At 55.4% G+C, this 69,061-nt stretch overlaps 2 protein-coding genes across 6 annotated transcripts; one reads left to right on the plus strand and one right to left on the minus strand.

Moving 5' to 3' along the window:
* Positions 1–2,785: 2,785 nt before the first annotated feature.
* On the plus strand, positions 2,786–11,549 carry AGPAT2 (1-acylglycerol-3-phosphate O-acyltransferase 2). The gene is made up of 6 exons (XM_050319723.1): positions 2,786–3,023; positions 7,002–7,135; positions 7,450–7,625; positions 7,795–7,890; positions 9,358–9,430; positions 9,891–11,549. The coding sequence occupies exons 1-6, from the start codon at positions 2,836–2,838 to the stop codon at positions 10,040–10,042; spliced, it is 819 nt and encodes a 272-aa protein (XP_050175680.1). The 5' UTR covers positions 2,786–2,835; the 3' UTR covers positions 10,043–11,549.
* A 368-nt stretch (positions 11,550–11,917) lies between these two features.
* Positions 11,918–28,296, minus strand: EGFL7 (EGF like domain multiple 7). 5 transcript variants are annotated; one of them, XM_050319721.1, is made up of 11 exons: positions 28,156–28,296; positions 24,072–24,140; positions 19,001–19,186; positions 17,326–17,448; positions 17,018–17,130; positions 16,369–16,464; positions 15,314–15,478; positions 14,388–14,452; positions 14,145–14,256; positions 13,908–14,070; positions 12,087–12,229 (listed from the first exon to the last, which is right to left on the minus strand). In XM_050319721.1, the coding sequence occupies exons 3-10, from the start codon at positions 19,078–19,080 to the stop codon at positions 13,955–13,957; spliced, it is 870 nt and encodes a 289-aa protein (XP_050175678.1). In that variant the 5' UTR covers positions 19,081–19,186; positions 24,072–24,140; positions 28,156–28,296; the 3' UTR covers positions 12,087–12,229; positions 13,908–13,954. The 5 variants fall into 5 exon arrangements, 4 of the variants coding, with proteins under 4 accessions (XP_050175679.1, XP_050175676.1, XP_050175677.1 ...); XR_007629415.1 differs by having other exon boundaries at positions 12,089–12,229; positions 13,852–14,070; XM_050319722.1 differs by lacking the exon at positions 14,145–14,256 and having other exon boundaries at positions 11,918–12,229.
* Positions 28,297–69,061: the final 40,765 nt, after the last annotated feature.

The raw sequence follows: 69,061 nt of genomic DNA on the forward strand, positions 1-69,061 counted from the left end.
TAAAAAAACACAGCCAGATTTTTATAAGACATCAGAAAACTATGGCCAAGGGTAACACTCTTGGCTTCATGGCTCTTCATGGACCCAGGCAGAGAAATCCTACCAGCAGTGATGCTACGTGGACCCTTCTGTTTGGCACTTAGTGGATTCTTGCTCCTGACAGTGCATTCTGGACCCTACACTACCTGCAGGGTACACTTCCATCACATCTAAATAATCCAGTCAGTAGTTTAAATATGCAAAACACGTGGCACAATCTAGTAAACTGGGTTTTTAAAAGAACTTGGAACTGCTTCATCCTGGCTGCTGAAGCCTGAGAGGACAGGGAGAGGGTCACCTTTGCCTCTGTCCCAAAACAGCCAGCATTTCAGGGGCTCTGAGGTGATTGCTGCTGGATTTCGCAGCGCGCTGAGGCTCATGGGCCTCCTCCATCAGGCAGTTTGTTATGATAATGTTAACGCACAGGCTGTCGTCATCTGGCAGCACAACCGCCTGCCTTATGAAATAACTCAGCGTGACAGCTCTGCTTGCTAGCAGGCAGGCCCGTGTCTGGCTTCTAATCTGGCATCAGAAAGCACTCCCCTTCCTTGAGCTACAGACTAATATCAAACGTTTCATTTGCATTACTCCAGCTAATCTGCTGGAGAGCGTGGGGAGAAGGGAATGGCAGCCAAGCTCCTCCAGGAGCCCACACGTGAAGCATCGCGCCGCTGCCATCCCCGCCACGCCGGATCTGTTGATGCCCCCGCGCCGCCGGCACCGCGGCCGCGCCGGGATTTACATTTCAGATTCCCAACGTCAGGCAGCGTTTGCGAGCTCCGCGGATCGACTCACGCGATGCCCCGGTGACAGATCACCAGTGACTTCCTTCCCATGTCAACAAAAGCACAAACGTCACGAGGACAACGCAGAATCGCTCGGGGCCCCGAGTCTGCTCAGCTGCAAAGGTCTCGGTGACTTCCCAGGCATATGCTGGGTGCTGGAGCTCTCTGGACAGTCTGAACAACACAGGCCAGAGGGATTAATCTAATGCTCTGTCGAGATGCTAATACAATAAGGGTTCTTTGTGGCATTTGCTGGAATCATGAGACCAGCTCTGAGATGTCATCGCCTGGCAGTCGTAGAGAGCGCTGGCCTGGAGCTCTCCAGAGAGGAGGTTGTCTCCTGCTTCAAGCCCTGAAGCTGCTGCAGGGCTGTGAAAGTGCAGTGAGCCCTCCCCATTCTGGTGACAGCTTTTTCGGGAACAGCGCGCAACCTCTGTTGGTGAATCCAAGGAGAGCCGAGGGAACAAGCATTATTTTAAAAGGGACAACACTTTTCCTTGATTTTTCCAGGAGCAGCAAAGCTGTGGATGCCAAGAGGGTTATCGGAGCCGCAGGGTCACATCTCACCCCAGTGGAGTCTCCGCCACCCACGGGACTGGGGTTTTGCTATAAAAAGTGTTGCAAAACCTGCCAAGGCCAGTGAATGGTTTGTGTCAGTTCCAGCAGACGCTTTCATCTCCTGTGCCAGCTTCACGCCCACAGAGCTGTTGGGCCTGATCCTGCCCTACCTCCAGTGCCAGCAGGGAAAGCTCCATCCCACTCAGCACATTTGTGCCACTGGAAAAGCACCATCAAGAACCAGCAGAGATGGTGGGCAAGATGAGGGGCAGGGAGATGTGTCCAGGGGGGATTTGTCACCAAAATTCACAGCTGACTCATGCTGACCTGTGAATTTTTGTGACAGACCCAAAGACCTCACACCATGCCAGGAGGGGATCCAAAGGCCTCACATGGCACCCCGAGGGACCCCCAAAGAACCCATACGGCACTATGAGGGAATTGAAGCTCCTACACGGCACCATGAGGGGACCCAAGGTCCACTTCACAATGCCATGAAGGACCAGCTATTATAACCCCCTTATTCAGCCTGTGGAGAATAGAAGACTGAGGAGACCTTACAGCACTTTCCAGTACCTAAAGGAGCTACAAGAAAACTGGAGAGGGAATTTGGATATGGGCATGCAGTGACAGAGCAAGGGGCCTTTAGACAGGAAAAGGGTAGATTTACACTCGATACTATGAAGAAATTCTTTACTGTGAGGGTGTTGAAGCCCTGGAACAGGTTTCCCAGAGAACCTGTGGCTGTCTCATCCCTGGAAGTGTTCAAGACCAGGCTGGACAAATTGGAGCAACATGGTCTGGTGGAAGATGTCCCTCACCTGCTCATGGGCAGCGGCTTAGAATGAGATGATCTCCATGATAGTCCTAACATTGCATACAGTGCCATGAGGGACATAAATCCCCCAACAGCACGAGGGGAATGCAAAGACTTTCCATGGCACCATGAAAGGAGTAAAAACCCCCACACGGCACCTTGAGGGTCCCAAACCCCCACAGGGCTCCATGGGGGGACCAAACTCCCTCCTCACCCTGCCATGGGCCACTCAGACCCACACAGCACCACGAGGGAACCCTTTTCCATGGGGGACATTCCCTGAGCACCCACCCCACTCCATGGGGCACCTGAGACCTGCACAGCACCATGAGGGGACCCCCACACACACTCCATCAGGGACCTTCCCTTTCCACGAGGGACAACCCCTGAGCGCCCACCGTGCCCAGACCGGCACAGCACCATGACTGCACCTCCCCCTCCGTGAGGAACCTTCCCTCCCCACGCTGTCACCCCGCTCCAGCAGGGACATTCCCCGGCCGCCCGTCCCGCCCCGCTGAGGGAGCGGCAGGGCGGGACGTGCCGCCCACATAAGGCGGGCTCAGCCCGGGCTGCTCGGGGAGGAGGAGGCGGTAGTGGCGGCGGCACCAGCAGCGGCTCGTCCGGGTGGAGCCCGTCATGGAGCTGGGGTGGCTGGTGTGCGGCACGGCGGTGCTGCTGCTGCTCCACGTCCTCATGGAGCTCAGCCCCGCCGTCAACTTCGCGCTGCGCATCGGCTTCTACTGCCTGCTGTGCCTCGTGTCCTCGGCGCTGGCGGCCGCCGCCTGCCTGCTGGTCAACGGCGGCCGCACCGTCAAGAACATGAGGTGAGTGAGGGGGCCCGGGGGCGCCGGGTGAGGCACACGCTGGGGACACCGGGGTCAGCCCCCGCCGCTGCCCGGAGCGCCCGGCGGGGTGGCGGCGGCCTCTGTTGCATCACCCGGGGGTCCCCTCCTGGCTCATGGCTTGGCCGTGGCTGAGCCCTCGCCCCCAGCGAGCCGCCTTTGGGGATGAGGTGCCCGGAAGGTCCAAGAGGCCACGCGGGTTTGTTTTTTGTTTTGTTTTGTTTTTTTTGGGGGGGGGTGGGGAGGAAGCTACAGGACGTCACTGTTCGAGCGTGGCAGAGCGCTGAGCAGGCTGCGCAGGGAGGTCGTGAATTTTCCCTCTCTGGAGGCATTCCAGACCCACCTGGGACGCGTTCGTTCCTGTGTCCCCTGCCCTGCGCGACCCTGCCTCGGAGCGGGGGGCGGGACTGGGTGATTGATCTCCCCCCTTCCAACCCCAGCGATTCTGTGGTTGTGTTTGGGGTGTTCCCTCCCGAGGCAGAGGCCGTGCCCGGCAGGGTGCCATGTGCTGCCGGGAGCGGGGCAGTCCTGCAGCTGCTGTCAGTCCCTGCGTCCTGACAGGGCGCCCGGGGCAGGGGATGAGGAGCTGCCCTCGTCCAGCAGCTCCTCTACGCGCCAAAGGCACATTTTTAGGGCAGAGCTGGCACTCCTGCTGGCAGCACACAGGACAACTCCGTTTCCTGGATTTGCGGTCCCACAGGCAACTTTTCACCTCCGTATCAGGGTCAGGTTATATGGAGGCAGGGGAAAGGGAAGCCCTGTTGTCTTATTACGTCCTTTTGGGTCAAAGGTTGGGCAGCGTCTCAGCAGGTGGAGCTGGACTTTGCAGTGTGGCTCTCACAGGTAGGACTCAGGGCAGAGTGAGCAAGCACAGGGCACTGATGAGCACATCTCACTGATGAGCTGCCTTGAGGGCTCTGCCCTGCCCACCCCAGCCCGTGCTGTGGTCCCAGGCACTGGAAATAGCAATTTGCTCTGGGATCTCCAGCCTATCCCTGTCTCCAGCTTTGGTTGCCTTGGCTCATTCAGGGGCAGCTTTCTAATGCACAGCCAGCTTTGCAGCTGGGAGAATTTATGATGTCAGTGATGGAGACACTCTCTTTTTAATTCCTCCCCAGAAATAAACTCTCTACATTTTCTGTAAACTTAAAGGAATTATTTGGGAACAAGAACTTCTTGCATTGGATAACGCCTCATGTTGAAACTCTGAGCTGACTTTTGGCCAGAACCACGTACTGGCACTGGCTGATGATCCTTGTGATGGATCCCAGCCCCTGGGAGGTCTGTGGCTGAGGTGATCCAGCAAGTTCTTTATTTCTCCAACATCCCAGTCTGCTTATTCCAGCTTGGGAAAGGGGGTTGGAGCAGAGCATGTGCTGGTGGACAGACGGTGATAGCAGTGTCACTGCCTGGCGCAGAACACCCCGTTCTTGCTGTGCTCCTGGCTCCAGTGCCAAGCTGGTGTGGCTTGGAGGAGGTTGCCCTGGGTGTCTGATAGAGATAGAGCTGTTTATGTAGTGGTGAAACCTCTTGTAAGGGCTTCAAGTCTGGTAAGCAGATTTCATTAGACCTTGAAAATCAGAGCATCCCAAACAGGCCTCTGTGATAGCCTGTGGGATCACAGCACGTGAATCTGGGGGCTGATGGCTTTCAAACTCAGACTGTTATGGATGCACTGAAAAGCCACATTCCCTCTTTTTTTTGTGCTCTTTACACCTGGCATTATGTACACGGGGTTTACAGCTCTCTGCAGCTGTGGCTGCACCAAGTCTGGCTCGTTTATACCAAGAGAGAAGCTGTTTCTGGGCTTTAAGGAGAGTCGGGTCCATCCTCTTAACCCTGTGGATGACGTGGGCAGCTCAGCAGGGCTGCTGGTCACTGCTCTGAGCTCTGCCCCTTTGCCTCTTTCAGTGGCTCACGCCACATCTTGTGCAAGGAAACGCTGGCTCTGGGCTGGCAGGAGGAAGCTGGATGGTTGCTCTTGAGTAATGTGTAACCAGCCTCTCCCGGTAGCCACTGAGCAGTGTGACTTCCAGAGCAGTGACCTCTTTTTTGGTTGGCAGTCAGAAGGGAGGAGAAGTGTGATTTAGGTCAGCCTGGTGGCATGGCATCCCCCATGACCTCACTGGTTCTGTGTCACCCTGCCTCTTCTCAGGGGCAGCCTCGTCCCTTCACCTGGGCTGCACCCCCAGGCCCATGGAGCTCTGGAGCTCTGCATTCCATACACCTCCCTGTGTCCTTTCCCTGGGTGTGGCCGTAACCTTTGAGCAAGTTGAAATGAGAACTGATAGCAGTGTCACCAGGGGGGCAGTGTCACCTGGGGGTGTTGGCCTGGCCTGAACTCGGGTGTCAAAGCCAGCGCCTGGGTGTTCTGCATGGCAGGACACCCCACAGAGAGGGGAACCCCACTGTGGGTAGGAGCAAGCTGGGGAAAGTCATGTGGTTCAAGAGCAGATGGCAGGGATGTGGATACTTTTGGAGAGCAGATGCTGGGAGCTGCTGCCAAGCCAGGATGAGACGCTGTCCAGGTGCTCACCTCCTGCTCTGGGTGACAAGGATGCTTCCCAGGAGGACGGTGCTGCACAGCTCTTCAGCTGGACCCTGTGGTGGGGTGGCAAAGCTGACACTGTCCCTCTGTCTCCTGCTGTAGGGAGGAAAGCTCCATCCCCTGCCTGACAGGGAGAAGGTGTCCCTGAGGCAGGACATCCAGGTGCTTGCTGGAGGGCAGCTCAGCTCCTGAATCAGCTCTGGGGGAGAGCAGAGCTGGTGGCCGTTCTTGGCAGCTTTGCTCACGTGCAAGTTCCTCTGCCACCTGTCCTGGTAAATGGCTGCTCCCCTGCCCAAAATAGCCCCTGTGTTCTGCCAGCTTCTGGCTGTGTCCTTTGGCCCAGTTGGAGGGTCCCCAGGTCCCACCTGCCTGGGGGTGGCACAGATTGGCCGGGCTGGCGGGGGCTCGGCCGGTGGGCCTGGGCTGGGTGTGCTTGGCAAGGGCATTTGCAGCCTGCTCCATGTGTTGGCACGGCTGAGTGGAGCTGCCAGTGTCTCCCAGCCGGGCCCCCAGCCCTGGGAAGAACTGGGAGCTTTGTCAGACCTGTAGATCCACTGGGGAAGGGAACTGACAGGCAAAAGCTTGCGGACGTGTTTGCCGGGGGGCACCGGGCCTGTGCCAAGCCGTGTGGGGAGCATCCTGATCGCTGCTCACATCCTTGGGTTGCGCAGGGAAGTGTCTCTCACCTTCATTCCCCTCCTCTCTTGGACTCCCATGAGGTGATGGCACCCCAGGTTTGTTTGGATCATCGAGCAGTGTCTTCCAGCACTGCGAGGAGCAGGATGGGCAGAGCCTTGCACGGGTGTTGGGTGGGAGGGCTGACCCCTGTGCTGGGGAGGGGCAGCTCCTGGGAGAACTGTTTGAACAACTTGGGGGGGGGCCTTCTGATTGCAGGAGGAAGACACTGGTAGCACTGGAGCAGTCCAGAGCACTGAGGAAAAGAACAGCACTCCATGGGTGGCACTGGCTGCAGGAAGAGCGGTCCTTTATCCAGTGCTGAAAACAATGTACCCCTCTCCTGGACTTTGGAGTGTTTCCAGTGTGCCCTCTTTGCAGGGCTCTCACAGCTGCACTAGGCTGGGCTTGCCTCTTCCAAAGAGCCTGTTGTGAGCTGACGCTGTCAGCTTGAAGGAAGCATGGGCTACTGAGCCTGGCTGAACCAGCCTCAAAATTACAATCAGCTTCCCCCAGGCTTCCGGTAAAATTCCCACACTGGGAGTGGAGAGGACTTGGAATGCAATTGAAGTACCTTGAGCATGTGGGACCATGAAGGGCAGACACCTGAGGGGACCAGAGGGCAAATAAGACTGGAGGTTCTCTGTCCCAGAGTTCTTGTCTCTTCCCACCCACCCTGGGTGTAGCAGCCCCTGTCACCCTCCTGCCCCATCACTGACTGCTCTTCTCTTCCACAGAATCATCAAGGCTGTGGTCAAGACCTTCAAGTATTTCTTCGGCCTGAGGTTTGAGGTGAAGGGACTGGAGAACTTCGAGGTGGAGGGCCCTGCTGTCATTGTGTCCAACCATCAGAGCATCCTCGACATGATGGGTGAGGAGCTGGTGGGAGGGAAGGAGCAGTTCTCCTGCTCACCACTGGAGAAGTCCTGCTCATGCATCCTGGCCAGTCTGTGCTGCTGAGCCAGCTGGTCCAGCTTCCCTGTGGGGGTTCTTCCTGTCACCTGCAGCCACCCTGCCCCACTAACTGTGTGCCAAGCTCTCCTGCTCTGCTGGTGGCAGCAGAAGCCAGGATTGAAACAAGGCCTCAGCCCATCCCTGTCCCCTCCCCACCTCATGTCCCTGTCCCACCTGAGGGTGCAGGCAGGCAGGGTGACTGCTGGGTCTTGCCCTCTGCCATCCCATTAGGGCTGATGGAGATCCTGCCTGACAACTGTGTCCAGGTGGGCAAGAAGGAGCTGATGTACACGGGCACCGTGGGGCTCATCATCTACCTCGGCGGCGTCATCTTCATCAACAGGAAGAGCACCAGCAGCGCCAAGATAGTGATGGCTGAGGTTGCCAAGACCATGGCAACTGAGAACGTGAGTGTGGCCGTGGGGCTCGGTGGGGTGGCCTCTGTCTGGGCACCCCAGGGTGGCACGGGGGGATGTGGAACTCCAGGTGCTGGCTCATCTGGCAAAGCTGGGCTGGCAGCTCGGGGCACTGCGGGTGGATTGCTGGAGTAAAGCCTTGTTCTCTTCCCATGTGCAGCTGAAGGTGTGGGTGTACCCAGAGGGCACGAGGAACTGCACGGGGGACTTGCTGCCGTTCAAGAAAGGAGCATTTCACCTTGCTGTGCAGGCACAGGTAACACTGCTCTGGCCCTGCACGGGCACCCTGAGTGCTTTTGCAGTGGCATTCTGGGCTGGTCGTGCATTGTGTGGTTTATTTGCTCTCAGGTTCCCAGGTAACACCTCCCCAGGTGTAAACCACCGTTAGGTGTCAGAAGTGCTGCCCAGGAGGAGCCAGGAGCCTTTTCCAGCCCCTGTGGGAGTGACCTGCCCCTGGGGACAGGTGGCTGCAGGCAGTGGAGAGCTGCCTTTTCCTCTTTCCTGCCTGCCCCAGTCCCATTGTGTGCCATCTGCAGGGCAGGCACACTTGACCTCTCACTCCAGGCTTTCCTGGCAGTGCCTTTCCCCAGGGGTCCTGGGGGCATGGCTGCAGCCCAGAGCTCCTTCCTGGAAAGGAGCCCAGTGGGTGCTTTCGTGGGGAATCCCAAAGCTGTTGGTGCATTTTTTCAATCCCCCAGGCTGCAACAGTGCAGAGCTGATTCAGGATTGTTGATGCTTGTGCTTTAGAGCAACATCTGGGTTTGCTCTGTTTGGAAATAGCTGCTCCCTCCCTGATGGCCATATGGCACTTCTTGGTGTGTCTTTATTCCCCAAAATGACAACATCCATGAGCAGGCAAACAGCTCCTTGGCTTCAGCCAGCCAGAGCTGTCCTTGCTCTCAGAGGGGGCTGCTTGCCTGGGCAGGGCACTGGGGCAGTGTGCCAGGGACTCGGATGACTCCAGGCCTCAGGGGAAACTGCTTTCCCTAGGAGAGATGTTACAGCAGGGATTCTGGGGAAGGGAGTGGGTGCCAGATCTCTTGCTGAGATCGACTAGCCAAACCCAGGGTGCAGCCTGTGCTGTACCATCCCCATTCCTGCCTGGGTGATGCAGCCAAGGCAGGGCCTGGCAGCTGCTGGAAGGGAAGGATGACAGTGGAACTGGTACCCACCTCGGCTACACCCCCCTGAGTCACCTACTGTAGATCCTGTCTGTGTTATCAGCATGGAATAATGACTCTGTGCCTGCCCTCCTGGCCCTGTCTCTGCCTGAAGTTTCTCTGGGAGCAATTGATGGCGACTGGTGACTCTTTTTCTCAGAAGCTGAAGGCACAGCAGCTGCCCTGCCCCAGACACGTGCTGGTACAGCAGGCAGGGCCTGGCAGAACAGGCATCCTGCAGTGTTTGTTTGCAGGACACACAATACCCAAGCTTTGAAGCCTGGCTTGGGATGAGGAGCCCTAAAAGCCAGTGCTGACCTGAGGCTGAAGTGGAACTTGGCCCTAGTTCTTTGAGTATCCCTGTGCCTTGAGTTGCTGTGAGTGGTTTTGATCCTGTTTGACTCCTGATTGTCCCGGCCTTTGTAAGTGAGTCTTGCTGTGTGTGCCCTGTTGTCTGAGAGCCAGGCCAGGTCAGCTCTGCTGTGTGAGATTTGCTGCCTGTCTCTGGCCTGCCCTGAGTTGCTGCAGTGCAAGTAACTCCTCTTTTTCTTTCCTCCCCCAAGGTGCCCGTGATCCCTGTGGTGTATTCGTCCTTCACCACCTTCTATAACCCAAAGACGAAACTGTTTACATCAGGTACCAAATCACTTGGAAACAGTGTTGATGTTGTCTCCTGTGGAGATTTGGTTCACAAGGGTGTGGGAGGGAAGCAGAGCTGGGGTGAACAGGAAGAGTCCCGCTGGGAGATGTTTGGAGTCAGTTCAAAGCGCTTGGCACCGGAACCTGGGCTGGGTTAGCTCAGGAAAGGCTGTAATTAAATACACTGAGGGATGTTTTCATTAAAGATTGGATACCACCTCTCCTTCTCTGGGCAGGCTCTGGCTGGGGTGGCAGTTTGGGGCACAAGGGGGATATTCTGCTTGGCACAGCTGTTGGTCTAACCACAGATCAGCCTCTGCCTGCACTCCAGGGATGGATGCCTGAAGCCCCAGGAGGGGATGAGGGCTGTGCTGGGGCTGCTCAGGGCAGGGAGCAGGGCAGAGAACAGAGCTCCTGTGGCATGTGGGTTTCTCACAGGCTCCTCTCTTGTTCCCAGGCAAAATCAAGGTGGAGGTTCTGCCCCCAATAGAGACCAAAGGCCTGACATCAGACGATGTCACCGACCTCACTGACAGATGCTTCGGCACCATGAGGGAGACCCTCTTCAGGCTGTCAGGCCGTCCAAGCGAGGCCAAGGACTCGTCCTAGAGGCTTCTCCAGTGATGTCACCGTGTGGTGGTGGCTGAAGGGACCTGTCTGTTGTTGCCAAATACTGAAGGAACTTCTCTTCCTCTGCAGTGACTTCTAACTCTGGGAACACCATGGACTGGCACACACAGGGTGTCGAGCCAGCACCGAGGTTCCCCTTCGAGCGGATTTCTCTTATGGGTTCATTTTCTCACTATGAAACGTCTCCTTTTTCTGAATTTCTCAGGCATCAAACTTGTGCTACCAAAGGGCTCAGTGACCAGAGGGGTGAGTTCCCCCAGCTCAGGCAGCTGGCACAGGGTGACAGCAAAAACCTGGCTGGAGCCTGGGCTCTGCCTCACGTGAGTGTCCCTGCACCTGTGCTCCTGCAGGCTCAGCCCTGGGATGTCCCAGATGGAAACCACCGGGCAGCAGTTTGTATCTGCACAACCTTGATGCTCAGAGAGGGCTGAGAACTGGGTGAAAATCCAGCTTTTGGCTTTTCAGCAGCGCTGGGAATGCAGTGTCCTCCCCGGACAGCCCAGAGCACTGCCACCCGGCACAGTGGGACTCAGTCTCCTAGAGATGCCAGCAGCATCTTGTTCTGGGAAACCGCTGGCAGCTCCCTGCCGTGGTGGTGGTGGCTCAGCCTGGCCACAATCCCGGTGCCTGCAGTGCCCCCTGACAGATGCAAAGGGCTCTGTCGTGCTCGTTTTGTCACTTGTCATGGTCAGCACCGGCCGAAAGGTGGTGCCTGTCCCGCGTGTCTCTGCCGGTCTCAGCGGAGCTGCCGCTCTCCGAGGCTCGTGAAACCCCCTCGGAGCCACGGGGTGGGTGAGCTGCAGCTGGAACAGGGCCTGGGAGGCTTCAGCTCTCCCTTTTGGGGACATGAATTCCCTTCCCGGTCAGATAAAGGGTGTTCCCCTGTGTTTTGGGGTGATGGATGGACCAACAGATCTCCTGGATCTCTCGGGGAGCTGTGAAGTGTTGATGCCCTTGGAGGCTGGGTCAGGTCCATGGTTCCTTCAGCTTTAGCTCTGCTGTTCATGGCACAAGGGACCTTGGGATGAGCCACCTGGGGCTACTCAGGTAACCAACACGACCAGCTTTTGCAGCCTGTGTTGGTGGAATTGCAGTTATATGCTATTTTGGGGTTAAAGCCTCAACTGGGAAAGGCAGGGAATTCTGTGGAGGGAGCCCTTGGGCCGAGCTGGTGCTGGCAGGGGCTTTATTGGAGGGGCCTTATGGTACAGACTCAGGGGTCAGACCCGCTGTGGGATGGGTCAGGGTGGGAGGATGGGAACCAAACCAGCACTTTGTTAGAGTGGCAGATAAAGGGCTGTCATGGAGGGTAAACCCAGGAGGGCCCTGGGAGGGTTCCTGGGGGATGGTAACCATGTCTGACTCCTCCTGGGAGGAGGGAGCAGTGCCTCTGTGTGCAGTTGTCTGCTGTTCACTTTTAATTGGGTTGAGGATGTTATGTGCTTTACACAAAAAAACAAATTACACCTGTGGTTATTTAAATAAAGGAGCCTCCTGGTCTTGTGTGGGAGCTGAGGGAGGAGGATGTGGGGTGCTGATCCCTCAGCTCTTGTAGGGAGGGGGTTTGGTGATCGAGGGGCACTGGGGGGTCCCTCCCAGTGCCCCCCAGGCAGAAGGGCTGTGCTTCTACTCCCCAAACCACAGGGATGGGCACCCACCCATAGGTACCCAGTGCAGGGGGCTGCAAGGACTTGTCCCCACCTTCTCCATGTGACAGCAGCGAGGGACAGCGTGGGGAGGCACTGCCCTGCTCGGGCCAGGCCTGTGCCTGCTGCTCCGTGGGAGAGCATGGCCCAGGATGGTGCTAAGGAAAAGCCAGGCAAAGCTAAACAAACTCAGCCTCACACACAGGCAGTCTGGCACAGCCAGGCACTCGTGGCACGAGGTAAGGCATTTATTTGCTGCCTCTCCAGCAGGAAAGGGGGAGATGCAGAGAGCTCAGAGTCCAGTTTGGAAGTAACTGTGTGACCTTTGATAAGGTGAGCTGGAAGAGAAAATTACGGAGATGCTGATGGGAAACCAGCCTTCTCCTGGTACCCTGTGCCTTCCTGTAGATGATGTGGCTTCGTCCCCAGCCTGGGGCTGGAGAGTGAGATAAGAGCTGCGGATGCACTCGGCTTGTTCCAAGGCCTCGGGTGTTCCACTAAAGTTCGTTCTTGCAGGAACCTGGGAAGATGGAAAAAAAAAAAGAAACAATGCAATAACATCCTCAGCCTGGGTTTGGTTTGTGAGATTGACCTTAACCTCTGTGAATATCACCCAAACTTGCAGCTTTCCCTTTGGCAAACAACCCTAGGCTGGCTCTGTCCCACCACACTCAGGAGTGTCACTCTCACCTCCCTGGTGCGTCACAGTCCTTGCCTGGGCCCTGTGCAAAGTGTCCCCAGTCTGTGCTGGGTCAGGGCTAACTCAGAGGGGCCAAAGCAGTTATGGCTTCAAGAGCTCTGATCTGGTGCCTTTGCTGGTGGTTTCAACAGAAAATAGTTTTCCTTGGTCCTTACACACATCCCCACTGAGCAGCTAACTGGGGAGTGCAGTTTTATTGTAGCATTCAGCTGTGAGATGCCTCACCAAGCACAGAGCATGGATGGCTGAGTGACTCCACGGGATGCTCTGCAAGCCCCAGGGCTTGCTGGAGTATGACAGGACAGCTTTGTGTCCTCCAGGGACTTGCAAGACCACGAAGAGGGACAAAAACAAGTTTTGCTTGCTGGAGCAGGCTTGGCAAAAATTTAATTTCAGCACTTTAGAGTCATCCCTTGGAATAAATCCATGTTACCTTGTGATACTGCTCACATTCCTCAGCGCTGTCACTAATAATATGTGCAGAGCACTGCTAGGAAACTCGGTCTGCTGGAACACTCCATGGTTCTGATAATTACCCCTTTCTGAGATGTTTTTTAAGTGTCTATTTGCAGCCACTTTTGTCTTCAAACAAGTTCTTTGAATTCTTTTCCATCTAAGCCATTACTGGAAGCAGTGAACTGGGACTGGATATGCCCTGAACCGGTTTCCCTTGAGTCTCCTGCCACGAGCTCCAGGCTGTTGCTGCACACCAGCTCCTGAGCTGGCCCAGCCATGCCTAGTTTCTGGAATTATTTAATGGGAAAATGAGCTGCAAAGAGCTCCCTATCAAAATAAGATGTTCACATGGTTGTGCTCTGCTTGGAGTCAAACTGCCATGCTCCAGAGCACCACAGGGCCACGAGGGGATGCTGCCCCTCTCTGAGGTGCCATGGGGGGACATGCCAGCCAGGATTCACCACCTCCAGCCACTTCACACGTGACAGCTCTCACTGGAGTCTCTTGCTCAGTTTGCTACTTGGCAGACCCTCTCAGGTCCACTGCTTGGTCTGTAGGCTTCAAAAAGAAATGCCCAAAACTTCCCAGGCTCGTAAATCTGCCAACTTTTGCACGCTCCTTAAATTTTCCTGATTGACTTCTTGGACTGTTAATTTCCTAAGAGCTGGGGGTTCTTTTCTAAGGACCAAATTACAAGGATACAGGAAGGGACTGCAGCCATGAGGTGCTGATTGCCAGTCGTGACCCACTGCTCACAGTGGCTTCCCCCCTGCTCTGCCCCACAGCCACGTTTCTTTGTGCCAATCTCACAGTTTTTGGCTGCTACACGGGCAGTCAGATGGTGCAGCCACAGAAACAGTCTTTGAAATGAAGCTAATGGGCTGCTTGTGTTCATCTTCTATTAATTGCAGGCTGCTGAGCTCGAGGGAGATCTAGATTAACAGTGGCATATGTGTTACTGATCTCGCTGGCCCGCATCTGCTCACCGTGGCCGGTGTGGGTGGAGGGAAATCCTTCAGCCCTGCTTTCTCCAGGCACTTACACGTCTCCAGCCGCTCCTCCAGGAAAGAGATCTGCTCGCTCAGGGAGTCAATTCTGTCCAGTTGCTGGAGGGAGTGGGACAGTCGGCTGATGGGGTCTGTGCCGACGTCCTCCGGCGCCGACGGCATGAGGTTGTGGAAGGGGGCCAGCACCAGCTGGAGTTTCTGCAGGGAGAAGGGGAGGCATGAGTGTGTCCCCCCACACCAGGAGGACCTCCTGGGGGGAATGCAGCACCCACCAGGGCAGGCTTGTGGGGCTTTGGTGGTGTTCAAAGAGCTGCTGGGCTGGAAAAGCCGCGGCGTGGGTGCTGCCGGCAGCGTGGAGCACAGCTGGGATCGCTGCTGGGATCGCTGCCGAGGCCAAGTTAAAAATAGAGCTGGGGAAGAGGGAAACCCTGGCTGCAAACAGCCCGGGGTGGGAGCTGGCTCAGCACAGCCTCAAGCAGCACCAGGGCAGGGCAGAGGGGTGTGCTGGAACTCACCTGCTCCAGCGCTTCCACTCGGCTCCTCAGGTCGTTCATTTCTTCCTTCATTTCACTGGAGGGACCTGAAAAAGTGACCAGGGGAAGGTCAGTCAGTAAAAACCCTGTGCCCAAGGTGAAATGGAAGGTGCTGGGGAGAAAGACATTGCTGCAGGGCTCAGGCCAAGCTCTGCTGTTTTGCCCTGCCCTCCCAGTGAGCCCCCAGGGTGTGCCCTGCTGGAATCAGGCCCCGGAGCATCAGCTGGATCCAACACCTGCTGCAACCACTGGCATCTAGTCCAGCTGCTAATGGCACAGGCCTCTCATGCTGCTGGAGCACCTGCAACAAAGTGGGGGATTCTTCAGGTAGTGGGGTGATGCTTGAAGGATGAGGTGGAGCCTGGCCTTTGGCACCCGCGTTGTCAGCGAGCACCCAGGTCTGCCCTGTCCCACGGTGGGCGCAAGGAGTCGATCCTGCTGAGGGCTCAGGACGGGGATAAAGGCAGGTGTGGCACGTGCAGGTGGTGATGCCCTGCTCTCCCAGGTGTTTGCTGCGTGCTGCCCGTGCTGGCCACAGCGCATTATTACTCACGGTACGAGTTTGAAGTGTCACAGCGCGTACCAAAAGTAATAATGGGCCGTCACCAGCGCCGCTCCTCGTGGCTCCGGACCTGCCCTGCGGGAATGACGATGGTGGTGGAGAGAACAGGCACATCCCGGACACCTCAAGCCACAGCCAGGCTGTGTCACCCTCACAGACGGATTTGTGCGCAGGGGAAGTTGTTTGGGTGGCAGAGGGACTCCTGGGCCACCGAGAATAAAGCCGAGGGGTTCTCTGGCTGTCGTCCCCTCTCCTGCCACAGCTGTCCCACCCTGTGACGCTGAGTGTTACCCCCAGCCCTCTGAAGGCCCAGAGCAGCTGGGGCTGCACTGGGGAGACAGGTTACCTGCTTGGCTGAAGGTGTCCACCTCGGGCACTGGCACCAGGGGCTGGCAGTCCTTGTCATCGGCAGCGAGGGTGAAGCCGTCCTGGCACGTGCAGCGGTAGCTCCCGGCTGTGTTGATGCAAAGCTGGCTGCAGCCATGGCTCGGGCCAGCACATTCATCCACATCTGAAATACAGGAATGGCTCAGTGAGGGCAGGAGGGATGGGGGTGAGGGGCACAGATGGCTCAAGCACAGGGGGGCTGCAATGGAATTCCAGCAAGTGCCCCCGGAATGAGCTGGTGTTTGTGCTGGGCACAGCTCTGGGGGTCTCAGCACCACCAGCACCAGGGACAGCCCAGCTGGATAAACCTGTGCTAAGCCCGAGGGGGCTCTGGCCTCCTCCCTTCTGCCCACTCCCCCCACAGCAGAGCCAGAAGCAAAAGCTGTGGTCAGAAACGTCTCTGCTCAGGCCAGGCGGGCGCAGGCAGCGCTCGGCTCTCATCCCGGATTTACGGCCGGGGTTTTGGTTCCAGCCAGCTGTGGTGAGGAGCCATCAGCCTTTCAAGTGTGTACAAAACCCAGTAACCTCTCCTCACACGGGGGAGTTATTAGAGCTGTTCCCACAAAGCAGAATGAGCTGAACCGCTTCCCACGCCCGAGCTCTGTTTTAGGCAGTGGGAAAATCCTTTCCCCCTGCGCTGGAGCCGGAGCTGTCAGCGATGGGCTCAGCCCTGCCTGGCCCAGCGTGGGTCAATGCCACACACTCGCTCCTCCTCTGCCTCACAGGAGGATGGAAAGCTGGGAAAAGCTGGAAAACGCCATGGCAGGGGCTTTGCACCACTGGTGTGCACCCCCCTGCCCGATTTCCCTGAGCTGGGAGGAGCATCGCTCTGCTCCTGTGCTGGAGAGGAGCCTGGTGCCTGGAGACTGCCAGGCTTCCCTTCCACCCCCAGATATTTTGGTTTATGGATTTAGCCTCTGCAGTAAATGGGTGTCTTAGCAAAAAGCCTGGGAGAGGGGATATTACAAATGACCAGCTGCAGAGAGAAAATGGATGTGCCAGGGCTGACAGTACCTGTCTGGCAGGCTCGCCCCGTCCAGCCGGGTGGGCAGGCACATCTGCCAGGGAAGGTGCAGCTCCCGCCGTTCTGGCACGGCACCCAGCAGAGAGCTGTGGGAGGAAACACCAGCAGAGCATCACCCAGCAGCTCTGGGGGGCCTGAGCTCCCCCACTCCCACCCTGCATGCAACACACACACTGCACACCCCAAAACACACACCAGCACCAGGCCAGGGGCAGCAAAGACAGAGGGAGGAGGGTGATGGGCAGCAGCAGGCCCTGGGAAGCCCCCAGTGCCAAGCTCTGAGCTCGTCAGGGGATGGACTGACTGCTGCTGTGGTTTGCATTTGTGGCCTCCTGAAAGCACTTCTCTTCCATTACTGCTGATTTATGTGGAAAGGAATTACTTGCTTTATTTATCCTCTGTTGACTATAGAGGTAATGAGCAATCTCAAAGGAAAAGGGCCCAAGAGGCAGCAGAGAAAGGCTGGGAATTAATCAGATATTGAACCGCATTTGGTTGTGATGCTTAAAATTTAAATGCTTTCCTAAAGGGAGAATCCACCTGACAGGCAGAGTGTTGGTAAATGAGAGAACTGGTCCTGGGCTTCCTCCAGGAACTCGAGGGAATCTGGGGACGGGCACTGGTCCAGCAAACTCTTACCTCTGTTGCAGCTGAGTGTGTGGGTGTTTGCTCTGCTCCAGCCGGGACAGCATGAGGCCACGGGCTCGGGCAGCTGCCTGTACCTCTGCCGATAGGCAACCCTGTAGATGGTCCTGCAATGAAAGGATGGGGCTGAGCTGGGTACCAGAGCACCTTCCCCAAGCCCCCATCCCATTCCCTGCGCTGGCATTCACCACCAGGCACCGGTAGCATCGTCCCTTTGGATCAAGGCAGGATTGCCCCCTCCCGCAGCCCCCCTGGTTGCTGCCGTGCTGGGAGCAGGTCTGTGGCACAGGCAGTGCCCTCACCTGTAGGTGCTGCAGACCCGGTGGCCCTGGCAGGTGGTGAGGTAGGGCTGGTAGACGGGCTGGACGTGGGACTCGGTGTAGGCGCCCGCCCGGCTCTGCGGCGCCGCGGCACAGACCCTGCGGCTGAGCAGAGGGGACAGGGTCACATCAAACCAGCCAGGACGGGGCCTGGCAGCCCCTCTCTGCAGAGTGAAACAGCAGTGCCTAATTGCCCCAGTGCCCTGGGAGGCCACTTCAAGCTGTTTTGGGACACTGACGTAAATCTGGAGCACTTTGGGCTGCACAGGCACTTCCTCCCCTGCCCCTGTGCCAAGGCACTGACGCCTCCTCAAACACTCACCCAGCATGGTCCCTCTGCCCCAGGGGAGCAGGCAGGACCTGCAGATTTAGGGATGATTTACTCTTTCCATTCATCATCTCCCTTCCCCTAAAATCATTCACTTTCTGGGTGGATTTTTTTCCTTTCCAAGACTTTTCACATTCCTGAAACGGATGCCCCTGTGGTCACTAAGAAATTAATGACTTCACAGGCAGGGTCAGGCTCACCGCAAAAAAAATAGAGGCTAGATGAAAGGGGCCCTCCAGCCTTCCTAAGATAACTGTTATCCAGCCAAAAACTTTCCCAAGGTTAACAGCCAAAGTGGTCTTGGTTAAATACTCTCTTTTTCAACATTTTCCAGCCCAAGCAGGTCAGTCCCACTGAGGAACTCATCTCCTCATCTCAGCCTCCCAGCTCAATCAGAAACTAAAATAAAAAGCCTGGGAATTAGCATGGACATCAGATGGCTTCCATTAACTCCAGAAAACTCCTCTCAGCCTCGTGATTAATGTTATAGAGGACGCAATTTTTAAATGGCAATTGTTTGCTTTGCAAAATTTAGAATAAAGCTCTGGTTGCAGCCTGTGCGTGCAAGCGAGGAATTCAGCTGTGGTTTTAGTCCCAACCAGAATGTGAAAGGTTTGACGCTGGAGGAGCATTTCAGTGTAAAAACAAACTTTGTAGAAAATGTGAGCTGTATCTGGGGGTGGATGTTGAGCTCCAGCTCCTCTTGGCTGGGGAAGAAACTGGGGCACGGAGCTCTGGGCTTCCTCAAACCCAGCGGGAGCTGAGCTGTGCCTGCCCAGGCCGTGCTGGGATCCTGGGTGCCACGTCAGATCCTTTTCCTGGAAAGGGAAGGAGAATTGCTGGGTTTGCAGGGCCACAGACCACAGCACCATCCTGGGAGCGCAGGGCACAGCAGGCACCAGCCCACCAGGGCATTTCACACCTGTGTCCATCAGAGATGGGAGCTGCATCCTCCTTTGACAGCTTATTCACAAGGCTCAACTGCTGTGACTGACAGCAAGATTTCACAAATATTTTTGTGAAGGATGTGCTTGAAAGAGACAATAATAATAGTTCCTGAACAGTTCAGGGCCTGATCACCTTTTGACTCTCATGGACAAAAAGCCCAGAGTGTCTTTGTGTCCCTCTATGGAGCTAAACGGGCATTTCCTCTGAGAGGTTTTTTAGCTTCAGTGACAAAGCAAACAACCAGCAAAGGGCTGTCAGAGCCTTTTTCCACCTCCTGACCAGCCCGGGGAGCTGCCCATGTCCATGCTGGACAAACAGGGCTCTTCAACCATGGCATGCAGATGGGCACACCTGGGAGGTGCAGACAACACGGGGCCTTACCCTGCCCGGGCAAAGCCATCGGTGCTGGTGGTGCCGAGGATGAGGAGGAGTCCCGAGAGGAGGCAGCTGAGGTGGCACATGTCCTGATCCTCCCACAGCACCCCGGGCTGTGCAGCACGACCGGCTCTCGCTCTTCAGTGGGATGTGCTGGTTCCTACCACATGTCCTGGCCTTCAGCGTGGATCCCTGCAACCAGGAGAGGAGCAGTGTGAGCATGCACGTCCTTCCCCAGCTGGTGACATCTGACAGAGCCATGGGGACACACCTCTGGCAAGGGGAGAGCTCCTCCAGGCACAAACCCACTTTTCCCCACTCGTCTCAATACTGTGGCAGTGATTTACCCCAGGGGATGCCTGGAGAGGCTCTCACAGCACCAGGGTCCACTCAGTCATGTGTTGAGAGACAGGGAAGGGACCTGTGTCGCCTGAAACACTCTGCCATTTCCAGGCAGTGAGGGCAAAACAATGGCCCCTAATTTCTTAATCCATACAGCATTGTAAAGCTGTGTTTTCCCACCACATAACACACTGAAATCTGATCTTCTTCCCTTTAAAATACAAGTTCATGCCAGAGAAAACTGCTGCAAGGGCCATATGTACCGTCTGCAGAGTCAGATCTGAGCCGCAAATAAAGAGGTTTTGATTTTCTAGCCGAGGACGAACATGAAACAAGGCAGAAGAAGGTCAGTAACAATATCTAATTTAAACAGTATTGCATTTAAACAAACCAGTTGGCCTCCGGATGGCAGCAGCTGAAGGAGGAAGAAATAAAGAAACCCACCTTAAACATACACCAATTAAAGAAAGAATCAGCTGTTCTGACTAAACCTTGAGAAAGAGGAGGTAACACAAGAAACCTCCTTCTAAAAGTGCAAATGTGGTGGCAGCAAACCAATTTGCTCAAATCCCAAATGCTGTGGGGTGGGATTGTACTGGAAAGTTGCAGGTGGGTCCCCAATCTCCATCAGGATAATTCCTAACTCTGAGTACCAGTTGTTAGGGATAACCAGCATATATCTGTATACCCTGCAGGTCTCAAAGACCTCCTCCAAGGCACTCAGGACCATCCTTTCCTTTGGGCAGGTAGAGAAACTGAGACACGGAGAGATGGAGACACACCTGGAGAGAGACCAGTCTGGTGCCTTCCTGTTCCTTAATATCAAATATCAAACACCAAATATCATATATCACAGCATATTTCCAGGCAAGCCCAGTTTTGAGGATGTGAGGAGGATTTTGGTGCTATAGAGCCTGTAGTCCTCCATTCTCCTCCAAACAGAGCAATAAATTTCATCTCCTAATGACTGATTTATGGTATCTCCACCACCAGGAAAGCAAAGTGTGCTTGACCTGCAGGAAAGTTTTTTAAAAGTAGCAGAGAAGGCTTTTTTTCCCCCCCCAGTTCTCCTGGAGACATCCCAAGGACACTGGTGTACAGATACACTAACTCCCCTCTGCTCCACCAGCCAGCTTTTCCCAGGGCTATACTGGGACACATATTTTCCCTACAATCCCAGATCCCCAGGCTAGCAATGCTCCTTCTGAAGTCTCTAAGTCAAACTCTGCCAACCAGCTCCATCCTCCCACAGGATTCCCGTGACTGCCATTGGAGCTTTCCCTGTGGGGACGGCAAAAAAACACAAGGCACGAGCCTAAAATACAGACAGTTTGTTTTTTCTCTTTGAAATGGAGCAGCACTGCCCTACCTCGAGTGGTCAGAGGATCCCTCTGGGTCATAAAATTACAGTTGCTTCACACCAGAAAAAGTTGCAGAAGTGCAAAACATGATAGTCTATATTTGTCTTTTTTATGAGTTTATGAAAATCAGCCTCTTTATAGCCACTGAAGATCTTCCAACCTGTTGCCACCACCTATTCTACTAATATTGCTCTTTTAACGCATATAACTGAAGAAAAACCTTTTTATGCTTAAAAAAAAAACAAAACAAGTTTCTGGTCACTGCCTTTCTAATCTCTCAAATGAAACTACGTGGGTGCCTCTAAGTTTCTGCCGCTTCAGGAGCCAGCAAAGCCTCCTTGGCTGGCCACATGCTCCTGTGAGTCTGAGGATCCTTCTCCTGCCAGTCAGAAACATTCCCATAGCTCTCCTAAGTCTGCTCTTGCCTCACCTGCCACAGCAACCAACAGTAAACCCACAACCCACCATGCAGGTGAGCAGTACTTCGTCCAGCTCTGCCCACGGAAACAGGACTAAAGATCCAGCTGATGGCAGCAGGAGGAATCGGGCTCTGTCTGCAAAGAGATGTGAGACAATCCAGCCCCTTGGGAGGATGCAATAAACCTCACAGGCTGCACTTTTCCCAACAGCCTGGCCTGGTTCTGCAGGTGAAACCGCCGCTCCAAAGCCGTGCACTGGCCCTGGCCTGTGCCCGTAGAGCCAAACTCTCCTGGAGAGGGTCTGCACCAGCCGCAGGGGGATGGATTGTTCCTTACAGACACCTCCAGCTGTTCCCTGCGCAGGCTGGGATGCGGCACCGCGGGGCACGGCACCGGGCGAGGGAGGGATGGAGCGGGACACGGGGATGCGGCACTACGGAGCGGGGAGAAGGGAGGGGGAACAGCGGAGGGGCTAAGGGGGTACGGCACAGTGCGGCGGGACACGGGGACACCGGGACACGGGGGCTGCAGGGACACCGTTATCACGCAGGGACCCGGGAATCACGGGGCGGGCTGCGGGGACCCCCGGAGGCCGCGGGGGGCTGCAGGGACGTGGGTGTCCGAGAGGCTGCAAGGTCTCCAGGGACACGGATGCCCCGAGGGGCTGCAGGGTCTGCAGAGACGCGGGTATCCCGGGTGTCACAGCCTCTAAAGGGACGCGAGTGTCCCGGGGGGCTGCAGGAACTGTAGGGACACGGGTACCCCGGGGGGCTGCCGGGACGCGGCGCAGGGATGCTCATCGCGGCCGCAGCAGCCCCATCCCCGCTCCCCGGCGCTGTCCCCCCGGGACAGGCGGAGCCCTCCCGCCGGCCCGGCACTGCCTGCAGCCCCGCATCCCCTCTGCCGGGCCAGGGAGCCCCCCCGGCCGCCCCCCCAGCGCTGCGGTACTGAGCCCCGCTCCGCCGACACCCCCGCCCCTCCCCGCCGGGCGATGCGGCCGCGGCCCCCCCGGCCGTGCCGAGCCCCGGGCGGTGCCCGCCGGGACTCACCGGTGGCGGTGCCGGAGCCGCGGAGTCTCCGCCGCGCCGCGGCCCCCGCGCATTTCCTCCCCGGCCCGAGCCGGTCCCTCCGCCCCGGCCCAATGAGCTCCCGGCGGGAGGAAGCGGAGCCTCCCGGCCGGGGGGAAGCGCCGGGGCCCTGGGAGCCTCCGCCTGCCCCCGCCCCGCCGGCCCCCGCCGGCCGCCACCTGCCCCCGGCGCCCCGGGGCACGTCTGGGGACAGGGCAAGACCGCGGAGAAATCAGTTCTTGCGGGGGACGAGTCATGCGGAGATAGGGCAGGACCCCCCCAGGAGCCCAGCCCGGGGTGGGGGGACACGCTGGTGTCATGCCCCGTGGGTTTTCGCTGCCCCTGATGGAGACGGGATTGCAGGGAACCCTTGCCCTGGATTGATCTGGAGCCTTACCTGGTGACCCCACGTCAGGGTGAGCCCCTCAGCCCCACGCTGCGAGGACACGAGGTCCCTGAGCCCCCCTGTGGCCCAGCCCGCCTGGGTGGGCAGGGGATTATGGCAAGAGGGGGGAGATCCCAGCGCAGCCCCTGCCCCTCGCCCAGGGGTGTTCAGACCCCCCGGGGACATAGTCCATCGCCAGTGCAGTGCCCAGGGCAGACTTGTTTCTCTTAGCTAAAAAATACTGTGGCTGGCTCCGCACTCCCCACGAGCACATATAATTTTAAGTGGAGACGTATTTCCCTAGGTTAGAGACCTGGTCCGCAGCCTCCCGCAGTGCCCCGTTAATCCCCCTGAGCTCATTACCACACCCAAGTCCTGCAGAAGCCGGCAATGAGCTGCCAGGGCTGGGAGGGTAGTTTCCAAGGAGCCCTAAAGGATGATTACAGGATTCCTTGGAGGGCCCCCCCAGCTGTGAAACCGTGTGAGGATCGACCCCGAGAGACTCCCAAGGGTGGCACACTGGGCTCAGCTCCGGCTAGGCAACACCTGCCCCGGGACAGCTCAGGCAGCCCCATCCCAGCTGCCTACAGGCTTCTCCTCTTAAAATGCCCCGTTATTTATCAAAGCATTTCGGTTTGTGCCAAATTGCCACTTGTTTTGTCTACATTTTTGTCTGGAAAATTAGAGCACAGAGGCTTATTGTTTTTCAAATGACTTAGGCGCCTGCCCATGCACAGAACCATTCTTGAAGATAGCGGGGATCTGATGTGCAAATGAATGGCAGGATACAGCCCCCTGGGAATATTTGTTCCCATTAAGTTTTGTAATTTTTTTGAAAGCATGTAAGCATTTAAGGGAAATATTTAACAGTTAAACAACAATGGCGCCAAAAGAGCAACTGAGATCACTGGCCCATCCCCTCTGTTTCCTCAGGGATATGCTGAGGCCGCTGGTGGAACTGGAGCTGTCTCGGGTCGTGCTGCCCCCCCCGGGGAAGCTGATGGGTGCTGGTGTTCTGGAGTGGGGCTCTCCGTGTTAAAGGAGCTTTGGTGGGATTCTCCCTGAGGAAGGGAACAGAGAGGAATCCGCTCTGGGATGTGCTGGTGGAGATGGAGTTCCATTGCCATGGGAGATGGGATCCCTCCCAGCAGCAAAGGAAAGGCTTGCTGGTGCTGGTGGAAGCAGAGCTCCACGTTACACAGCATCTCATACAGCACACACAGGGTTGCTCACCCTGTGGATCCATCCTACCTCCCGGGAATGATTTCAGCTCATTTAATCTCCTAAACACGAGGCAGAGGCAACTTTTCCCAAGAGCACTGAAGGGACGGTAATTATCTTGTTACGCTGAGAGTGTTACTGTTTTTTCTGGTGTATGGGGGAGATGAACAGAGCCTGAATTATTGTCTAATAATTGCAAAATGCGTTTGGAAGCCAAGGGAAAGCTTCTCCGTCTGGCCATGCTGAATGCACAGGATCTCATTTTGCAGCTGAGACACTCACCTTATCCACGGTGCTCCATCACATGTCCTGGGCAGGGATCCTTTCCTTAAGGAGCATCTTGGTTTCTTACTGTCAGGACAGAAAAAGCCCACTGTTACACTCCCCTTGTCAGGCAGGCAGAGACCAGTGACCCAGCCCTTGCCCATGATGGGCCTGGTGTGGGATGCCCTGGACACTCCCCAAGGTGTGGAGCTGTGGAGGATGAAACATTTGTGGAGGTTGGAGGATGAAAGCAGGATCGTGAGTCCCCATGGCACTGGCACTGAGCTCACACTGCTGGCGTGCCAGAGGCACAGACACTGTGACACCGTGGTAGGGGACAGGAAGGCCCTAACTGCTTGGGAAACCTGGGATCCCAAGTGTAAATTTGATGGTGAGGAAGAGGATGGACTCATCCTTCAGCTCTTTGCAGGACACCACCCAGCACAGGACCAAGCACACCGCCTTCCAGGGTCCCCACTGCAGCCTTCTCAGCCATTAAGCAATTATTCCCTAAGTGCACTGAGCATTTTAAAATTCTGCCAGTATTTTAATTGCAAAATGTTTGCTTTCCAGTTCCATTTACTGAGTCAAATCTTTGCTCAAGCAAGTGCCCATTTCAACTGTTAAAGAACTGCATATAGCCCATTAAAAGAGCATTTAATCCTCTGCTCTTGGGGAGGGTTCGGTGTCTTATGTGCTAATATTCATTATGCTGGAAGGAAATCCCCAGGACACTGCCTGGCAAAGTTCCCTTGGAAGCAGAGGAGTTATGCCAGTTCAGAGTGAGGGAATATCAGATCTGTTGGCACTGTTAAGGTCGGTGTGATGAGCTTCTGACAACGGCAGCAAGGGATTTTGGCTCCTGCCTGCAAGGCTGTCTGAATTTGAAGTCCTCCCTTGACCGATGTTTTACATTTTTCCCCCACAGCTTTCTCCCTCACACACTAGAAGTGTACTCCCACGACATCTAATATTAATGCTTGTCTCCAGGCCAAGAAAGAAATGTTTCTGCCCAGCCTCCCTCTTAGATTTAACAATGTCAAAACCTCCTTGTCTCCCACTGGTTTTACCGCCAGCGTGAGCTGTGAAGGACACAGAGTGCTGGCCTGGAGCAGGTCTCAGGCTGAGGGCTGGGCTGGCTGGGAAGGTGAGATTTTCACCCACCCCCTCATTTCCTAGAGCCTGTCCCACAGACCTGCCAAGCCCAGTGCACCTGCCTGGGCATCCAACATCCCCCTGAGAGCATCTGTGGTGAATCAAGGGATGGAGCTGGGTGCTGGAAGTGGTCCCCTGTGTGATAGGAGAGCTTGGAGGGTGTGAGGTATCAGGGGATGGGGGGGACTTAACTTTGCTCTGGCTCTGTAGGCATGAAAAAGGAATAATAACAGAGGAGAATTAATAGGAGATCAGCACTAAAGTCCCACGTCAGAGAGGAGCACTTCCATCCCATCACAGAAAACGGGACGTGCCCAGGCACACGAGCGCTGCCCCAAAGTGAGGCCAGAGGAGCTGAAACGGCAGATGGATGGGGGGACAGGCAGGACAGTGACACACATACAGATGCAAAACTTTTCAGCTGCTACAAGCCCTGGCTGACCCTGTACCTGCTGTGGACAATGGGCTCTCGCTGGCCTCCACGGGGGTCTGGCACAGAACTGGAAGCACTTGCTAAACCAATAGGAATTTTTGGTGCTTCTCAAAAAAAGGGGGGGGAACGGCTTTTCCTGTTCTAGTACAAATTCTTCTGCTCAGGTTTTTCACAGGGCTGTTTGTAAACTTTACACTTGAGCTGAGGCTTTGGAGCAGCCCCTCTTCTGCTGAGCCCTGTGAGGAAAATGACCTCCCACTATTCTATTATGTCCTATATTGTTCTCAGCTGCGTCAGCTGCAGACCAGTTATCTCAGTGGAAATCTAGATGAGTCCACTGATGGCAGTGGGATAAAAACAGGTCAAACCAAGAAAAGTACTTGGCCTGTAGCTCTCAGTCTCTTGTCACCAGTTGCCCAGGGTTCTGTGTATTATAACCGAGACTGGAGCCCCACAAAGTGATTTTTTTTTTGCCTGAGTAAGGACTTAACAAGCATTAAGTGTCTCAGGACTAGTGGGTTATAACTTAAGGTGACCGTGGGGACAACCAGCAGCCAAACTGCAGCTGTGCAAAAACAAATGCAGGAACAGGGCAACATCCCATAGCCAGGTTTATTTTCCTTTGCATGCACACTTGAGCTCTTTATTTACATTTAGAGGAGGCAGCAGTGGTTGCAGTGTAAAAACTGGGAAATGATTCATCCCACCAAGCAATAAACTAAATTTTGCAGCTTTCTGTGAAATTACCCGGCAAAACATGGCATTAGTCAGCAGGGAATCATCCCCCACCCCACTTCCCCAGTGAATCACTCCAGAGGAGCACATGGGAAGTGCAGTGGGATAGCTGGGAGATGCAGGACAGCTCAGTCCCTGAACCGTGACCATCCTAGGGAGCAGCTCAGCAAAGAGCATTTCACACAAGAAATTTTTGCTCTGATTATCCTCCCTGCCCTCACCTCCCAGGCTGTGAGCAGGACAGGGATCCAAGAGCTCGCTTCGGGAGAGAGGACAGAGAGCAAAAGAAAACATTTCCGATCACCCCCTTCTCTTTGCAGAGAAGCTTTTCTTTCCCTGTCTGATCTGAGACCTCTCCCCTGTTGTTTTGCCATGCCCCCCTGCTGCTGGTGGGGCTTTGAGACAGGTTGTTTTACCCTAATTTGTTGCAGTTTGTAAATCTGCCTCCCCCGGGCCAGCCCCATCTGCAGCAGCAGAGCCTGGGAAATGGCTCGAATGAGCCTCCAGACCAGATTCAATTTCTCTTCCTTACCTCCAGGGAAACTTGTGAGAGACGGTAGTGGAACAGCAGAGAGGGGGGAGTAACTCCATCAGCAGATCACAGGGAAGAACACTGAGAATCTGCCAGGATAGACTCAGTGTTTTCCACTCCTGCCCAGAGGTGGATTTCTGAGGATGCTCAGGATCCAGCCACCACATTTGGACTTCTGCCTCACACCGCTTCCCAATCCAGTCTTAAATTAATTTTATCCCTGACAAAGCCTTGTTGTTTCTTCTTATTTTTTTTTTTTATTCTCTGCTCAGTTAATTGATTCCACAAATATTAGACCCTTGGAAAAAGCATGCTGGGTTATTTCTACCGAGAGCATCCACTGGTGTGGTTCTGCTCCATATTCCCACACAGCCAGACAGTGCCTGGGGTATCTTAGCTGCTCCTTTATCCCAAAATACAGGTAGCTGAAAACAGGCAGCATGAAAATCAGCCGGATCCGTGGCTGTAAATTTGGGAGGCTTCACTGAGCTCCTGGCATGCACACCCGGCACGCTCCAAGCTCGGCTGTTAGGCAGGACAAAGCCTTGGTGGGAGAGCCAGGAGAGTCCCTGCCCACATCCCTGTCCTGCCCCTCATCCTGCCTGGATCTGGGGCTGAATTTGACAACACGGAGAAAAGACTGGCAGGCAGGGAGCACAGGGGGAAGGACAGACAGCACAGTGGTGTATCAGTGGTCAGAGAGCAGGCAAAGGAGAAAGGGAAAGAGTAACGGAAAGTAAAAAGATTTGCTAAGAATTTCCAGCCATCTCACAGGAATTTGTGCAGGAGGTAAAATTTACCCGCAGAGTTCTGTGCTCCTGGAAAACATGCTGAGTGCCAGTGGGGTGAATTAACAATAACAGTGCTGCAGGCTGAGCTCCACTCGGAGCAAAGCAGACCCAGCCTCACCAGGAGCTCAGGTGGAGGATGCTCTACACACCTTTTTGCTTTAAAGGACGCTTTACACACCCTTGTGCTTTGAAGGATGCTTTCAACACCCATGTGCTCCAAAGGATTTTTTATACCCCTGTTTGCTCCACGCTGCTCTATTCCCAGGGCTCCTACTGTCACCTCTGCCTGAGCAGGGACAAAGCCACCCAGAGCCCGGAGGGTCTCACCTGGCAAGGACACACTCCCGCTGCCCCAGCGCCAGCTCCACATCCCATCCCATCCCATCCCATCCCATCCCATCCCATCCCATCCCATCCCATCCCATCCCATCCCATCCCACTGTGGCTCTACGGTACCTGTGGCACCCCACTGTCCCCCGCCGCGCTGGGAGCGGCCCCAGTGCCGTGCTCCCGGATGGCTCCCGGTGGCCATCCCTGCCCGGCCACCCGGGGTCCGGCGGGCCCGGGCACCCGCCCGGCATGGCCAGTCGCCGGCCGCGCACAGGCAGGAGGTGGCTTCTGAGGTGGAAGGGCGGCTTTTTATGCTTTTCTTCCTGTATAAATCAGGCCGGGGATGGACAATCCCAGACAGGACTTCCTGTGTGTGTTGTGAGCTGATAACGGGCGCCGCGAGGAGAACAAACACGGCCGCCCCGCACCCCGAGGGGGAGAGGGGCCGTGGGGCGGCACCCCCACACTGTGACCATCCCCCCACCGGGGATGGACACAGGGGGCTGAAATGGAGAGGAGGGAGACATGAGTCCCCAGGGACACAGGGAGGGATAGGGCGGCCGCCCGGTCTCCCTCCTTCGCCTCACACCAGGCCTAAGATGGGTCCCTGCCCCCTGCCCTCCCACCTCGCTGGGGCACATTTTGGCAGCACCCATCACAGACACCACTCATTCTCCCTCAGACGGGGTGGATCGGAGGCAAGTGGGGACCCGCATCCTCCCTCACAGCCCGTGCCAAGTGTGGCGGGGTTGGCGGCCATCTTCTCATGAGGGGTCGGGGTTGGCGGCCATCTTCTCATGAGGGGCTGGGGTTGGCGGCCATCTTCTCATGAGGGGCTGTGTTGATGCTACGCACCAGCGGAGCACGTTCTGGGGTATTTGTGACCCCCTGAAATTTGGATTACAGCACTGTGGTCTGTCAGTTGGCTGGATGGCTTGTCACCCCTGCCACACTGTGCCTGTGTGGGGAAGGAGTGAGGTACACGCAGTTTGGGTGACAAAACCTACAGGACATCAGCCAGCAAAGATGGCGCCTTCAGGGCCAGGCAGCACAGAAACATGAAAACAACTGCCTCGGTGCCCTAATTTTCAAGCCCATTCTGGTGCAAAACTGATTATGATTTCGAATTTAATACACGTGTATGTGTGACCTTGGTTCTGGGTGACCAAAGGAGGAACAATACGGTTTTTTGATTGTATTTTGAATCTTTGATCTGGACCATGCTAAGAAAGGAGACATTTTGGAAGCATGAGGGCTGTGGCGGTGGCAATTATATCTCGACCCTCAGGACCTCCACAGCAGCCTGTGGGTTCTGCCCCTGTCCTGGCAGAGCACATGGTGTGGGTTTAGGGACACGTGCCATCTGGGGCTCCCCTGGAGCAGAGCTGTGTCCCTGGCTCGTGCCGCACGTGCCGGGGTCCTCCCCATTATGCGCAGGCTCACGGTGAGCACAGGAGTACTCCCACCCTGATTCAGCAAAACACTACTCTGGGCAAGTCCCCTGGGAGTTGCAAAATATTCCTGTGTTTATTTATATAAATGCATGGCTAAAGAAAGCCCCCTCTTGTTTTCCTTGGCAGACGGGGTTTTAAAGGCTGCTTTCTGCTGCCCATCATCCTCCCCAGCAATAGGTGACTGTATAAATCGTGTGCTGCTGGCAGCGAGCATTCCCAGCTGGTGGATTTTGTGAGCACACCTGTCCAGGGGAGTCTCCTCAAGGCAAAAGAGTGTGTGTGCTTGGTTGTGCATGAAATGCTGTTGTGCATGCATTAACCTGTAGGGACGGTCTGTCTCCCTGTGCTTTTCTAGTTGGTGATGAGATTTAAGCAGCAGCTCCCTGTGAAAAGGTACAGGGTTCACATGGATGGCACGTGTCACCTGTGAGATGAGGCAGCGCTGGGTGCTCCATTCAGATCAGAAATGCTGAGCACTGGGAGCTCAGGTCCAGAGCTGAGAGCTTTCTCCACCATCAGCAGGCACACAGGCTCAACCCTACAATGTGCAGAGCCTTCACAACAGCTCCTGGAACCCTCCCCAAAACACTGCACTCAAATTTTATCATCTGCAATAACCACTGCTTGGTCCTGTGCCCTCCCTCCTGTGTCCTCTGCCCTGGGATGAGTGCAGGTCACAGGGCATGTCAGGGACATCATCCACCCACACCTCCATGCGCACGCAGAGCCAGGCACGGAGCGGGACTGCTCTGGCCTCGGCAGTGGAGCTGCAGGAGTGAAATGGGATGTGTAGAAAATGTTTCCTGTTTACCCAGTCTTTGGAGTCCTTAGTGATAGCTGTTGGAGCGGGAATCGGTCAGCAGGGGCCATGTGAATGGGTGTTTTTAGATTTGAAATCACGACGCCTCATCTTGCAGAGCCGCCACTGTCCTCCCGGGGAAGTCGGTGTTGGGGGAAAGCCTGGGTGTCAGCCAAGGCTCGGTTATGATGTGCAAGGAGGAGGGAGGGAGGGAGGAAGCCAGAGGGTGTTGGTGCTGCACGCTCGGCCATGCTGGCCATGCCCACAGTCCTGCCTCTGCCTGCACCTCCCATTGTCCCCCAGCTTCCTGCTGGCATCTCCACTGGGGCTCCAGCTCCCTGGCAGCTCCCAGGCCCATCCTGAGGTGACCTTTTGGGTAGCCCACAGTGGCAGGTGGCACTGGACCCACCAGAGCAGAGCAGAGCACGCAGATGGGCAGGCAGCCCCAGGCCGGGACACGTGCACTTCCAAAGGCTTTTCCAAAGGCTGTGAGCCCCCCTCCACCACTGACCTGCTCCACGGCATTCAGGGTCTGTCAGGCGTGAATTCAGTAGGGGGATGGAGGGGGTTTTAGCCCCTCGTTAGCACAGGCCAATTAGTGTGGCATGCTGCTCTCCTGTCAGCTGATGTGGCTGCTGTTGAATGCACCCTGCCCACGCTGATCCCTTTAAAGTTGAGGCTGTGTTGAGGTTGAGGCCCATGATTTTACTGCAGGAACTTTTACGTGATCTTTTTTTTTTTTCCTCTCTCTCCTGAGAAACCAAGTCCTGCCTGGTTTGTTTTATCAGCCTTTTTGGGCTGCTCTGTGCCAGCATGTGCTGGTTGCTGTGATTCTGCAGAGAGTCAGTATCTGAGAGACACCACTACCAGGGCAAGACCCCAGCAGCCACATTTCAGTAAGTTTTTTATATTCCCTGTGCCCCCCACCATCCCCTGGATGAGCTGCACCCCACTGAACTCATCCCCTCTCTGCCGTTTCTTGTGAGGGACGCGATCTTAGATGCCCAGATCTCACAAGATCCTGGGGACATGTGGCACCTCTAAAACTACTTGGCCACTCTCCAGCTTGTCCTTGAGGGGAGGATGATGGGGAAAACAAGAGGGAACAGTGCTGGGCAGAGTCCAGCCCGGAGATTATGATGTGCCTCCCACACACGGGGCAGGATCGAGGAGTTTTGAGGGTGCCCTGGGAATACCCGACAGTGCAGCCGTAATTAATCAAGTTCAGAGATTGAATTCTTCATTAGCACTTCTCAGTGTGCAGGGAGAGCCTTGGGAGTCTGTCAGGCATCCACAGCCTGCCTGGGAAATGCGTTTGTCTTCTCCTGGTGGAAACTTTCTCTGACAAGGAATTTGATCAGCGTTTTGCTTAGAACGTTGTAGATTTTAGAGAAATCAGGATTCAGGAAAAAAGTTCCTCCAAAGCTATCAAAGTCTCCCAGCTCCAAAATTGACTTTTGAACTTTAGAGCCCCGAAATGTCAATGATTAGTTGAAATTGTGTTTTTCCCACTCAAATTTCCCTAAAGGTTCAAAAAAACCATTGATAAACAAAACTTCATTGGTTATTAGTCTTAAAAAAAAAAAGAAGAAGAAAAGAAAAATGGTAAAGAAAAGATGCTTTGGGATAGCTGCCTCTGTCAAGTCCTCCTCTGTTTCCAGCTTGCCCAAGGATCTTTGTGTCTCTAGGCTTTTATCTCACAGTAAATGCTTATTTTATCTCTGACAGTGAGAGTCAGAGACTCCTCATTTTCAACACTTGGGAAGCACCATGCAACATCCTCCAGGGATGGCTGGATCTGCCTGTGACCCAGGGGCTGCAGATGCTGTTGGAGCGTGGCTGGGTCTCTTCCCCAGGGCAAAGACATTCCTTTTGTGCAGTTCCTCATCAAAGTCTCCACTTTTGCAATAAAGACATTTTTCAAGGTGTTTTGACGTCCATAAGGCCTCCCCTCCCTCCCACTTGTACTGCTGGCTGCTCATTAACACCAAAAGCTAATTGCTACCCATTTGTTAATTAGATATTTGACATCATGTTGCACAAGGAGCTGGGGTTGTGATGACAGAAAGCAGGAGTTTGACTTCTGTGATGCTGACTTTAAGTAGTGCTTCTTACAGAAGACTGGCAGGTTCTTCCAGGACGTCTCCAACATGGAAAGAAGCCAAAGCAAAGGCCCCATGTGGGACACAGCCCCCAGCCAGGGAAATATTTCTGTTGCAAGCAATGATTGAGCACATACTTAAAGCCCTGCACGTGCTCCTGTGCTTTGCCAGAGGTGTGGGGGAGCCTGTGCCATCAAGGTCAGGGCCATAAATCAGCTCCAGCAAAATTAAGGCTGGCATCAAGAGATCAGCCAGACCTTACTGTGAAGGCACATTGTACATCTGTGCTTTCCTGAATCAGTCACCCCAAGACACTGTTAAAGCACCAACACCTGCACCCCCAGCTTTAAGATGGGAGTAACACCACGGTGGGCAGTTTCTGTAAGACCCAGGTGAGCAGCTCCCAGTCAGGTGGGCTGAACAATCCACCAGCCCTTGCTGTGTGAGCCACATCTGAGCCACCCTGAGGGCTCAGCCTCCCCTCTCGCTCTTGACGAAGAGTTCAGGGAAAGCCTGATAAGAGAAGGGGAGAAAGTGAGGGAGGCAGGGAGCAGAGACTAAATATTGTGCAATTTGGTGTCTTGCACACAAGCAGCAAACCCTGGGCTTGGGGGAGGGACAAAGCCCCCAACTGCCCTGCTCTGCAGCAGTGTGCTCTGGGGCACCACTGGGACCCCCGTGTACCCAACGCCAGGGCTGTGGCCTCGCTGCTGCTGCTGCTGTGATAACATCGAGGACAGAGATGGGAAAAAGCCCAGAGTCTCCCTTTTGCTAAGCCAGCATGGTAAAGGGCTCCTTTATCTGCCCTTTGGTGCGAGATAAGGTTCCAGTGTTGTCCTGCCCAAGCAGCTTGTATCGCTCACAGATACCTCCCCTGGCCGCAGAAAGGTATCAGGCGCTCAGAAAATATTTGAGCAAGACTGTATCTTTGTGTGCAATGGAAAGACACACAGGATGGATTAGATCTGCGCTGTGAGGGGGATTCAGTGCCTCCTGTCCATGCAAGGACAAAGCACGTTCCCTCAGCCAGAAGGACTGTGGGGGCGTCTCTTGTTGCAAAACACTGCAGAGAAGAATTGTCAGAGAATAGAGACCCAGGTGCCTGAGACACCTGCCCGTTCTCCCCCGAATTCCATCAGGTATGAGGTGCACTCCCTTCACATCCCCGGTATCTGCCTTGGAATCAGCTCCCACCACCACAGGAAGATGGGAAAACATCTTCCTCTGCCAAAACTTCACTCAGTTAATCTAGCTGCCACTTTCTTGTACCAGGAGCATCTCTAAAGATGGATACAAGTGCAATCTTTCTTTTATTTTTTCGATTCTATGACAACAGAGTCCAAATCCTAAATGCAGAACTTTGCTTTCAGCAAAGACCAAAAATATGCATTTTGAATTCTCTGCCAAAAGTTACACCAAATGATCAATCAAGGGCTCACACAGACCTGCCATTTATTTCATAGGATCCCAGACGGGTTTGAGCTGGAAGGGATGTCAAAGATCCTCCTCTACCCCCTGCCATGGGTAGGGACACCTTCCACTATCCCAGGTTGCTCCAAGCCCTCCTCCTCCTCCTCCTCCTCCCTGCCTGGTCGTTGTAGAGAACAATAATTGACATTTAAAATCTGCCCAGTTGCAGAACAGAACACTTGAAACTGATTGAAAGTTTTCCACCTCAAAAACACTTGGTGTATGGAAAAATGCACTCCAAGGTCCATTTCTGATCCCATTGTGTGGAACTAAGTCCAGACCAGGTCTCCATGGAGAAGACCTGGAGAATGGACAGGACGTTACAGTAATGGTGTTTGCTCTACAGAAATGATTGAGCCAAATAGCATGAGCTGAATAGAACTCGATGTCCTTTTTGTAGAATTAATAAGGTGTGTAATGGGCAATTGTCTCCCCATTAGCAGATCTTATTCCTTGGCTTAAAAGTTCTACCCAGGAAACTTTCACGGCTTTTCTGCTGACTTCACTGGATTTCAGCAACATAATAGAGAAGTGGAATTCAGCCCAAAAGTCAGACAGTGAATGCAGAAGTCAAGACTTAGGAAAAAGATACAAAAAAAGAACTGTTGATATGTCTCTTCTCTGACACGTCCCAGTGTATCAAAATGGCCACTGCCTTTATTTTGTTTAATCACTTATCTCCATGGAGGGAAGAGGAAATTCCCAAGCACGCATGATCGTTAAAAATATTAGCCAGGGCCTGGTGATTATTTTTGGTAGCTAAAAACTTCCTGACTGAGGGGTTTGGGGTTTGCATTGGACTTCAGTAAATGTTTTAGGATAACTTTCATAAATACCCATTATACTCAAACCAGTGGGCAGTTTACAATTCAGCTGGGAAGGGCGGGGATATGTTTCTCTTTCTTTTGTTCTGCCGAGCCGCATGCTAAAGTGCATAGAGCCACACTGAATTAGCATTTAGCTATTTTCTTGTATCCTTAAATAAAGGACTAGTTCACACAGTCAGAAATCTCTGTTTCCTTTCGGGCAGGAAAAAGGAAGTGAATGCGAGGGGCAGATTTGGAGTTTGCTTGCAAGAACAATTGAACTCCCATCCAGAGGGGAAGGGGATCTGCGTCAAGAGGAATTCACTTTTTTTTCCTCTTTTTTTTTTTCTCCTTTTTTTTTTTTTTTTTAAATTCTGGAAGGGAAGAGAAAATGACCTTTAGTTTAAAAGCCTGAAAAGAATAAAGGTCTGAGCCTTTAGAGCTGCCTGCACAAATATAGTCATGCAGGCTTTTTCCTGACAAAGGGCTCCCGTGGCTGCTCTCCCCGTCCTTCAGCGGCGGAGCCCGACTGCGGACGCGGCTCCGGGTGCTCCCCTCTTACTTATCCAAGGTGAAGGGCGGCACCAAAACCTGTCAGCAGTTCCTGCCCAGGAGGGACAGTCCCTGGGTATTTTTGAAAAATATTTACCGTTTTCTCTCGGTCCCTCCCCAGTGCTGCCAGGCTGGTGGGTCAGATAGGACTAACTAGACAGGGATTTAGTGGATCCCTTTGCCTTTTTCCCTAAAAGTCCTACTTATAGTTGTCTGTACGAGCAGGCAGGGCATCAACTTGACCTCTTATGGGGCCAAGACCTCACACTGGCTCCATTTTGGTCCCTTTTCAGCAAACCACAAACCCTCTCCCAGCTTCTCTGGGAAGAGGATGTGAACTGAGGCCTCATGGGCTTGACCAAGTGTCAAAACATTATCTGTGTGGTCTCATCTATGTGGTCTCATCCAAACTACTTTAGTTCTCACCACTACTCTCCATTTTAGTGAGCCTTGAATATCCACAGAGTATTTTTCTCTATATTTGTTTCCTGTCTGTGCTAGCCAGGTTTCCAAGGAAGCTCCAGAGCTGGAGAATATGCAGTTAAACCCTGCTAAGATGCTTGAGCATCCTATCTCTAGGGGCATTAGGCACTTTAGGATGTTCAGGCAGTCAGTTTTATGCATCGTCAAGGTGAGGCCCTCCCTGTGGTACCCAGCACTTTGCCAGAGAAATACTGGGAAAAGAGCATTAGGCAATAAGCTGCTGCAGCTGATGGACTCATCACCCTTGCCTCCTTCTCACACATCAGTCAGACCTGTGCTGGACCCCTGGCAGAACTTCCACGAGGGGTTTCTGCCCCAAAATCAGAGCTCAGGATAACAGTTCACACCCTGCGTCCTGCAGCAAGAGCATCGCTTTCCCAGGCCCGCTTCCCTCCAGGGCTGCAGGTAATAAACAGGGCCCCGAGGGAGCTCAGGGGATCCAGCTGCAGTTTGGATTCCCACATACTCACTCGAGTTCCTCGGAGCAGTTTTTCTCCCATCCAACCAAAATATTTGCTGGGAACGCGGAGCCGCGGCTGGGCAATGTCAGCAGCAAATGTCAGCAAGTGTCAGCAGGAGAGAAGCTAATTAGACAAAATGGGCCAGATTTCTCCTGGGAGGAGCTCCTCTGTGATCACTGCAGGAAGGGTGAATGTGGCCCAGTGGTTAAACTGATTATTTTGTGCTCTCTTGTTGCCTCTATCCTGGTTTTATCTTGGCAGCCTCGCTGCCTGCCCAGGGGCTCATCTGGCTCCGGTGAGCAACGTGGGCAGGGACCCCCCTGACAGCACATCACAGACACCTCACAGCTGAGCTTGGATGAAATCACCTCTCAGGACTAAACCTGTGGTTCTTCAAATATATTTTGGCAGGCTTCCACCTTTCTTTTCTGAAGCTGTCCGTCCACAGTGCGTGCAGCTGGAGGGATGCCCCCTCCAGCACGCAGAGGGACAAACCCAGAGCAGACAGACACCGAGAGGGACAAACACAATCGGTTCTGAATGGGTCAGGCATCATCTCTGCTGAGGTCAGACGTCTGCAGAGCCTGGCACTAGGCAAAGGTGCATCTGGAAATGCCAAGGCTGGGATGACTCAGTGCAGGAGGAAATGGTGTCACCTCCAGCCCTGTGCAGCAGCTCTGCTCCCTCACCCCGCCACTGCTGCCAGATCCAGCGTGCTGGTTTACCCTTTACTGCCTAAACTTTTGGACCAAAACTCCCCCAGCTGAAGCCTGATTAAGGTTTCAGGTCTGTTGACATCAAGGGAGCCAAGCTGGGGAGCCCATCCCCATGTCCAGCCCGGGATATGAGCAGAGCAGCAGTGTGAGAGGTGTATGGAGAAGGGGGGGATTACAGTGCACCACACACATGGGAATTTGCCTGCCCCCATGTTTTTTTATTCTCTTTTCTGTTCCCCCTGGGCTCCCAGCATGGAGTGTGCATGGAGTGCACCTCCTACCTCGGTGCATAAAGGTAATGAGGAGGCCTAAACTTTCCCCCAGTGTCTGTGACAGCAGCAGTTTGTGATGCCCTGTGTCGGGGACAGGCTCCCAGAGCCGTGCCAGCCATGCAGGGGATGTGTACACAGCTCCTCAGGAATGCACCCTCCACGCAGGACCCAACTTCAACTGAGCAGCAAAAGGTCATTTTCCCTCTGCTCCTGGAGGATCCAGGGCTCGGGGAGGCTGTGCCAGCCCAGCAGGGAGCCATCAGCTGCTTTATTCATAGAAATCCAGCTTGCACAGCAGCCCTGGAGCTGCTGCCTCCCTGGCACCAGCCCAGAGAGGGTCTGTGCTCCGAGCAAACGAGCAGGGCAGCGCAGGCACCACAGCCAATGTCACAGCAGGAGCGATAACATCGGGATCAGCAGAGGAATGGAGTCATTGGAGCAGGACATCGTCACGTGCCCAGTTCCTCTTGCTGCACAAATGAACAGTTCAGGTTGGATCATCTTATTTTCCATAAACACACCAGGTTGTTAATCCTGGATTTGCTGAAGAGCGCTGCTGGGACAGTGCTTTGAGCTCAAGCGTCAGCTCAAGTGTCAGCCTTAAACCTGAGATTTGCTGAGATTAGTCCCAGCTACAAAGTGACCAACACTCAGCAGGTTCTGTATTAGTACAAAAATGGGTGAATTAGGATTCCTGTGGCACACACAGTGAGCAAAATTACTGGTCTGTTATTTCTGAATTCCTTTTCTTTTTCTTTTATTTTTTTTCTCTGTTTTGATTTTGATTTATTTTTCCGTCGTAGGAAGCAGCTCAGAGACTGGATGTGACATACCCTGGGCTAATGCCATGGAAAGCCTGTTTTCAAAAGGAAACATTTGCCATCTTACTCCCAGCTTTGATTTGCCTGTCCCTGCTCACTCACCGGGGCTTGTTCTGCAACATTAATAGCAAAGTTTCTTTGCACGGAGCCAGCCAGCAACTGTGCCCAAGTGATTTTGTTCAAGGAATAAAAAGCACATTCACTTTGTGTTTGAGATGACATTTATGTGATGGGGGAGTTTGAGAGCTCGGTGGGGAACATGGCAGAGAAAAAACATTCTTGTGGGGAGCTGTTTCAAAAGAAAAGAAACAAGAATCCAGGAGAGATAAGAAAACGAGCGTTTGCAGAATCTGAGAAAGCCTTGTGCAGAGGGACGGAGACAAAGTACGAGAATGCACTTTATTTGTGACAAGCTTTCCATCCTGGGCAGCCAAACAGGACATCCTGCTTCAGTTCTCCTTCCTCTCTTTAATTAGAGTTGCGTTCAGGACACTGCCATTAATGTCGTCTCAGCATTTCCATGACAAAGCCCTGTTTTCGCGGGACTTTAGGAACTTGGCCCTAGAAAAATCTGTTATTAGGGTAGGACTGTTCAGCTCAGAGACTGAGGCAGGTTTGCAGGCAGTGGCTGTGATATTTCCATCACAGGGAGCCATCCAGGACACGGGAGCAGGGAAGGAGACCACACCCCATCTCCAGACGTGGTGGGATTAGGGGTGGCCCAATCTGTGCCCAAGCAAACATCTCCATTTTGGATCTGAAACTTGGCACCTCTCTGACCTCCATTAAAAATCACAGCACTCACACTTCCAAACCTGTAAGTCACTGTGGAAACCTCTGTGTTTTCAAATAATTTTTAAAAGCCTGAAAAGAAAAGCAAAATCTCCAGCAGTGGTGTTTTCACTGCCCGAAAGCAGAGCCTGATGACAGAAGTTGAACTTGCCCCATAAATGTGACCCTTAAAATCCCTGTCACGCCATCAGAGCAGGTCCTTGTGGTGTAGCACACCCTGCCCACCCCAGCCTGGGACAACAGCGAAGCAAACAGGACCCAGCAGGGCTGTAAAAGTGTTAAAAAGGGCTGAAACCACAGTGGGGAGCGCTGGCAGAGAACGTGGCTGACAGTCAGCTATAAAACATCCACGTTTGAAAGAAGCTGAGATGCACCTCAAACACCAGGACAGCCTGGGAGAGTTAAACCAGCTCTAGTGATAAACCAGATTCCTGTCATGCCTGTGGTGCTGTATAAACTCCTTCCTTCAGGTCTCCATGGCAGGACCTGGGCTTTGTGCACTGGCTCTGAGCACACAGGCAGGAGAAATCCTCATTCCTGTCCCACCACTGGCACCAAGGGCCCCGTGACACCAGGCCAGGTAGACTGTGTGTGGCTGAAACAGGGGCAGCACAGGAGCAGGAGAAGCCATAGCTCAGTCCAGCCAACGCCCCTGGGGCTGGTTTTGGCTCGAGAAGTGCTAAATATTATTAGCAAAATGAAAACACTTTTTTTTTTTTTTTCCATGGTGGAAAAACTAGTCCTTCCCACTGAAAACATTAGTGTGATTCTTCCACTCCTAAAGGGAGAGAAAACAGATTCTTTTGTTCCTGTTGCAGCCTCAGGTGCATCACTGGCATCCAGAGTGGAGCGAGCTCTGGAAGAAGCTGTAAAGCAACATTTCATCACAGGATACTCCAAAGCAGACAGGGTTAAGCTAAACATCCTTTTACCACTGCTCTTTCACTTCCCATTTGAGGGAAGAGGATACAATGGTCCTGCACCCTGTACTAAGGCTGTGCTGAGGAAACTGTAAGAAGGCTGTTCTGGGGATCCCCTCCCTGTGCAGCCACCCCAGGGCCAGAGAATTATCTGATTTAAATGAACTGAAAGAGTGAAAATCAGTGGAAAAGCAGCTGGTTTGGGGGTTTCCAAGCTATCTGGAGCTGTTTGACCAATTTCCCACCCACTGGAACGAGCTGATTCGGGTAAAAGGCGTCTATGTTCCATTGCCACCCTGGCTGATGAGCTGCTAAGCATAAGAGAAGCCCACCTGGCTTCAGGACTTTGGCTGAGGACATTGAGGATGTGCTGGCACAGGGGAGGCTCTGAGCACCACTGGGAAGGCTGGTGGGCTCAGTCCCCCTTCCCAGACCCACAGAACCACAGCGCAGGCGAGGCAGGGCAGGAAGGGAGCCAGCGGAGATGAGTGTTTCCTGACTCTCCGGAGCGAAACAGTAAAGTGCTGTCACTCAGCGGCCCCCACAAGTGCAGCGGCAAGATAACTCCAGACACAGCCACCATCACTTCCCCCCTTTGTCCCTGGCTTTTTTCAGGCCTTCCTGAGCAGAAACGTCCCATCTCCAAAGGAATGTCACTGCTGCTGGGCCGCCCATGAGATGCCGAGCGGCCACGCTGCCCACGGCGAGCCGCAGGCTCAGCTGGGATGTGGGTGCTCAGGCACCCTGAGGTGTGCAGCAGTTGGCAGCCCAGGGATGGGAACTACCATGGGAACCTGCAGAGGACATGCAAGGCATCACAACATGCTGGAATTGAACTGCCACATTCCCCAGTTTCCTGGTCTGAGTCACTCCTGAGCGCAGGAGATGAAAGGCCATTGGGAACTCACAGAAAACAACACCGCTCAGGAACTCAGGGCAGCTCCAGAGTTCTGTTCTACACATTCCTTACACTCCTGGGACAGCACAGGTCCCCTCCAGCCTCAACAGATGCCCCAGCCCCTGCCTGGAGGGTGCTCACAGGATATCTCATGGCTGAGACAATCCCTGCTACTTGTCTGTCCCTGTTGTGGTGCCCGCTGAGCCAGCCCGGGGTAACCCCCATGCACTGCTGTCCCTGGCAGGAGACACACATCCCCTGCCCAAAGCCCACAGGGACCCTTCTGATCTGTAAGGAGGGAGCATTCCACCCCTTAAACTAGGATGTATTTTTCCCCAGGTTCCTCCTCAAAGAGGGCTCTGGATGTGGCTCTTTGGATGGTCACCCTTTGGCCACCTCTCTGTTCAGTAAAGACCTGAGCCAATGCCCACAGTCGCAGAGGAGCAGCCCCACAGCAGATGCTTTTACTCCCACAGCAGTGTGGGACAAGGTGGGGCTTGACAGGAACAAGGGGGTGATGAGGCAGCTCCAGAGAGGGCCCTCGGACAGCACAGCATCAGTGTCCCCAAAGCCAAGACTGGAATGCAGCGAGGCTGTTTTATTATCTCCTCCCCTGCCTCTCAAGGACAAAATAATCTAACGGTTGTAGAAACACATTTTTCACCAAGGGATTCTTCATTAGTGCTTGTTTCCTCTCCCAGCTTGTTTCCTGGAAGCAGTTTGTGCTGATGGAGGTGGGCAGGAGCTGCCACGGGATGCACAGGCTGCGTGTGTGCGTGCGGGTGCACACACATTCCTTCCACGCTCCACGGCCCAGGGTTTCAGCCAGGCTGGGGACACACTGCATTACTGCTGACCACCAGTTCTCCATGCTTGGAAACACAGGCAGATCGTGATAGGACAAGGGGCAATGATTTTAAACTAAAAGAGGAGAGATTCAGATTAGATATTAAGAAGAAATCCTTCCCTGTGAGGGTGGGGAGGCCCTGGCACAGGTTGCCCAGCAGGAGCTGTGGCTGCCCCATCCCTGGATGTGTTCAAGGCCAGGTTGGACGGGGCTTGGAGCACCCTGGGATAGTGGAAGATGTCCCTGCCTGTGGCAGGGGGTTTGGAACAAAGTGAGCTTTAAGGTGCCTTCCAATCCAAACCATTCCAAGATTTTATGATTCTAAGCACCCTGCAGGCAGGCCCTGATGTTCACAGCCCAGAGCCCACCTGGTGTCAGAGCAGAGTGTGCACAGGCACAACATGGATGGTTCCCACTATAAAACCTTCCTCAGGAGTGTTTACAGGTCAGTCATAAATATTTGCTCCTGGCTGCAGTTTTCCCAGGGGAGGTTTCAGCCCACGAGCAATTGCTCACTGAGCCAGTTCTTCCCTGGCTGTTTACTTTTGGAGCTCCCCAGAGTTAAACACGGCTTTACTGTTAGAGCAACTGGAATGCAACATCTATTATCTCCATGGGTTATTATAATAAACTAATTATGGGTCTGGTGGCAACCAAATGACAAGAAACGATCCTGCAACTGATGCCACTGATCAGGCACTCAGCTGGAGAGAGAGGGTGTCCCTGCAGCCCCCTGTGCCCTCAGTGGCAGCCAGCCTGCCCCAGGGAGGGAGGGAGGGAGGGAGGGAGGGAGCTGGCAGCCAGAGGAAAAGGATATGGTGCTTCTGGGAGCCGCAGCCGTTTGAAGGCTGCGAGGGGAAACAGGCCAGAGGGTTATCCAATCTCTCGGAGCAGACATTTCCGCCTGGCACGCCCCAGCGGCGCAGTCACTCCGCTTCATTAATAAATCACTAATCCCGCCTGCCGCGGCTGCCGCGGGGAGGAAACGGGAGCCGGGGCGCGCGGGGCCGGAGCGGGACGCGTGTGCCTGTGCCCGTGTGTTCACAGGGAGGGCGCAGGTCACAGCTGGGAGCCCCACAAAGGCTCTGCCAGGCATGTACAGCCCCTTCCCGGCTCACCTGCCTCTGGCCACCTGTAGAGGATGCTAAGCTGCACCTCGGCTCCCTGCGGTCCGGATTGCCCAGGACAACAAGCATGCGTGACACAACCTGGAGATGGGCAGAAACCTTCCTTCTGCCAACTGTTGCAAGCTCCATTCCACCTTCCCAGCTGCCTCTCTGTATTTATAGAATGTCAGAGCTTTCTGAGGGCTCTGAGGCTCTGCAGGACACTATTTCAGCACGAAACAACGTGAGCAGCCTTGTTTCCCTGGGAACATAAAACATGGTTTACTCCCTGGAGAGGCCACGGCTTCTCTGCCTGAGCAGCAGGGCCAGTGCTGGAATCCAAGGGCCCGTCCTCTGAGTGGTCATTGGTCCCCCAGACACAGCTTGCCTGGGCCTGAGGAGCCACAGGACAGGCTGTTGCACCCACAGTTAGCAGTTCAGAGCTGGGAGCCAGAAATCCAGCCCCGGCACTTCCCACCGCAGCATCCCGGCGGTAGCAGGGATTTCAGGTGCCTGTTGCACAGGAAGGCATCCCAGATCAAAACCTGCAGCTGTTTAATCTTCTCAGATTAAGCACTGGTGTAACGGCACAGCTGTTTGAGCACAGATAACACAGAGTGTCCTGCCTGACCTGCCACACGCTGCTCCTCGTCATGGCACTGTGGCCATGAAACATCCTGATCCCTGGCCCTTCTCCAGAGTCACTCTGCACTGCAAAGACTGCCTGGATCAGCCCCTCATCCCTGTGATGAGCTGGGGCACCCCAGACCTCCTGGCAGATGCAGGGCACAGCATGGGCCAAGGGCCCACATCGTGCACCCACCCTGGAGTCAGCATGAGCGGGACACATTTACATTGGAGCAGCACATGGAACGGGCATTGCTCTCTGCTTGGACACATCCTAACCCATTCCCTGCTGGCATTCACAGTGCCCCAACCCCAGCAGAGCTGGAACCAGGTACATCAGGGGTGATGGCAGACCCTGTGGCACCCAGAGTGTCTCTCTTGGCGTGTGAGGACTCCCCACAAAGACACCTTGGCTAAAACAGGAGGACCAGGGGACACCCAGCCTGTGGCTGCTGAGACCCGGCCTCCGGCAGCGTGATGCAACGAGCCCCGGCCCCACACCTCGCTGGGACACGAAACGCTAAACGAAACGAATTCCTGCCACCAGCGCCGCTTCCTGTTTTCCTACTACAACGGATCACGCTTCCCCGCAGTCCTTGACCCCGGCGACTGTGCTAGAAAGGATGCGACAACCCGCCCCTCCAGCCCCAGGGCTGGGCTCGGGGCTGCCCCGTGAGCCCGCGGCCGGTCTGTGTGTCCATCTGTGCAGACACAATGGTGCCTCCAGAGCCGGCACAGCTGCCAGGGCCTCGGGGGAGAGGATCCGATAGCCCGGGGAAAGCAGAGCCACAGAACAAAGCAGAGCCCGGCTCGGGAAGGCAAAGCTGAGTCTTTGATTCAAACCCTTTTTCTCCCTGCTCTGAACAAGACAATAGGGTTGTTTTCTCACTTGCACTTCCCCACGACTGCAGGTCCATCTCTTCCTTGGCTCTGGCAAACAGAACCAGGTTGACCAAAGCTCAGGGGTTTTGATTTCCCTGCACACCTTTAAGGACATTCTCCTCTGCTGCCTCAAAATCCCTTTCTGGCACATCTTCCCCCATGGCACAGGCAGGAAGGTTTGGCTTCCCAAAATATTGAGCAGAAGGTGGGACTTTGGTGAGAGCAGAGGGAAGAAGGCAGCTCTCTCCAAACTCCCTGTCCCAGGCTGTGCCAACCATCAGGGACAGGAAACAGCCCGGCCAGGGCAGGTTGGTGCCTTCCACCCACCATGGAGAGGCACCACCTCTCATCCCTGCTAGGAAATGATGCTGCTCTAACTTTTCAAGATTTCAAAGTGTAAAGTAAATGTTGATCCACCCCAAATGATGGGTGTTTCGCTGTCTTTATCTTAGGCTGACGTGACATTTCAACTCCAATTCTGTTTTATTTTCCTCCTAATACGGGAGTGTCAAGAGTGAGAAATCCCTCCACAGACAATTCAAACCCAAGTCTCCCCCAGCAGCTTCACCACAGGAAACTCCACACACACACACATTACTGCAATGAGAAGAAGAAACATGAACAGGGCTCTGGGAAGGGAGAAATACAAGGGCAGTGGGTACCAGTTCAGCCAGCATGGGGCAGACTCAACACATGTGTCCCTTCTTGCAAAGGGGGACTGTGACAGCCATTTATTTTGGAGCTGAAGAGCGGCTTTGCAAGCTCAGATCTCTTTTTCCCCTGAATAGGGGAATTGGCCAGGCCACCCAGCAGCACCAGACTGTCCCTCAGAGACACCATGAAAAGCTCTGCAAAAGGGCCCACCTCTCACAAAGTAGATGCTAGGACATGGTGCCACACAAATGCTTGGGCCAGTGCTCCGAGCCATCCTCCAGCCACACACCGGTCGGGGGAGCTCACCCCTGCTCCCACTGTGCAATCACAGCCAGATAAAAGTCTCCCTCTCCCAGCGCTGGGCTCGCAGCTCCAGTTACAACACACTTAATCCTGGAGCCAGTTTGACATTGCAGCTCGGGGCTGATTGCGTGACCCAGTTGAGAGACAGCGAGGCCCCGCTGAGCTCAGAAATGTTAAATACGTTGTAATTGGACCCCCGGTGCCTCCACTTTTCTTCCGATGAAGAGGCCCTGGTAAGTGAATTTTCCAGAGCGTTCCTGTGCTGGTGTGGCAGCCGTGGCCCTGGAGTGCAGCTGATTCTCAACCCACCCCTGACAGAAGATTTGGAAGCTCTTCCCCATCTGCGGGGTGGTCTGGGTGAGCCACATCAATTGCAAAGCGAAGGAAACCAAATCCACCCGTTCCTGGTTTATCCCAGTAGGAAACGGGAGTGGGGTAGATAAGGAGTGAACTCCCCAGGGAAGGGAGGGGAGTGCTGTGCACTCCCTGTTCCTACTTTCGCTCTTTATTTTGCTGCACCTTTTAATATCAAATCTTCCCCATGAAGCTGCCAGCGTGCAGGGCCTGGTGTCTCCGTGGCCATGGGGCAATGCTCCCTGATTTTTTTCTGATATAAAAAATAGCACTTCCCCCAGCTTTAAAACCCTTTTGCTCTTTGCCAGTGCAGGTGAGTTCTTCTCTCGCAGCTGCCGTCCTCCCCAGAGGGGGTTTGAAGGCCATTGTCACAAAATCAGCAAACTGGGGCAAAAGACTCTTGACAGACACACAGGCAAAGGAAACAGATGTGAAGGGAGCTCTGTGACAGCCTTACTTTGCTACCAAACACTCCAAAACACTGTGAGGACAAACCCAGCAGGAGTGTGAAACATCTTCTCCGCTTCTTGAGGACTTTAAAAAAAGCCAGTTTGTTCTCCTCAGGTATCCAGACTCGCAGGTCAAAGCCAGCAGGTCAAACTCTCCAGAGAAAAGTGCCAGACAGAAGCTGCTCACTGGTGTGTTGGGGCAGAACTGGGGGTGGACACAAAGTCCAGTGGGCATTGGGGAGCTCCCACGTGGGAAGCAGACAAGCTCCAGGCGTGTTCTGACATGGCTGTTGTGGGCTAGACCTCAGATTTGGTAGCCATCCACTCAGGAGCAGTTTTGATGCTCCCAAAAATCCTGGAGCATCTTCCCTGGGCTGTGAGGAGTGTGGGGCCTGAGCCAGCCCCCAATCCCTGCACTGACAGGAGAGCTCGTGGCTCCCTTGTGGTTGTTTGTGTCTGGCCATGGGAGGGTAGGACACGTCCCAGGGCTCAGCTGAGAAGAACTGCCTTGACATGATACCCCAGGCACTTTAGGGAGGGAGATGCTCTCGTTGTTTGCCTTCCTTTGAAGTAAAAGCCCTCAAAAAGGAAGGAACGCCAGAGCCTTCTCCAAACACACTTAATTAATCCAACTTGTCATATTAACAACATCAAAACAGGGCAACTGCAGCAGAGTCTGGGCCTCATCTCACACCCAGAGAGCCAAGAGGGCTACACAGAGCTTCTAATAGAGCTGGGCTGCTTAACTCAGGAGCAAAAACTCAGGCAAAGGACTCAGGGCACAAGCTGTGCCTCGATGGCATTTGTACAGCATTGCAGACAACAGAGCCAGGTCCCCACTGACCGTGTGTGGAGCCCACTGGCAACATGGATTGCACAGAGCGTTCTCTGCTGTCCTGCTTCCTCCAGCTGGGAGGTTTGGTGCCCCCTCAGTCTATCTGCATCCATGAATCTGTGTGTGCCCTTTCCCAGGAGGCTCCCAGTCAGGGAGCAGCGTAAGGATGCCTGTTTTGGTAACTGCACCCCCAGGTCAGGCTGCTGTCCTGCTGCCCCCACTGCAGGAAGCAGCCAGGTCAGAGGGGTGGCTCTTGCTGAGTGGGGCTGAGCCCCCCTACCCTGGTGCCTCAGGCCCCCAGATCCTCATTGCCCCCTTTCCAGGGGCTGACCCCAGCTGATAACCTTGGAAAACTCCCTCTGACCTGGAGGAGCTGGGAGAGGGAAAGAGGTTGACTTTTAACCCCCTGCTGCGCTTCATCCTCCTCGTAAATGGGCTGAACTCCCCCCTGCTGCCTCCTCTTCACCCTGAACCCATCCATCTCCCAGCTGCCGGAGGGGCCTCTGGAGCTGGAGGCCTCCAGGTCTTCCCACGATCCCATCTTAAAAGGAGGAGGAAAAAGTTTCACTTACAACCACAACCTCACCTGGACCCACAGTTCATCTGTCACCTGACCCTTCATCTGTCACCACAGGGAAATGGGACCCCAGCAGCAGGTCCCCAGCGAGGGCTGGTCACTCAAGGGGACCTGGGGGAGGGGGCAGAGCAGTTTTGACAGGGCTGCTCAGGGATTAAACCACAGACTTTGGCCAAGTCACCAAGTGAGACAGACCCTGACCCCTTCCCCTCACAGCCTGTCTAAAAGGAGCCTCACACTCAGCCAGGACCTGGCGATAAACTCGGGGCTTTGATGTGGAGGGGGAGACACCCAGTGCAGCCCCTTATCTCCCTTTTCTTCTGTCCCTGCTGTGAACAAGCGGTGCAGGAAAACACTTTCCCAAAGGCATCCCTGGAAAGGAGGGGCTGGGCAGAGCCTGGGTACCCCAAGAGCCACGGGACAAGGAGGCTGTGGCTGCAGCCCAAGGCACGATGTGACAGCTGAGAGCCACCCACCCACCCGTCACTCCGGGGCAGGAACATCCCCAGGGCCACGCAGGAGCTCCGACACAAAGCTGGGACACACAGGCTGATCAGAGGAGACTCTGAGTGACTCTGTGGGGCCCTGATCCCCCTGCCTCCTTCTGCCCTCCTCTGGTGTCCGTGGGAGGTTTTCCTTGGATCGTTCTCATCGCCGGCTAAGGCCTGTTTGTTCACGTGGAGGCAGAGCTCTAACGAAGCCCCCAGCGTGGCAGGGATAATTATCTTGTGCTCCAGGAACTGCCCTCATTATTTGTTATTAATGCTGGACCGGGTGTTCCCTTCCCAAAAGGAATCCCAGCCCTGACCCTGCCAGGCGCTCCCTGGGAGTCGTGCAAAAGGATTTGCAGCATCTGGGACTAAATATAGATGCGAGGAGGAGGAGGAAGGAGGAGGAAGCAAGGCCAGGAGTTGGGAAGGGGAGCGACACAAGTGTGGTGCCTTGGGCGGAGCGGGAGTTGCCTGTACTGGCTGCCTGCGCCTGCCTGTCCTCTCTCCCGGCTTAGGAAGGAGAAGCACACCCCACCGTGGCTGCTCGTGCACTTGGAAGGGCCGCTGGCATCAGGGATCTCCCTGATGGAGAGATCGTCTCAACTCCCGATGCCATCCACGACTTTGCGGCTGGAAAACCCCGAAGTGAGGAAATGCAGGGGCTGGGAGCTGCGCGTCACATGGCACCGCTCTCCAAAGGGAGAGGCGGCAAGGAGGAAAGAGCTGTTGGTGGGGAGATTTCCCTCCTTCACCCTGTCTGCAGGCAAAAATTCTGGAGAAAGACGTGCTCTGGTGCAAAAAAATCAGTGTATCCCATTGCCCTTGTGGACAGTGCAGGCAGAGATGGCTCTGCAGGGAATGTCCTTCTGACACCGTTGCACAGCTGGGTCCCCACCTCGAGGCCACACACCACAACATCTGGGTGCAAAAGGCAGCAGGGAAAGTTCTGGGGGCCCAGGGGCTTTTTTTTTTTTTTTTTTTTTTTTTTTTGACATGGTTTTAAACCCCCAAAAACAGATTTCAGGAAACGTTACAGGGGAAAATGTATAAAGCAAGGAGGAGCAGCATCTCCGGGCGACAGGAAGGTGGAGTGGGAGAGCCACGCTAGCGGGAGCTGAACGGTTTAAGAGCTGAGGTTCCTTCGGTTTTACAAATAAGAGGTTCAAAGTTTGAAAATGTGTGAAGCTGTCTGCTGGCGTGGGTCAAACTGAGGCAGCAGCTTCACAGGGAAAGGGGAGGGAGGATGGATGCAATAAAAACACTGAAATACTTTGCACCGAGGCTTGCCAGTAACAAGTTTAATTCTGGAGCTGCTAAATGTTTTGTTTCATCATTCTCAGATAGGAAACGTGCTTTTGGCGAGTAGCATTTTCCCTGAGAAATTGGTCCCAGCCTCGAAAGAAAGAGAAAAAGCCTTTAAAGGATATTAAATGGCCCCCAAGAAAGAAAGGAAGGTTTTAATTTCGTGTGCAACGCAGCCTTTGCACAACGAACCAGGAAAGGAAACATGGCAGAGATTCTCTCTTTGGGTCTGAGCCTGTCTGACTTTGTCCTTGTGGTTTTCGGTTCAGCTACAGAGCAGAAACATCCATTTCCCCCCTGTTTCTCCCCCTCTCTCTCAAGTACAGCCTTGCCACAGACACAGGCATGGGAACTCAGCGCCTGGCAGTGCCCCTGGAGCTGCAGTGGGGTGTGATTCATTCCCTTTGGATGCCTCTGCTTAAGATCCCTCCCCAAAATCCCAGCTCTCAGCTGAGGTTATTGCTCTTGCAGGCTCAGCCATGTGTTTCTGTTTACTGGCTGTGTGTGCCAGAGGAGCCTCCGCGTCCACACACATCATGTTTGCATAAAAGCTGCAAATTTGAGTTTGATTTGGTGGGCTGGAGCCCCGGGGGCCTCTTGGATGCCTTTGAAATAGTTGCTGGGTCTGAGAGGTCTCTAATGCGTGGGGATGTGTGGTCTAGGAGAAGTGCTGAATGGAGGGGGGAGTGTGGGAAGATCAGGAGGAAAGAGAAAGGAAAAGGAGAGGAAAAGGATGGGGATAATGGAGAAATTCCAGAGAGGAGAGGAACAGCACCCAGCACAGTGCAGAGCCCACCTCACGGTGAGATCGTGGTCCCACATGTGGCACAGCCCCAGCGCCCAGGTCACAGCACACACAGACCCATCTTCCCACATCCTTTCCCAAGGGACGTTCCCTCGAGTTCGGCATCCCAACATCAAACCTCCCTCTCTCAAGGCAGCAGAGACAGACCCGTCTCTGGCCACCCAAGTCCAGCAGTGACCTCCTGGTCTCATCCTCCACGGCAGTCTGATGGCAGCCTTTGCAGATCCCAGCAGCCCATCCCTGGCCCCCCACCCTCCCCCCAAACCCGCGGGGCCGCCGTGCCCTCGCATCCTCCAGCGCGCCCGTCTGAAACACCCAGCAGGAGGCTGGGAACGTTTGGCTGCTCTCCCAAGGAGATTTTCCTTCATAAAACACGAGGCAGGCGGGGGCTTTTCACATGCAGTGGGCACGGCTGAATCCCTTTTCTCGGCAGCCAGCGGGAGGAAAATGGAGGGGGGGGACAAGAGACGGGACCACTGCCTTTGTTCAGTTTTTGAGGCAGAAAGGGACGTTATGGGAGGTTTAAAGATATAATGATGGGCCTCAGTGTGGTGGAGGAGCAGCATGGGGTGGGAGGGCTTCGGGCTACCATGGCTGAGGACAAGAGGGGTTTGGTTGTCACCGCCACTCTGGGCAGGACTGAGCCCCCCATGCTGGGCATCCCTCCCCTGGCTCTGGCTTTGCCCCCTCCCCAGACCCTGAGGAGCAGGGGATGGTGGGGACAGAGCAAGGACAGGGACAAGGCCAGCTGAGGACCCATCAGGGAGTGGGGCCAGCCTGTCTGTGTGTCACTAGATGGCGGCTGCACCTCAGGAATGGCCACTGGGGCCTGGCGGGGGCCAGCCTGGGGTGTCCTGTCCTCACAGGGTGGCCCTGGGGAACCTGTCTCTCCCTTGAGGTCTCCTTCCCATTTCACCAGGTGTTGAGCCAATTCCTGTCTTCAGGTTTTCACGCCTCCTTGAAAAGGTCGTTTGGGCACATTTCTGACCTCTGCTGCTCTGGGTTCACAGGTCCAGACACTCCCTCCTGCCTTAATTCCCCCCAAAAGCAGGCTCTGTGTCATTAAACCAGGATCATCCCTTCCATGCATTTCCCTCTGCACCTCCCATGTCTTCTGGGAACCTTTCTGAGCTGCCTCCTGCATCACAGCAGCAACAGTGAGACAGCTCACAGCCTCCTGGGAGTGGTGGGGGAATGGGAGCCCACCAGCAGGACATTTGGCACGTGTCCTACAACCTTTAGCCCCCTCAAAGCCCATCCAGGCCTCCCTCTGCCCCAGCTCCTTCCTGCAGGGCTGCTCCTGAGCCACAGCTCGGCCTGACTGTGGCTGAGGTCAAAGAACTGCATCCCTCCCGTTCCCCCTCGAGGAAAAGCAGATGGAGAGACGGAAAAGATCTCATCTCATGCCTGGACCACCCTGGGCTGAAGGGTGTGAACCTTCCACAGTGGTCTAAAACACCCTGCAGCACCGCAGAGAAAGCCCCTCACAGATCTGAACCCCCAAGTCTGGGCAGATGCAGACAGGGAATGTGGATGTGCCTCCCACTGAGGCACAGCCTGGGATGGAAAATCCATGGAAAATCATCAGTGATTCCCTGGGAGGTACACAAGCCTCAGAAATGGGAAGCAAACACCTCTCTGAGCAGCACACATCCCACAGCATGGCCCCTGCCAAGCTCCTGTCAGACCCATGCCGTGGTGTTCATGTTCCCAGCACGGCCAGTTCCCTCCAGCACTGGGGCCCAGCACTGGACAGATCTGCAGCTTTAAGGCACAGCCAGGCCGTGGAGCAGGTTGCTCTTCCCAGCCTCCACTGACCTGCCAGAGTCAACTTAGCTGAGAGTAATTAGTGTGGTTATCAAGGGAAGGGGTGGATTAATGTGGGAAAGTCATTGATGAAGGCAGAGAAGGGCAGATGCTTTCCTGGAGTCCCCAATCAATACAGACCTTGGAGGATGAATGAGGGCTTCAAAGAAAAGCATCAGTGAACAATTGAATGCTTTTAGCTCCCAGAGGGCTGCTCTGCCTGGAGCAATGAGTGAAATATGGCACAGGGCACCCTGCACTCTCTGCCAGTTATCCCTCACTTGGGCCTCGGAAGGAGCCTCTGCCCACCAGGTGCCCGTGCAAGGGAGGAGAACGTTGGTGGAGTGGGATGAAGGTGGGCACCAAGGATGTGGAGGCAAATCTTTTGAGCTGAAGTCCAAATTCCTGGCCCTCTGGCTCTGCCCCACACCTTCCCTTCCCAGCAGGATGAGTGGACACCAACAACACGATGGGGCTGTTGGTGACCGCCAGTGTGCAGGGCTCTCTGGGACATGTTGCAAAAAAACCCCATCCTTGCAGCCCCAAGTCCTCTCCCAGAGCCTGAGCAGCATCCAGCACCACCAGCTCTCCTGCACCGTGCCTGTGCCCTGTCCTGGGGGGCTGCTGGGAGGGGAGGGAAGGAAGGGGGGAGCTGCAAGGTCACAGGCTGTGCTGCAGCCCCTCCACAGAGTGGGACAGAGACACCAGGCCAGTGGCCACCACGGTTCCCGTGTGCCACCACTCCTGCCACCACTGCATGCAAGGTGCACATGGACATATCCCTGTGCCCAAAGCTGGCCCCTTCCAAGGCAAAGCCTTGCTGGTCTCTAAGGTGCAGAGATGCTTTTTCGTTGGCTGAAGGGGAAACTGAGGCACTGAGAGGGAAGCAGCTTGCCTGGAGCCAGCAGTACCTGCTGGCAGGGGGGTGCTGAGCCACGTGGGGGCCATGGCCAGTGTGCCAGGAGCCAGAAGGGTATGGCCACACACAGCCAGTGGAGTCGAGTCCCCTTGTCCCAAATCCCGGTGCCAGCAGGGCAGCACTGCCCATCCAGGGCTCCCTGTGTCCCAGCTCCAGCCGTGCCACCCGCCTGCAGCACCCAGAGGCTTTACTCGAAAGCCAAGCGGGGTGGGACAGCAAAACCAAAGGAGCAAAACCAAAACAAATCGGCGGAGCATGGGGTTTTTTGGTTGGTTTTTTTTTTTTTTGTTTTTTTTTTTTTTTTTTTTGCGCTCCCGGCCCAGCTCCCAGCCCCTCCTCTGTCATCCCCGCTGGAATGTGCCTCCAAATTCCTCGCTGGCTCGCTGCGTGCTGCTGCCGGCTTCGCCTCTGATTGTTTGCAGCGATTGCGCTTTTCCCACACTCCAGATCATGGCTAGGAATCACCGTGGCTCCGTGCCGGCTCCGGATCACCCCCAGCACAAGGAGCGAGCGCAGGCTGAGGCGAAGCGCAGTTGCAGCAGCCGGCGGGTGCAGCGGGAGCTGCGTGGCTCGGCCCTGAGTCACACCTGAGTCACACCAGCTCAGCCCCTCTGATCCCGCTTCAACACCTGCAGCCAGCACAAGGCCGGCAGGAGCTGCCTCCCACCCCTTCACCCCACATCTGACACCGCCCCGGGGCTCACTCAGGCTTGACCAAGCAGGGTCTGGGCAGATGCAGGGGGAGCAGGGCGGGAGGGAGAGATGTGGCTGCTGCTGCCCTTCCACGTATTCCTGATGGAATGATTCCAGTTCAGTCTCCATTTCACAGTCCTGACACGGCACGGTCACAGTTTCAGGTGTGCCTCTTCCCTGGTGTGGAGGCTGCAAATGTTGGGATTTCTTCACTTGGGGAGCACTTTTCCATCTGAACACCTGGACTTTGCTCTCTGCAGCCCCTGGAGAGGGAGGTGGGTGGCTGCAGGGACACGTTTGCCGCCCACACTTTGTTTTTCCTGGCTGGGGCCACATCCCCCTGCCTGGTGTCACTTCCCTGCTCCACACACTCAGGGCAGCTGCCATTCCCATCAGTCTGGGCACGCTGGGGGGACCCTCATGCTGCAGTGCTGGGACATCAGGATGGCCCAAAAACTGCTTAGACCAGCTCTGGTCACCCAGATCCCTTGTCCATCCCAGCTCTGAACATCTGACACCTCTAACCTTGAATCTACCTACTCCCCACCATGGCATCAGCTGAGCACCTGGCAGCTCCTTCCAACACCCCAAAATTCCCTTATCTGCACCATAAAGTGGGGAAGAAGTCCTGAGGAGAGGTGTTATCTCCTGCAGACAGGTCAGGAAACACCTGGGAGTCAGTGGCCTGGACTGACATGTCAAATCCAGGCTTCCCACAGCCGTTCACTCCCATTAATGGACTGATTTTACAGTGACTCCATAAACTAGTTAATCCTTATCTGCAATTTATAAAAGGATAAACTGCACATGATTAAGACCATATTGTGTAAGGCACCCAGCCCCAACAAAACAGCACTGCAGCCCTGCAAGGAACCAGCACACGATCCCAGGTCCCTCAAGCCCTCCAGGACCAGAGAACAGGGGCTTTCCAGAGGTCACCCACAGCCCTGAGCACCCTCCAGCCTCCCATCTCCCAGCCCAGCTCTAATCTCAGGGCTCAGGACTCTGGGCATGAATAAACTCACCTGTTATTTGCAAACAATTCAGCCAGAAGTACTCGACAAACAAAAACCTGTAATTAAACAAATAGCACGAACCCTCTCCCTCCTTGCAGAGCCCTGCAAACTGGCTTCTGTTTGAATTGTTTTATTGCAAAGGGTTTCCAATCACTCCTTTTGTTTGGGATGGGGTAAAGGCTAAACATATTAAAAAAAAAAAAAAATCAAGGAAAGAAGAGCTGGATGGGTGCCTGCCAGGGCTCTATCACAGCTTTTCTCATAGGAAACCCCCCTAAACCTGCTGACAACCCACAGCATCGCCTTCTGTGCTGCTCCTATGGCAAACCAAATACAGTGGAACGTGAATGTAAACAGTTTCTTTAGCCTGATTGAGTCACCAGGTGCCAAATTATCAGACTCAGTTAAACCTGGGCACTAACTGTGCCGTTTGTGTGGCTCTGGAGCAGGAGGTGGCACAGCACATCATCCCCCCAGCCCTGGGGGGGACCAGGACTCCCATTCCCTGCCCTGTGAGTGGGTCCTGTCCCCCAGAACAGCCCTGCACCCTGGGGATGAGGGATGGGCCAGGGTCCCACAGGAGAGAAGCCTTCAGGGAGTGATTTCCCACCCTGGCACCCCCAGTCTGGGGACAGGGAGGAGCCGCTGCAGATTTCCCCTGGAGCAGCTCCCCAGAGCAGCACCTTTTCCCTCTCAGCTCTCCAGTTCTGGCTCCTCCAGCGAGGTCTGTTTTCTTTGGGTGCCAGGACTTCTTCTGGGGCACCAGCCAGTCGGGACCCCCCCTCCTCCAGCCCCAATCCCTGTCACAGTCCTGCTGGCTCCAGCGCTGCCATCCCAAACCACCGGAGCTCGAGGTTCCCCTGCTGCTGAGCCCGGACAAACTCACTGCACGTGCTGGCACGTGTGGCTCAAACCCAGCGTCGGTGTCACCCCCGGGGGCTCTGGCAATCCTTATCACGTTTTCCCAGTCGCTCCCTCCTTCCCCACACAGTGAAGGTCAGGGTGTAGAGGGACATTTGGTTTCTTGCCATCAAAACAGCTTGGTTCGGGTTGTTTGGGTTTTTTTTTTCCTTCTTCCTGCCCGTCAAATCCCGGGTCCTCCATATCCAGCAGGCTCAAGGTGAGGTGGCCGACACGGCATGTGGATGTTGGGATGGGCCAGCCCTGGGGCAGCCCTGCAGTCACTGCCCCACAGCAGAACCCCGTGCTCTGCCCTGCACGGGATGGGATCCTGCTCACAGACTTCCACTCAGGAAATGACCAAACTGGGAAATTAATGTAGTCAACAAGCATTTACAGCTTTGCCTATTTTTTTACTGCTTAGAGAAGGTTTGGTGTTTTTTTTTTTTTTAAAGGCTCAGTTTTTTCCAAGAGTTGGAAAGCCTGCCCCAGAGCAAACCCGCTGGGACAGCCAGCCTGGGGCAGCAAGAGGGTTCTGGTAATTTTGAAATAAAACTATTTCTTCTGTTAGAAAAACAAGTACTAGGCTGGCCAAAGACAAATACTCTTGAGTGTTTGCTTTTAACACTTCCAGCACCAGCTGGGGCTTTTCATTTAACAGCAGCTTCTCACCTTGCAACTCTCCTTAAATGGAGGGTGCCGGTTTTTTAATTAACTTGAAATCAAATAAAAAATTGGTTTCACTGGTCCCGAAAGAACACATTTTAATGTCTGGCTTTGTGAAGAGGAGCTTCCTCTGGCTGTGTGGGTTTTGCACAAGCCCAACTAGCTTCCTCCTGCCCTCACAGCCCCCTTGGCCTCACCACAAGCCCTCAAACCACCCCCACCTCGAGCCCAGCACAGCTCTGTCTATGCAGGAGAGTGCGGGGCCAAACGCGGGCTGCTCTGAGCCAGCAGTGACAGTCCCAGGGCTCTTCGCTGCCGGGAAATCTCGTGCATGTAGGCGGTGGAATAAGAGGTCAGGGAGGCACTACTGGTGTCGCTGCTGGTGTCACCTCTGTGACACTGCGTGGGGAGCTCAGCCCTCTTATTAGACAGCAGAGCACCCACACGTCAGAAACCACCCGAGCGACGAGCGCGTAGGAAGCCAGGCGGGTTTCCTGTCTTGGCTCGGCTGCTCCTGCTGCTGCCCCGTGCCATAAGCCCCATCCCCATCCATGCCAGCCCCCAGGCAGTGTGGCACCACAGTCCCACAGGCTCAGGGCAGCTCTGCCCTGCTGGGGGCACTGCCAGTGGTTGTGCAGCTCTGTCAGGAATCACTGCTCATGAAGCTTGGCTGAGCTCTTCTTTCCCCTGTCGATAAAAGCATGTTCTTGGCCAGTGCTCAGGGCCAGGTTCTCCATGGAAAAGGGGATCCATCTGGCAGGCAGCACCTGATCCGAAACTATCAGGATGGAGGCACAAGCTTCCCTGGGAACTGAGGGGGATCTCCTCAACTGCTTAGAGGTGGGAAGGGTCAGATTCTTAGGTCTAATGATCCTGGTGGCACAGACCATCATGCTATCATCTCCACAAACTGCTGGTGGCACAGGCAGGGATCAGCTGTTGGAGGAACTTGCCTCAGGCTGGTGTGATGGGGAAGGTGAGCATCCCCATCCCCAGGCCCACACTGCCCCTTCCCACACCCCAGCTGGCTGGTGCCATGCCACATTGTGCCATCCTCTGCTGTGCCGTGCTGGCCAAGCCCTGGCAGTGCTCTGAGGGGCCGGCGCTTGTGGGGGCTCAGTGGGGGCATCTCGGGTGTTTGTGCTAGAAGCCATGGGCAGCTGGGGCTGGGATTGCTGGGGCTGGGAGTGTGCAGGGCAGGGTGGCTGGGTTTTCAAATCCATTGGTTCACGGAGGAGCCAGCAAGGGAGGGGCGAGGAGCAGCCTGCCTCGTAATTGCGTTAATTACCCAGGCTCGCTCCGAGCACGATCCCACACTGAGCACACTGCTGAGCTCTCCACACCGAGGCAGGTGCCTCACCATCCCCTACCAGGCTGTGTCACCGTCCCCTATTGTCCCCACCATGCCAGCAGGAGCATCCAGCTGGGCCTGGGCCATGTTCTGCTCCAAAGGTGCCTCCCAAACAGCTTCCCCATCCCTGTCAGACATCAAGGGTCACGTCTGGGGTCACCCTGGGTGTGCAGCCCCGGACACGATGACTTTTGGGAGAGGCACAGAGCAGTCACACGCTGGTTCTTTGCAGGCTGTTGGGAGGGCAAGGCAGGGATCCTGGTGATGCTCAGGGGGATCATCGAGGTCCCTGACTCTTGTCAGTCCACCGGGATCGATCCTGCTGTGCTCTGCAGGAGCAGGCAGGGTGGTGTGTGTGGGATCTGGCCCCGGGGCGTTCGCTCAGCTCCTGTCCAAGTGACGCAATGGAAAGCGGCAAGCAGGAGCGTGCCTTGCCCCTACTTGCAGCTCTTCCAGCTCTAGGGCTCGATGGTGGAGATAAACGGCCTTGATGGGACGGCAGGACAAGTTCCAACACTGCTTCCCAGTGTCTGCTGCCAGCTTCGGAGCGTGAGAAAATACCAGGCAGGGAGGGAAGGATCAGCATCGCACGGATGTTTAGAGATGATTAATATTTTTATGGTGAAGTTGGGATTTTTGGGTTCCTCCATCCCTCCACGTGGCAGGTTCCTAGGCTCGGGCTTGCACGCACGTGTTTGGCGCTGCGCTGCCCACGGGCACCCAGTGACACACCATGGGATGGGCTGCACCCCGAATTCTGACCCCTGCACCCACAGCTGGGTGCAGGCACCCACAGAGGCCGTGTACAGCTCCACACATGGCTCAGCAGCCCCGTCCCAGTCCCCACTCAGCACCAGTGCACCTGGCTGAGCCCTCAGGCTGGTTAGGATGGACCCTCATAATTAGTGACTTTGAAAGCAAATCAAGCAAAACACCAAAATCGCAAGTCCTCCATAGGTGTCAATCCATCTCCATGGCCAGGGACCCTCTGGGTGTCCATCATGGGTATCTGTCCACCTCCATGGACAGGCATCATCCCTGAGAAGGGTGCCTTCAAGGAGCAGGAGCTGCTGCCTCCCTACCTACACTGCAGCCAGTTCTGGGACTGGCCACAGGGGCTGTGGTTAAAAAGGAAGCAGCAGAGACAACTTGTTGCTTCTCAAACAGTCACTGACATAACCTTTCCATTCAGCTCCAGATGACAATTCTATGGGGATCAGAGCATCCCAGGGCAGCCCCACTTTCTTTGGCTATCTGCAATTCTCTTGGCCTCCTGGGAAGGACCAGACTCTTCCCAAGATGTTCTAGGACATGGCATTCTTCTCCCTTCCACCAGTGCTCACTTATACCACTAGGAAGACAGAAACCAGCCCGGGGAACACAGCTCTCCCTTCCCAGCAGGTTGTGGGACATGTCCGGGCATAAACCATCTCCCTCTGCAGACGATGAGCCACCGTGTGCTCCGGGGATGCTGCCTCCGTGCAGGGGATCTGATGTGGGCAGGAGCTCCAGGACAGGTCCCCAGCAGGGCCCTGTGCCCACCTGGATCCCACTGGAGAGGGGAAACCCCTGAAAGCAAGGTTAGCTCTCAGGGAGAGCTCCCTGCCTGCTGTGCTTCATCCCCTCAAGATTGTCCGGAGGAATTCAGCCTGATTATCATTAAAATAAAGGCCAGAGGAGCCCAGCTCTCCCTGGCTCCCACCATGGGTCAGCCTTAGGGATCTGCTCTGGGATGCAGCTGGGAGCTCTGCCTTGTGCTTCCAGCAATCCTGTTGCATCAGATCCCCGGCCCTCCAAAATCAGCCACACACGGCTGATTATTGCCTGCCTGACTCTCTGTTACTTGCCTGACCATCACCACATGAAGCTCAGGGAAGGGGAGGTGTTCAAAGGCACATGCTCCAGATGGATGCAGCCTTGGTCATCCTGGAACATCTTATTGGTGCTTCCACAGGGACATGGATCAGGAGCAGATGGAGCCAAGTGGATGGGTTCTGCTCCTTCCCAGTGGGCCCAAGTGAGGCTGCAATTGCAAAAAGGGAGTTTTTCCTAAATAAAGATGAGGCTGAGCTACAGACAGCAGGAACTGGACTAAAAAGACAGAGCCTGCTTCAAAATTAATGTCCAGAGCAGCTACTCTGGGCAAAGAAAACAACCCAGCAACCTTCCCACACCACCTGTGGATGCTCCGGGAAAGGGGGAGTTAAATCCACCCGGGGAAACTGGGTGTTCTATCAGTTAATTTGGAACCCGCACGTGGTTTCTATCATTATTTATGTCTGAGTGTGCAAAAAAACAACAACCACGCATCTCGGAAGGCGGGCACGCGCTTTTTGCCCCGGGCGCTGCCAGCAAATGCGCATTTCCGACGGGTCCCGGGGGGTTCGCTCCTGCCTCCTTATCGGAGCCGGGACGCGTGTGGTTTTTTGATCCGGAATTGTGGCCCCGGGCGCTCCACCTGCCAGCTCCCCCTCCGCCACTCCCCGCGGAGGAGGAGGCTCCGCACCGTGGGATTTTCATCCTCCGGAGCAGCGGGGCAGCGGCTGTGCCCGGGCACGTCCCCGCGGCAGGCAGCGCTTGGCTCCCCGGGCACTGGGGTGTTCAGCTCCGTGGCCATGAGCTCACCCCAGCCCCTGATCCCAAATCAATCCTTTCCTCTTGTTCTCCTCCAGCCAGGACCTTGAGGGATGGGGGCTCTGCATGGAGGTGGTGGAGAGAAGCCCAAATCAGAGGGTTCTGCTCCGAGGTGAGGCTCAGAGCCCGGGCAGGCCAGTCCCTTACACTGCCCTCAAACATCTACACAGCCACACTTCAACCCTGCTCTGGTCCCTCTCCAGCCCTTGGGCTGTTCCATGGCAGGTCCAAAAGACTTCCATGAGGGATGTGACCCTGCAAAAACCTGTAACAGGGCTGGAGCAGAGGAAATATTTATCCCCAACCATTAAACCAGCGATTTTCAGAGAACTGGTCTGCAGGTACATGAGTGCAACAGCCTGTCCACATCCCTGTGAGTCAGTGGTGCTGGCAGGGCTTGGCAGGTCCCCACTGTCCCTGCCACCACTGCACGGGCCCAGCACGAGGGTTCCCGTCACGGAGCACCTGATGGGTGCGCCTGGAAAGCCCCAGCCAGCCGTGCCAGGATGAGCAGAGGGGACACTGGGAACTGCCTTCATGTGTTCAGCCCTGCTCTGCTCCATGAAAAGGGCTCGATGCCACCCTGGATGAAACGGGGAGCAGTGTGGGGCTGGGCCTGAAGGTACCCAAGCTGAGGCAGTGCCGTGGAACAAAAGGTTGGGAGTTTAGTATTACACCAGGAAAACAACTCACTGGAAACCTGCCACTGCTCATAAATAAATGTGGGATGAGTCCTGACAAGTCCAGCTCACAGATCCAGGGATACAACCCTTCTTTCCCCTGCCCTTTAAAAAGCCAGGGTGTGGACAGAGAGCATCCTCCAGAGAGCATTTCCAGGACCAGGGGTTGTTCCAAGCAGGCTCTGACCAGGGACAGTAGCTTTTTCCTGGTGACTGGCCATGGTTCATCTTGGCAAAGCTACAACTCTTGTGACCTGACTCCTTGGCACAGCCCTTTTGCCCATCCCTCATCCCCCTGTGCTGGGCACTAAGCACATCACTTTGGGGTAGGACATGGTACCCAGGAATGGTGTGGGATGACCATTCTCTGGGTAATATCTGTACTAACACCACTGCAGAAGCTCAGGGCAGGGGGAAATCCAGGCTCCAGAGTGGTGACTGACAGCTGTCAATCAACAGATGGCACAAAGGAGGCTGTGAATGGCAGTTTGGGTGCATCTGGCCTCCAACGGGGGCTCGGGCCAAACATCTGCCTGCCAGGCTCCTGATAAAAAATGGTGTTTTCATAAAACTGAGATCTGGGGGGAGGATGGGTGGGGGGTGACATTTCCAACAAAACTCTTCTCTAGTGCCGGAACAGCAATCATTTTTATCACTTTTTGGCAGCCGACCAGATTTACAACGGCCTTTCACTGAAGAGACAGAGCTTCTGTTTGTTTTCGGGACATCCACATTCCCAGCGTTTGACAGAAATGACTATTTCCCCCCTCCCCTTTCTTCCAAATGTTGACACAGGAGTGAAACACTGCCTCTGCTGCCAGGTCACCGGCCAAGTTGAGAAGGGGAAATGTGCTTTGCCAGAGGAGAGTCTGGGATGTGCCCCTGGGATGCTCCACCCGACCAGGATCGCTCTGAGCTTGGAGCAGCTGCACCAGCACCACATCCCACATAGTCCCAGGGGGACTTGCAGGGATCCTCGTGGTGGTCACAGATTTGGACAGGCCCTGTGTCCCAAGGTACCACCACTGCCCAGCCTGGCACAGGGCACAGGTCCCTTGGCAAAGGGGGTTCCCAGTGGGACAGAGGATGAAGAAGGCATGGCCCCAGACCCCTCTGTGCCCTAGAACCAACCTGCAGACAACCTCAGTGACACCCATGGGTGAAAGGCTCGGCTCTGGGTTTTAATGCATCCACTTTAGGCAGGGGAACCCAGTTTCTCCCCCAGCCTCTGCTCACCCCTCCATCTCTGCAGCAGCATTTCCAGGGAGCCTTTGGGGCTGCTCATGACCCTTGATATCCTGTCCTACCCCCCCAGAGCGTGAGCCTGTCCCTTGCTGGCAGTGGCCCAGCCAGGGGCCGTGCTGGGTGGTGGGAAAGCAGAGGTGTGTGCACCTACCCCCGGCCCCGAGGAGATGAGCAAAGACATGGGGGGAAGGCAGGGGTGGGCTGGGGGAGCAGCATCCCCCAGCTGGGAGGGAGGAGGCTGGAGAAGGACAAGCTGGGGGAATGTGATTTAAACTCATCTCTTGGTCCCTGGGTGAGGGCATGGGGAGGACGAGGCAGTGGCTGCTCATCTGACACCGTCCCTGCACCGAGGCTCAATCCAGCTGCGAGACAGGTGCTGGTGGGAGGCCGTGGCCTGCCCCTGCATGTCCCTGCATGCCTGCCTGTGTCTGTGTCTCCTTCTGCAAGAAACTGGGAGCAGCACCAGCTTCCCTGTCTCCTGCCTGTGACTGGGTTCTTGCCTCCCCAGGAATGGGGGAAGCACATCCCACTGCCCACCAGCTGGCCACAGGCAGCAGTTTGCTCCCTCAATCCTGCCAGCGCTGTGTGTGGAGCTGACAGACCCATGCAAGGATAAATTTGCAGCCTGGGGGTGCAGGGCTGGTGGCTGGTCCCCAGTGGGGCTGTGGGTTTGCATCTCTTGGGGGTGGTGGTTGCAGACCCAGGCCAGAGCACGGGGGAGCTCCCAGCTCTCTGCCCGCCGTGGCAAAGCCTTGCTGCTTGGGAAGCTGGAAGCACCCTTCCTCTGGGAAACACCAGTGCCAGATTCCCAGGAACTTGAAACAAAGCAAATCCAGTCCAAGACACGCATCTCCAAGCTCTGTAGCTGGAGGGCACTGGGAGGGAGCTCAGGGGGGAACAAGATGAGGGGAATCAAAACTCTTTTTTGCAGCCAAGTGCACGTTTCCCCAAATCTTTTGCAGCACTTGCATCAGAGGCTGTAATTACCCAGACTTGCCCTGTCTGTCTGCACGAGGCTGCTGTGCTGGATGCTGCCCCACACTTTGAAGTTGCTCTTTGCAGCAGGGTGAGGGTTCATTAATTCTTTTGGGGTGAGCAGGGAGACCTCCATCATCTCCTGGATGGTGGGCAGTGGGAGCACCTGCAGCACCGTGCTCAGAGCTCGGCCTCCATCGCTGTGGTCACAAGTTGATGTGCCAAACACCCAGTCCTCCCACAGCTGTGTTTCAGTAGGACCATCCCACAGTGCTCCTACCCTGCTGCCAGCCAGGGAGAAGTTATCCCAGCGAGGGCAGCAGCCGACATCCCGCTCCCTTTGGAAACGGTGACCAGCGGCGTGGCCGGGTCCAATGCAGCGTGCCCGGACGTGTCAGCAGATGGCAATGTTTCTGTGCTCTGCATATCTCTGCTGGTGGCTCCTTTTCAGCCCACAACCCACTACCAAACCCCGCCAGCATCAGCAGAACCCTCTTGTGGGGTCCAACCAGCACCCAGCCCTGAAAGTCCAGAGCACCAAGGCTCAGTGATGATAACATGCTCAAATATATCCAGCACCCTGCTAGCAGCCTTTCTCCTCCATCCATTCCCAGGTCACAGTCATCTCATCCTCTCCATTATGGCACTGCTGTTTCTGGTCTCAGTCCTGGCCAGGAAGGGCAGAGGCAATGACAAAAATAGCCAACAAACTGTTCAATGAAGCTTTTGCAGACGCTTGGGTGTGGTGTGACTTTTGGGCAAGAGATCAAGGATTGGCTTTTCCCATCTGGCACTGCTCTCCTGCACTGGCTCGGCTTGGCTCGGCTCAGCTCGGCTCGGCTACACCAGGAGCTTGGGCGCAATAATGCGAGCAGGCAGAGGCTGGGAACAGAGGAGGAGGTGGAAGAAGGCTGTTCCGGTGGTGGCCTTTAGTTAAATGTCAGCCAAAACATCCCTGTGGGGAGCTCTGCAACACCAGGTGTGAAGGGCAGAGGGTCAGGGCTCGGAGCTTTCCGTCCTTCTCACCCTCCCCCGGCCAAAGCCGGCCCCGTGCGGTGCCGCCGGCGCTGCCGCAGCCCAGCCCAGCCCGGCCCGCCCCGCTCGCAGCAGCACATTTCGATTTCCCAGACTTCCTCTTTCGGGTGAGATTTATGGAGGTCTGATCACAGCAATTAGGAACCGGGAATGACCCAGCGAGGCTGCCCCAGGGGGTAAAAATAGCCCTGGCTGGTGACTCATCGGCTGCGGTGTGGTGTGGTGTGGTGTGGTGTGGTGTGGAGCCCCAGGCTGTGGACGCGCTCCAGGCTGGAGATGCTGCCACAGCCCCGTGTCACCCAAACTGCACCGTCCCGTCCTGGAGATGCATCAGGAACCTGCTCCCTCGCACCCGATGAGCTCTGTGGGAAGGTGCTGGGGGGTCAGTTTGCGTGTTGAGGTGCTCCAGCTGTGACCCAGCTCCCTGGAGCTGATGGCCCGCTGAAGGTCCTGCAGAGCTGAGCCCTGAGCATGGCCACATCGCTGCACCCAGCTTAGGACACCATGTGGCAGAGCCTGCCCAGGGGTGCCCATGGATGGGAGGGTGCTTCCCAAGGAGCCTGACACCCTGCTAGGGAAAAGCACCGTGGCCCTGAGCACCTGGGAGAAGCCAGGTTAGATGTTGGGAAGGCTTAGGGATTACGTTTTACCTGCTGATGTAAATGCCTGCACCCCAGCAGGCCTGTCCCTCCCTGCCCTCAGGCTGGGACTGGAGGGGGGCCAGATCCTTGGTGTTGGTACTGCACGTTCTGGCCACGTCTCTTTGCCGTTCCCTGTCCCTGTCTGATCCCATCAGGCACCGACCTTCGCTGATGAGAAGGCCCGAGCAGTCGGGCACACTCGACTAAGTTGTGTGTCGACTCGGCCGAGCAGAAGTGTCTGTTGAGGGTGGGTGTTACCGCAGGGAAATGTGTGCTTCCTCCAGGCAAGCTAAAAATAGATGGCAGAGCTCAAAGAGCAAGGTGCTGGGTGCATCTCTGCAGTGCAGGGCACGGGGAAGGAGGATCTGGGTAGATGTTGCAAGAACAGCTTAATTCAATGCACCCCCCTGCGCTCCAGTTTCGGGACTCCCTTTTGTTTTCACAGGAGATTTGCACTTGAAAAGCCACTGTCAAATTTGCATGCACAAACATGTAGCCAGGCCAGAAGCAGGAATGGTGCCCTCTGCTTTCCAGAGAGATCCCGCTGCCTGTTGCACACCCAGCTTGCACACTCAGGGAGCAGCGCCGGGCACCAGAGCTGGCCCAGAGCTCTCGGTGAGGGCCATATGGCACATCCACTGCCAGCACTGTGCTGAACCCATATCCCATCACAGAGCAGGCAGTGCTGCCCTGCCTGGTGATTAATGACCCTCTGCTGAGATTTCCCAGAAGGGAACAAGCGTCTTTCCATTGGAAGGAGCTCATTTCCAATGACACAGCTCTGACAGCTCACGCCATCCATCGCTAAAGGGGCTTTGACCATGACCTCCCGCTCTGGAGGCTGACTTTGCATTCCCGAGTTAGGAAAAGCAGCGATGCCAGTTCCACCACCCCTGCAGTGTCCTGGGACCGCTGTGGCACTGGGAGCAGCTCGGTGCACATCACCCTGGAGCAGAACAGAGCTGATCCCTGGCTCAGCCTTTCGCTCCTTTGATACCAGCAGCCCTCCCGCCCGCCGCTGTTCCCTCGCGTGGCTACACGTCCCCAGCTGAGCCACCGAGCACACGGAGCAGCAGCAGCAGAGCTGGTGCCAACTTGTATTTAGAGCTGAATCCTTGGTGGCTTAAGGGACCTGTGTGGTCTGAGCATCACTTCAATCGGGCCCCGCAGGAGCTCGCTCCCAGCACACGAGGCTGCACGGGGCGGGCGGTGCCGTGCCAGAGCCCACGGGGAGCGGTGCTGGCTGGGCTGGAGATGCTGAAAGGAGCCGGCTTTAGGGCCCTTTGCCTGGCCAGGGTCTCCCCACGCGTGTAGTTTGCAGTCCTGCAGCATGGAGCTGGTTTTGAATCATCCCAGCACCAGGTCAGAGGGGAGATAGGGGAAACCACAGCCCTGGCATTCCTCAAACCATCCCACTGGCCTCATCCAGCCTCATGCACAGGGAGCGTTTGCTCCAAGCCCTTTTGGTCAAGCACAGAAAGCTGGCCGAAGATGGAGAGGATTCATGCCAAGAGCTGATCCTCTCCCACTCGCTGCTGGAAGGGTTATCAGGACAGGAGTGAAATCTGGAGCGCAGCCGAGGTGGGAGAGGTGTGGGAACGCAGACAAGGCAGGGTTATTTCCCCTGCGCCGCGGAGAAGCGAGGCAGGAAAGACACACAAATAGACATAATTGAGGCTAAATGTCTTAGGTTTTTGAATCAACATGCACCACTGAGAGCACAATCAAAGGCTCTTTAGTAATTTATTGACTTACCCTGAAGTAAAATTATCTGCGTGTATTTATCACACCCACACCCACACCCACCCCTTCCTATTAGGTAACTGAGTCCTTCCAGACCGCTCAGCTCCCCAGTGCCATGCGCTGGTGGGAGGATGGGACGTGGAACAGGGAGCTCCATGCAGGAACCGGCTCCAGAGACATTCCCAGATGGGTAGGTGGTTCTGCAAGAGCCTTGGGAATGGGAGACAGGGAGATTCCTGGATCTGGCTTGGATGGATCAGCAGCACCGTCGCATCCATCACACACTCCCTGCCCAGCCCAGGAGCACAGAGGCTCCTGCAGAGCGAAGGGAGATGGTACAGAGCACTGGGGTTTTGCATTCACCACTCCATGATGTCCCAGCCTCCTGTCATGGTGCTCCAGAGGTGTGTTTCCCTTCCCTTCCCAAGCCAAGCTGAGCCCAAGCAAACTCACGGCAGGGGTGGCTCTTCCCACTGCCAGGCCAGCCCAAGTGACACCCAAGTGACATCTCAGCCTTGTCTTTCCAGGCAGAAAGGGGAAGGCGGCAGCGAGAGGCACAGTCACCAGGCCCCGAGGCCAGGCTCAGTTTCAGGAGGCACGTGCAGGTTCTGGGCGCTTGCAAAACTTCCCCATCCCTCCTCTTACGAAAGACCCTCAGCTTGCAAAACAGTGGGACTTTGGGAGCACGTGACAAAATAAACAAATGGTTAAGAAAAACACCACTGAAGGTATCAGTTTGCTGTGTGGGGGTGAGGGCAGTGCTCTGGCTGCCCCACCGTGCCAGCAGCGAGGGCAGTTCGTGCCTCAGTTTACCCCTCAGCTGGGCAGCAGCTGGTGCCACGAGGCTCAGGCTCCGTCCCTGTTCCCACTCCTGTGCTGGCACCCAATCCTGGCCTGAGGGAGTGGAAAAACCCTCCCTCCCCACCCCACTGTGCAGATTCAAAACGCTGATTTTTATTACTGACTAATGAGGCATCGGGCTGCAGGAGGCCAATCCTGACCCTGCATCCCTGGAAAGCACCACCTGTGGGCAGCTGGGAGCCCCCTTGGGATGAAGGTGGGACCATCACCGTGACTCAGCTCTGTGGGGGCATCCCAACCTGCTGCAGGTGGACGGACACTCCTTTAACCGGCACAGCCACAGCGCTGCCCTCAGAGGATCCCCAGAAATACAGGAAAAGCCTTGCTGTGGTCTCAGCCAACTCAGCCCAAACTAGCAGGGCCTGTGAAGAGTGGGAAAAACACAAGAAGACATCCAAACCCCTAACCAAACAGGAACACATGTTTCCAAAATGGGTCCAGCTCCCGCATGAGGGAAGATGAATCATCAGGAGATGAATCCTCTCCAGTGGGAAACCCCAGGGGCAGGCACAGCCCTCCCACGGTTCACCACCACATCCTAGGGTGGTTATGGGGGCACACAAGCCGAATGAGGGGGCAGAAGCAGTTTTACAGCCCAAGGACTCTTCCCTGGGCTCCAAGGACAAAATGTGGGGTAGAGCTAAGCCAGAGGGATGCTCCAAAGGAGCACAGAGACCATGCAGCCCCTGGCTGCTTCTGAGCATGGAGAGAGGGGCACGGTCCAACCTGACCCACAAACATGGGGTGACCACACACACACAAAGCCCCCAGCCTGGGAATTGGGGTGTTTTCCCCCTGCTTTGCCCCAGCCCTATCACCCAGAGCAGGCATAGGAAACTGTGAGTGCAAAAGATAGTGCCCAGGGGGAGATATCAGCCACGCTTCCTGTGCGCTGCACAGAGCCCTCCACCCCGGCCAGAGAGGGGAAGCTGCGGCCCCAGAGCCCCTCTGGCCCACAGCTCATCTTCCCTGCCACCAACCAGTCTGATTTAGCACCAGAACTTCACACAGTGACAGAGCTGGAGAGCCCCAGCCTGCCTGGAGCAAAGCCTGGTCTGTGCATGGATGAGGAGATGCCTCTCCCAGGCTGGTGTGAACCCCAAAAAGGAGGAGTATTGATGGCCCCATTTCATTTGGGTTGCAGGCAAACCCCAAGGTCGGTCCTGGGTGGAGAGTGTCCATCAGCCAGTGCCCTGACACAGCTGGGAGTCAGGGCAGCCTCAGGGCTGCCTTCCAAACCGTGTCTGGATGTGCCCATAACCACACTGCTCATGTGGCTGCGAAGCCAAATAGTTCAGGAGCCAGCAAACCTCTGAGAGACATCCAGTGCAGGTACCTCAAAGTCCCCCCAAAAAATGTCACATTTCTGAGCAGAGCAACGCCTGAATCCCCCTGTTCTGCTCATGTCAGGGAGAGGGAAGAGCAGTGTTGTGAGTGTGAGCGAGTGTGTGTGTGAGCACAGGTGAGTGTGCAAGGACAGGTGAGTGTGCAAGGACAGGTGAGTGTGCACACCTCGGGACATCACTGTCAGCAGTCAGGAGGTCATTGCCTGGGTCGAGCCCTGCCTTGTGCAGGATGTGAAGCTGAGGGGCCAGGAAGGGGCAGGGGACGGATGCTGGCATCGTCCCCAGTGACAAACCCGACTCTGGGAACAATCACCAGCAGCTCGGGTCGGGCTGCCGTGAATTATGGACACCTCCCACAGCCAGCACACTGGTCCCTGTGGCAGAAGGCACTGCTTGGGTTCAGCCCCTGCATCTGCCTCCCCAGGGCTCCCCGGGGAAGGCCAGCCCTGGGAACCAGCACTTCACAGGGGGAGCACAGCCATCCCGGGATGGGACCCACAGCCTCTGCTCCACCCTGGCAGCCCCACTTCCGTGCCCTGTGTTGAGCCACAGCATCCACACTGTACTGCAGAGCCATCCTGAAGCTGCTTGTGCTCCCGCCAGAGCCCACAGGAGTCCTGCAGCTGGGAAAGGGCAATCAGCCCCATAAATCCTTCAGCATTTCCCCTTTTACCGGGAAAACGTCTGGGAAGGGGATGTCATTATTAAAGTCACTGGAGTGCTGGGGGGAGGCGTGGGGCAAG

The sequence above is a fragment of the Myiozetetes cayanensis genome, unplaced genomic scaffold (genome assembly GCF_022539395.1).
Source record: "Myiozetetes cayanensis isolate MyiCay16 unplaced genomic scaffold, myiCay2020 scf23, whole genome shotgun sequence".
In the NCBI taxonomy this organism is placed as follows: domain Eukaryota; kingdom Metazoa; phylum Chordata; class Aves; order Passeriformes; family Tyrannidae; genus Myiozetetes; species Myiozetetes cayanensis.

Coding starts and splice junctions, on each gene's coding strand:
- AGPAT2 (XM_050319723.1), top strand. CDS start 2,836: ATGGAGCTGGGGTGGCTGGTGTGCGGCACGGCGGTGCTGCTGCTGCTC. Junction 3,024..7,001: donor CGCACCGTCAAGAACATGAG/GTGAGTGAGGGG, acceptor TCTCTTCCACAG/AATCATCAAGGCTGTGGTCA. Junction 7,626..7,794: donor AGACCATGGCAACTGAGAAC/GTGAGTGTGGCC, acceptor TCCCATGTGCAG/CTGAAGGTGTGGGTGTACCC.
- EGFL7 (XM_050319719.1), bottom strand. CDS start 19,080: ATGTGCCACCTCAGCTGCCTCCTCTCGGGACTCCTCCTCATCCTCGGC. Junction 16,465..17,017: donor CACACTCAGCTGCAACAGAG/GTAAGAGTTTGC, acceptor TTCCTCCCACAG/CTCTCTGCTGGGTGCCGTGC. Junction 14,453..15,313: donor GGACACCTTCAGCCAAGCAG/GTAACCTGTCTC, acceptor TCACTTTTTCAG/GTCCCTCCAGTGAAATGAAG.